We start from the raw sequence: 72,089 nt of genomic DNA, 5'->3' as shown, positions 1-72,089 counted from the left end.
AGGCTTGCCTACTGCAATAAGACGTTCCATGGATCAGAAGAAGTCCTGTTCTGGAGTGGACATTGCCTCAGAGGCAGGACCATTGCCAAGAAGATATTCCATAGGCAGATTTGGATCAAGTACTCTTCTGGAGGCTTGCCGACTGCCAAGAAGATATTCCATAGACGGATTAGGATCAAGTACTCTTCTGGAGACTTGCCTACTGCCAAGAAGATATTCCATAGGCAGATTTAGATCAAGTACTCTTCTGGAGGCTTGCCTACTGCCAAGAAGATATTCCATAGGCAGATTTGGATCAGGTACTCTTCTGGAGGCTTGCCTACTGCCAAGAAGATATTCCATAGGCAGATTTTCTGAGATCAAGTACTTTTCTGGAGGCTTGCCTACTGCCAAGAAGACGTCTCATAAACAGAGCAGCATTTTAGATACTAAACTTCTGGAAGAAGAATTCCTGTGGGCAGAAGTGGACATTGGAATTACTCTTCTGGAGGCAGGACCATTGCCAAGAAGATATTCCATAGGCAGATTTGGATCAAGTACTCTTCTGGAGGCTTGCCGACTGCCAAGAAGATATTCCATAGGCAGATTTGGATCAAGTACTCTTCTGGAGGCTTGCCTACTGCCAAGAAGATATTCCATAGGCAGATTTGGATCTCTTCTACTCTTCTGGCAGGCTTGCCTAGGCTGCCTGCCAAGAAGATATTCCATAGGCAGATTTGGATCAGGTACTCTTCTGGAGGCTTGCCTACTGCCAAGAAGATATATTCCATAGGCAGATTTAGATTACTCTTCTGGAGGCTTGCCTACTGCCAAGAAGATATTCCATATGCAGATTTGGATCAGGTACTCTTCTGGGCTTGCCTACTGCCAAGAAGATATTCCATAGGCAGATTTAGATCAAGTAGTTCTGGAGGCTTGCCGACCATCAGACGGATTCATCAAACTCTTCTGGAGGCTTGCCTACTGCCAAGAAGATATTCCATAGGCAGATTTGGATCATTGGTACTCTTCTCTGAGGCTTGCCGACTGCCAAGAAGATATTCCATAGGCAGATTTGGATCAAGTACTCTTCTGGAGGCTTGCCGACTGCCAAGAAGATATTCCATAGACGGATTAGGATCAAGTACTCTTCTGGAGGCTTGCCGACTGCCAAGAAGATATTCCATAGGCAGATTTGGATCAAGTACTCTTCTGGAGGCTTGCCTACTGCCAAGAAGATATTCCATAGGCAGATTTGGATCAAGTACTCTTCTGGAGGCTTGCCTACTGCCAAGAAGATATTCCATAGGCAGATTTGGATCAAGTACTCTTCTGGAGGCTTGCCTACTGACAAGTAGACGTCTCATAAACAGAGCAGCATTTTACTACTAAGAAGAAGTCCTGTGGGCAGAAGTGGACATTGGAATTACTCAGAGGCAGGACCATTGCCAAGAAGATATTCCATAGGCAGATTTGGATCGAGTACTCTTCTGGAGGCTTGCCGACTGCCAAGAAGATATTCCATAGACAGATTAGGATCAAGTACTCTTCTGGAGGCTTGCCTACTGCCAAGAAGATATTCCATAGGCAGATTTGGATCAAGTACTCTTCTGGATTTGGATCAAGTACTCTTCTGACTGCCAAAGAAGATATTCCATAGGCAGATTTAGATCAAGTACTCTTCTGGAGGCTTGCCTACTGCCAAGAAGATATTCCATAGCAGATTTGGATCAGATTTGGATCAGGTACTCTTCTGGAGGCTTGCCGACTGCCAAGAAGATATTCCATAGGCAGATTTGGATCAAGTACTCTTCTGGAGGCTTGCCGACTGCCAAGAAGATATTCCATAGGCAGATTTGGATCAAGTACTCTTCTGGAGGCTTGCCTACTATTCCAAGAAGAAGATATTCCATAGGCAGATTTGGATCAAGTACTCTTCTGGAGGCTTGCCTACTGCCAAGAAGATATTCCATAGGCAGATTTGGATCAAGTACTCTTCTGGAGGCTTGCCTACTGACAAGTAGACGTCTCATAAACAGAGCAGCATTTTACTACTAAGAAGAAGTCCTGTGGGCAGAAGTGGACATTGGAATTACTCAGAGGCAGGACCATTGCCAAGAAGATATTCCATAGGCAGATTTGGATCGAGTACTCTTCTGGAGGCTTGCCGACTGCCAAGAAGATATTTCATAGACAGATTTGGATCAAGTACTCTTCTGGAGGCTTGCCTACTGCCAAGAAGATATTCCATAGGCAGATTTGGATCAAGGTACTCTTCTGGAGGCTTGCCTACTGCCAAGAAGATATTCCATAGGCAGATTTGGATCAAGTACTCTTCTGGAGGCTTGCCTACTGCCAAGAAGATATTCCATAGGCAGATTTGGATCAAGTACTCTTCTGGAGGCTTGCCGACTGCCAAGAAGATATTCCATAGACAGATTAGGATCAAGTACTCTTCTGGAGGCTTGCCTACTGCCAAGAAGATATTCCATAGGCAGATTTGGATCAAGTACTCTTCTGGAGGCTTGCCTACTGCCATATTCCATATAAGCAGATTTGGATCAAGTACTCTTCTGGAGGCTTGCCTACTGCCAAGAAGATATTCCATAGGATCAGCAGATTTGGATCAAGTACTCTTCTGGAGGCTTGCCGACTGCCAAGAAGATATTCCATAGGCAGATTTGGATCAAGTACTCTTCTGGAGGCTTGCCTACTGCCAAGAAGATATTCCATAGGCAGATTTAGATCAAGTACTCTTCTGGAGGCTTGCCTACTGCCAAGAAGATATTCCATAGGCAGATTTGGATCAAGTACTCTTCTGGAGGCTTGCCTACTGCCAAGAAGATATTCCATAGGCAGATTTGGATCAAGTACTCTTCTGGAGGCTTGCCGACTGCCAAGAAGATATTCCATAGGCAGATTTGGATCAAGTACTCTTCTGGAGGCTTGCCGACTGCCAAGAAGATATTCCATAGACGGATTTGGATCAAGTACTCTTCTGGAGGCTTGCCTACTGCCAAGAAGATATTCCATAGGCAGATTTGGATCAAGTACTCTTCTGGAGGCTTGCCTACTGCCAAGAAGATATTCCATATGCAGATTTGGATCAGGTACTCTTCTGGAGGCTTGCCGACTGCCAAGAAGATATTCCATAGACAGATTTGGATGAAGTAAGTACTCTTCTGATCAAGAGGACATTGCCTACTGCCAAGAAGATATTCCATAGGCAGATTTGGATCAAGTACTCTTCTGGAGGCTTGCCGACTGCCAAGAAGATATTCCATAGACAGATTTGGATCAAGTACTCTTCTGGAGGCTTGCCTACTGCCAAGAAGATATTCCATAGGCAGATTTGGATCAAGTACTCTTCTGGAGGCTTGCCGACTGCCAAGAAGATATTTCCATAGACGGATTAGGATCAAGTACTCTTCTGGAGACTTGCCTACTGCCAAGAAGATATTCCATAGGCAGATTTAGATCAAGTACTCTTCTGGAGGCTTGCCTACTGCCAAGAAGATATTCCATAGGCAGATTTGGATCAGGTACTCTTCTGGAGGCTTGCCTACTGCCAAGAAGATATTCCATAGGCAGATTTAGATCAAGTACTCTTCTGGAGGCTTGCCTACTGACAAGTAGACGTCTCATAAACAGAGCAGCATTTTAGTACTAAGAAGAATTCCTGTGTGCAGAAGTGGACATTGGAATTACTCAGAGGCAGGACCATTGCCAAGAAGATATCCCATAGGCAGATTTGGATCAGTACTCTTCTGGAGGCTTGCCTACTGCCAAGAAGATATTCCATAGGCAGATTTAGATCAAAGATACTCTTGTGGAGGCTTGCCTACTGCCAAGAAGATATTCCATAGACAGATTTGGATCAAGTACTCTTCTGGAGGCTTGCCGACTGCCAAGAAGATATTCCATAGGCAGATTTGGATCAAGTACTCTTCTGGAGGCTTGCCTACGACTGCCGCAAGAAGATATTCCATATATGGATTTGGATCAAGTAAATCTTCTGGAGGCTTGCCTACCAGCCAAGAAGATATTCCATAGGATGATTTCGATCAAGTACTCTTCTGGAGGCTTGCCTACTGCCAAGAAGATATTCCATAGACCAGATTTGGATCAAGTTAGTCTTTCTGAGGCTTGCTCGACCAGGCTACATGCCAAGAAGATATTCCATAGGCAGATTAGGATCAAGTACTCTTCTGGAGGCTTGCCTACTGCCAAGAAGATATTCCATAGGCAGATTTGGATCAAGTACTCTTCTGGAGGCTTGCCTACTGCCAAGAAGATATTCCATAGGCAGATTTGGATCAAGTACTCTTCTGGAGGCTTGCCTACTGACAAGTAGACGTCTCATAAACAGAGCAGCATTTTACTACTAAGAAGAAGTCCTGTGGGCAGAAGTGGACATTGGAATTACTTCAGAGGCAGGACCATTGCCAAGAAGATATTCCATAGGCAGATTTGGATCAAGTACTCTTCTGGAGGCTTGCCTACTGCCAAGAAGATATTTCCATAGACAATTTGAAGAAGTACTCTTCTGGAGGCTTGCCTACTGCCAAGAAGATATTCCATAGTTTGGATCAAGTACTCTTCTGGAGGCTTGCCTACTGCCAAGAAGATATTCCATAGGCAGATTTGGATCAGGTACTCTTCTGGAGGCTTGCCGACTGCCAAGAAGATATTCCATAGGCAGATTTAGATCAAGTACTCTTGTGGAGGCTTCTGCTGACTGCAAAGAAGATATTCCATACAAAGAAGACCATTCCTGTGGGCAGAAGATGGCAGAAGATATTGGAATTACTCTACTCTTCTGAGGCTTGGACCACTGCCAAGAAGATATCCCATAGGCAGATCTGGATCGAGTACTCTTCTGGAGGCTTGCCGACTGCCAAGAAGATATTCCATAGGCAGATTTAGATCAAGTACTCTTCTGGAGGCTTGCCTACTGCCAAGAAGATATTCCATAGAGCAGATTTGGATCAAGTACTCTTCTGGAGGCTTGCCTACTGCCAAGAAGATATTCCATAGGCAGATTTAGATCAAGTACTCTTCTGGAGGCTTGCCTACTGACAAGTAGACGTCTCATAAACAGAGCAGCATTTTACTACTAAGAAGAAGTCCTGTGGGCAGAAGTGGACATTGGAATTACTCAGAGGCAGGACGATTGCCAAGAAGATATCCCATAGGCAGGTCTGGATCGAGTACTCTTCTGGAGACTTGCCTACTGCCAATAAGATATTCGATAAGCAGATTTGGATCAGGTACTCTTCTGGAGGCTTGCCTACTACCAAGAAGACATCTCGTACACAGAGAAGCTTTTCACTACTAAACTAAGAAGACGCCCTGAAGAGAGTCCCTCAGGGGCAGACTACTGTCAAGAAGATATTCCATAGGCAGATCTGGATGGAGTACTCTTCTGGAGGCTTGCCGACTGCCAAGAAGATATTCCATAGGCAGATCTTGATCGACTACTCTTGTGGAGGCTTGCCGACTGCCAAGATGTTATCTCGTACATGGAGAAGCTTTTTTCTACTAAACTAAGAAGACGCCCTGGAGAGAAGACGACCTTGAAGTCCCTCAGATTCAAACGACTGCCAAGAAGATATTCCATAGGCAGATCTTGATCCAATACTCTTCTGGAGGCTTGCCGACTGGTTAGAAGACATGTCATAAACAGAGCAGCATTTTACTACTAAGAAATCGTCCTGGGGGCAGATGTTGGCCTTGAAATTTCTCAGAGGCCGGACGACTGTGAAGAATATATTCCATAGGCAGATGTGGATCAGGTACTCTTCTGGGGGCTTGCCGACTGCGAAGAAGACATCTCATAAACAGAGCAGCATTTTACTACTAAGAAGACCTCCTGGGAGCTGAAGTTGACCTCGAAAGTACTCAGAGGCAGGACGACTGCCAAGAAGTTATCTCATAAACAGAATGGCCTTTTACTACTAAGAAGACGTCTGGGGGTAGAAGTGGTAAGGGTAGAAATCCCACAGAGGCAGGACGGCTGCCAAGAACATATCCTGTACGCCGAAGTGGACCTTACAGGAAGCCGACAAAGTGCAACTTACAGGAAGCCGACATGGGACCGGACAGGCAAGTGTTTTCACGATAATGTCGCATGTATGTGAAGTGCACACTTAATTCTTAAAAGTATACAGCCATGTAGCGATGGGAGGGTATGGTGCATCGCGAGTTCGATCTTTTAACAAAGGTATACATTATATATTTGGACCTAAACGTCTTTTGTCTGAAGTTATTCAAAATTAAAGTTATTTCTGTTAATCTTGTGTGAATTAATTGGCAGATTGCACAAATTCATCAGTATTTACAGCAAAAAAATCACTTGTCGCAGAAATTTCATTAATTTTTTTATGTATGTGAGTGTAGTTTTGTTCGTTGTTCATAAATAGTCATGACGCTAAATTAACTTCAGTTCTTATGTTTGATTTTGCTGAATAACAGGGATATCTGGAAGAGAAATTGTTTAATATCTGTCATTTCTGGCAATTATTTCGAAACATTTGAACATTTCAATATCTTCATTTTTAAATCACAATCGGAAACACGGCAGAAAGTGTAAATCATCATGTTCTGTATCACCAATCATATTTCCTCCTTCACCTGATGTGATACCACGCACATTATATCAAATAATGTTTCACTTTTTGTTTGTGAGCACTGTACTTTCCGTATTGTTTGTTTATATGCTTGTCTGTGTACGTAGAGTTGAAGGTGCAGATTCAATATATGATGTAATGTAGCAATACCCTGGCACAAGATGTCACTGGTAAAGATTTTTGTTGATATGTAATGCCTCACTCCGCAATATTGTCCCCAGTATACGTCGGCACTAGTTTCCTGCATGTACTCGTGGCAGTGGTGTAGCCTTGTGGAAGTTGTGGTTAAAAGTGTTATCTCGTCATGTCGCGGGCTTGGGTTAATATCCCCACTTTGATACCATGTGTGACGCCCATTTCTGAAATCCCTCGCCATGATACTGCTGGAATGTTGCTAAAATTGGCATAAAACGACACTTATTCACTGTTATTAAAGAACTCTACATAACTGAGAAGTGTCATTCGTGATGCTTATCCGTGACTCGTTTCTTTCAGACACATGGACCCTGGCACATTCTGGATTTGGTGTTGCGTCCTTACATCCCCTTTCTACACGGACTTCAGTACACTGCTTTACCGAGAGACCGATGGGATGAGTTTTTGTCTAATGGTGGCTCCAGTCTCTCGGCTTCCGCGTAGGTCCCCGCCGACTGTACTGTGGGGTAGGTTCGGTGCTAGGGCCTGGCTGTCCCGTCAGGATGGTTGTTGCAGCAACATACCAGCTAGTTAGGGCTTCTACACTCTGTTGCTCCCAGTCTTTCTCAGCATTCCCCGGTAGGCCAAATGCTGACTGCACTTGACTGGTAGATGTTAGGTGGTAGGGTAGATAGGGACCCCTCATGCATGCCCTGCATGATGCTGTCATAGAGATGGCATAACTAAGTGCTTATCCACCATATATTCCTTCAGTAGGTAGTTCCCAGACAGAACGAATCCCGCACGGTCACGTTGGAGGGTAGTGTACTGGCCGACTTGGGCCACCTGTTGGTAGAGTATTGCAATATTTCACTTCGATATTTAGGTTAAAACTTGTTTTTCACGACCCTGCATATTCATAATCTGTGAGGGCAGTGGGGTAACCGTGTCCTTAAGGCTTTTCCTTTTATAATCAGTGTAGTGAGTATCAGTCATGTGAAATATTCTTCACCTTTACTTGTAACACCTCTTCATAAGTGAGAAATTTAATTATGATGCTTATCCATTACTTTTCAGACACATGAACCGTTTTGTCTGCATGTGCGCCCTGCGCTTCTCCCTCCGTGATCATTTCTCCAAACGGATGTTGGGTGTTCCATTGCAAGGGAGGTCGCAGGCATGGAGAGGTCCCCTTTAAGGAGGATAATACTTGGATCCAGGATGAAGATGTATGCACCCACCCCAACCCCCCAACTCTAGCTAGAGTTTAATGGATCTGTAGCTGTATCCATCTCCGGCCATGTACATATATGTATATGCTCTGTTATGTGTGCGAACTATGTGCCCCAGGTGTACGGGACGTGTGTTCTGCTTGAACTCCTTCACCGTGGGAAGTTACGTCGCAAAACTTCAATACAGCACATTATATTGAATAAACGGCACGTATACTTCATGTTTACGTATACCTCATATGCATATTGTAGCTGTCACATTGTATCAGACAATAACAGGCGAAGAAGCGTTGGTCAACTCCCTCCACTAGTTCCGCGGAAGATAAATGTGCCGTGTATGTGACGTAGTGACATAAGCTCCGCCCGCTCATGAATATTCATGATTTCTGTGCACTTAAGACCATTGTAGGTTTTAGGGCACAACAGACGTGTATTTATTTTCGTTGGCTGAAGTGTGTGTATTATGCGTGTCTCCTACTGTAAACCCTCCAGTAGATTGGTAGTGCTGCATACGTTGAGGGAACACGGTTCCAGAGTTTTTTTCTCAAAAAAGTTTTTATCTCTGGTTTTACGTGTCGGGCTTCAGCTACCTTTGACCGTTTTTATATGTACGTCTAGAATATTCATACACATTGTCATCCGTCGAATGGCGGTGGTTTTTCATTGTGTTGTTTATGTTCGTGCAAATAGAGAATTCGGTATTGTACCATGTTGGGAATGATGACAATAAAATGCCGTGTACCGCACAGCTGGTCCAATTGTACTTGTTTTTGTTTTGTTTTTGTTGATAATGGAAGTGTTGTGCATTCCAGGTGAATTGCTTTTCTCAAAGGAAATCGGATGTGTTGGATTTTATCGTGGTGTTGGAGTCTAGCTAGTCTTTGGTTTTGTCATACACTGCCAAGACAACAAAACGTCCCATTTTTGTACCATACTGTAACCATTTAATAATCAACTATTTACACAGGGGAAATAACCTACAGGTATACTGATGCTAATTTAAGAATGTTCAACTGGACCGGTGTGCGAAATAGCCACTAGTAAAAATCCAGTTGGGCCAATAAATAACCACAGTTATTGGCCCGATTGGCTAGTGAATTTTCATGGAGTCATTTTGCAAATATATCACTCTCTCCAATTTGTTAAGTTATAATACACTTTTAAATCATGTAAGATTATGGCCTGATAACAAAAATCTTCATTATATTAGCAGCTGAATGATGAAACCCGTGTCACTCCGACAATATCTTGTTCTCATCTATTTTCGTTATCTTTAACTTAGTTTCTACATTCAAATTTCGGGCTAGTGAATTATTTTGTGGGCTAGTAACTTTCAGGCATAGCTAGCCCGACTGGGTAGCAAATTTTGGGAACTATTTCACACACTGAACTGGACAGTTCCTTCCAGTTAATTAACCATCGAAAAAGGAAAAAAGACAAGACCAATATTCAAACAAAAATACATCAGCCAAAGGACGGGTTATGATATCTACAAAATAATAGTTACAAGACAAAATGCTACAAAATCGCATAGACACTATTTATATTAACACATCACTCACCCTATTTATTGCTTTAGTAGAGCGATACCACTCTTACCTGATAAGGCATGACAAGCCCTTTCTGGTGTTCCCCGCCGTGACCTTTAAACTCAGTATCACGTACAGTCATAATTGCTATTAAAGCCTTGTCTGTACTATCTTTTTATACATTGTTTAAACGTCACATGTCATCAAATGTATCTACATGTGCAGAACAGTAAATACTAATTTACAGTATCACAAATCGTATTATTCTAAACAGACTCTTTTTGTGAAAAATACAAATGCTTTCCTTCACTTACCTTTTTCTCCTTTTCTAAAAATTCTATGACGAACATTTGTGCATGCATTTCATGCATTGGGGTTTCGTATAATATGGTCTCTATCAAAAGTGCTTTGGTATGCGGTCTGTCCGCCTTGAGTGAGTGAGTTTAGTTGTATGCCGCTTTTAGAAATATTCCAGCAATATCACGGCGGGGGACACCAGAAATGGGCTTCACACATTATACCCATGTGGGGAATCGAACCCAGGTCTTCGGCGTAACGGCTATTATTATTTAACCACTATTCTATCCCACCGCACCCTGTCCGCCTTGAACCTGGCGGTGCGGTGGTGTAGCCTAGTGGTTAAAGCGTTCGCTCGTCACGCTGATAATGATATTGATGGAACATTACTAAAAGCGGCGTAAACCTAAACTCACTCACTCACTCAAATGAACCTGGCAGTTAAATGTTTCTAAAATCACGGATGTATCACGATTGTATTTCCGGGCAAAGTCGGACGCACCCCTTCCGATAGTTTAGCGTACAGGAAAAAATATTCATACGTACATAAAAAAAAACTTACATTAACGCTTGTGTTTTATTCTGTGAGTGGCCCGCATGGTGGTTACATGGTTCTTCACACTTTATAATGTACGTCAAACTAGATTCCAAACAGAGCAATCGTGGGGGCATGTGCATTCTCCTTAGGAGCCATTTAAACGCATTTTCATAATATTTAGAGAAAGCCTAAACATCACTATTAAACAGTGATACCAGGTGATCGCGACATATTCAAGCTTATCCTGGTGGCACAATCACATGTGCAAAGGCAGTCCAATTGATCGCCTGGAAACAGCACGACAATATATTGAACACGTTTAAATAAGAAATTGCTGTGACGGTTGCCGATGAATCATAATTGAAAATGCCCTTCACTTATTACGTCAAACTCTTTTGGAAGCTTTACTTAGGCCGTGAATGTCGTAACAAATTTCGACCAGGAGTAGAGTTACATCCGCTGAAAGTTTTGTAGAAAGTACATATAATATTGCCTCAAAAGTAGTGAAATGTGGACACCGTAGCCCCCAAAGCGTGGACAGATGATTGTTTCAAAGTCACCCCTCTTGTCATAGTTGTGTTAGGAGCTTTCTATACTCGGGCCTATGCATACAGTGAGATTCAAATATGCATGCAATTGTGAACGCTGGATATTTGTTTACAATATGTGCACGTTCGGTTTAACATTCTGCCCCCCAAAATCCATTTTCAGTATTAAACGCCCTACCGGCTTTTATGAAAGATGGTGTTTGGTGGCCCATTTGCTGCAAGTACTTGATCACCTCACATTCCTGAGTGTGTCATTGTTTTTGAAAGGCCTTTTGAATAGGACGTAATATGTCAAAAACGGTTATAGCTCTGGGTCAGTCTTATGACCGCTGCTATTTATGTTTTATATGAATGACATCATAGGTATAGATAGTAATATACGTTTATTTGCCGATGATATGAATATATCACAGATGAAAATATTACAGCAGCCATGTGTATCAATAATGATATGCAAAAGTTGCAGACTGGGCCAATAAATGGAAAGAAGGGTTTAACCCAGAAAACAATGAAAGTATATCTTGTACTCGTAGAGCCAATCATTGTATTCGACTGCATTTATACATGGACGGTAAACAAATCCAAGAAGTAAGAAGTCATAAGCATTTAGGAAATAAACTTCAAGACGGCCATTCGTGGAAAGTACATGCATAAATAATATTGTCCCATATAACTGCTTACTGAGTTTAAAATATCGCCTATCACGGTAAACTCTAGAGACATTGCACAAGTCGTTTATTCTTCCATCTGTGATTGTTGTCGTCCATTTGGTATAACTGTATAAATGAACAGGCTCTAGTACTGCTTGAAACGCTTCATTTGGGTGCTCTCGGAACTACTAGCGGTACTAATGTTAAATCTCCAAAAGAATCGCTTCAAACAGATGAAATGAAAAACCGCATGGCACCAGATTATCTAACTGAACTTGTACCAGGCAGACTTGCTGAGATAATGTCTGCCATACAGACCCTGAAACAAATATATCCAAGAAAGCCCATGCAAGTATATAGAAGAAGTGGCAAGTCTAGATTTCCACAGTTTCAGAAAATGAAGAAAGACTCTGGGCTCAATTTCATTATGTTTATGCCTATTCTATTCTCCCTGGTTTATGATTATTTTTATGAATAGTTTTTTCTGTAAAATATGTTCATTTCAGAGACAAGATGTTAGCCTACTGAGATAAATAATAATAATCTTAGAAACCGATCGTATTAAGTAAAAATCAACTGTACATGTAGAACCCAAGCGTATGCAAATTCATTTCTTCTAAGTACAATTAGCTTATGAAACTCCTTGCCCAAGGAATTAAGTCACTAGTGTTAACTAAAAAAAATAAAAAAAGAAATTGTAACTTTAATTTCTACTATAGATTTCACAAACACTACTTTGACTAAAACACAGGAAATAGATTCTGTCAGTTTACTCACTGCCGCCCCAGACTATGCCGCAGCGATCTAAATGCTGATACTGACACAAATTGTATCAGCGGATATGAAGTAATTATTTTATGGTCTCTGATTTCATAAAAGATAGAATTAAATAAACTGGTGTCGTAATTATTGTTCATCACAAATATTTCGGGTAATAGTACTCAAAGATGCTGGATATGAATAGAATGAACATTTCTTTGACGAGGTTTCGAATTGTATTTACTGGCAGGACCTAGGTGTTTTCAGTTTTCACTTCTTACGGGGTTATCTCCCTTGTCACTTTTCTCTTTAAAGGAACAAAAACAACAACTTCCGTCTGGTTGTTGACAACGTGAACCACACTTTTAAGTTTATTTCTTGTCACGACAATGGTCTTTTACTTCATTAGCAATGGTATGTATATGTTTCACGTAATCATATATCGCACTGTTTCTTAACATAACATGATTTGACCAAGCTGATCAGATAATCACTGGTCCCCACTATCGAGAGCGATCATTTACTCCCCCGGTTTTCGCTCACAGACATTACGAGCAGATGCTGATGGCATGAAGAATTATGTATGCTAGTTTTGATATGGATTGTTCTCGGAAGAATTGATAGTGTGCGTGTGATTGTGTCAGCGGTTATACAGCTTACAGGAGGCCTGTCCTCCATACAAGTTTGTTTGGTGGCAATTTGCCGCACGTGACGGTTCGATTAATTGCAAAATATGGCGACAAAATAAGCTTTAACATGACTTTCTTGTATGCGCATGGATAATATAATACCAGGGCAAGAGTGCAGTTTACCGGGTTAAAATTTAGGCAGTATACGGGCGGAAATCTTACCTAGCTGGGGCGGTGGGGTAGCCTAGTGGTTAAAGCGTTGGCTCGTCACGCCGAAGACCCGGGTTCGAATCCCCACATGGGTACATTGTGTGAAGCCCATTTCTGGTGTCCCCCGCCGTGATGTTGCTGGAATATTGCTAAAAGCGGCGTAAAACCATACTCAGTCAGTCAGTCTTACCTAGCTTACTGTCTCACTTATTGATTCCCTTCGCTGATCGTGACGTGAGTCTCTTCGAGGGTTGGCTGTGTAACGGTTAGGGTAGGCGCTAATTGAACATGTTGAAACTGAAAAAGTGTACCCGTAAACAGGGTAAAGTCCACTACTCTAGATCACAAAAGTGAATATCAGAGCAAGCCAGAAACAGTTTTGCTGAGTAAAGACTTTGACCATGTTAGATGTGTTTCATTGGGGAACATGCTCAGGCTAACAGGCAACAGTTTCATGAGTGACACAAATATGACAGCTACCATTACAATTAAATTTACTTGTTTTATCTCTTCTGACTCTGATGTCTCATTTCAGTGGTGTCTCCACCCTACACAATGTACATGGGACTGGACAAGCATGAAAGTAAGTTATTCTTGCAACATGTATTATACTACGGAAGCGCTGAAGGGACCTGATGAAATAAAATTTATCTTGAGTGCACAAGTTAAAATATTGAGCTCACAAGTTAGTATCTTGAGCTCACACTATAGTATCTTGAGCGCACAAGTTAGTATCTTATGCGCACAAGTTAATATCTTGAGTATCTTGAGCGCTCAACTTCGTGTTTAGCATCTAATGGCATTAATGGAACACACGTTTGCTTGACTGATGGCTAAAATGTACAAACTTATATCCTTTTTGGAAGATTTCAAACGATGCAAAGTCTAACTACAGGTGTTTATGATGAGACTATGTAAAAGTATGCAAATGTATCATGAACATTGATAATGTTTATGTAAATGTTCATCGTCTTTATGCTTGTCAATACTATTCTTTGTAACTTACTTTACTACTTTTTGCTTTATTACATAAAGCAGGCCCAGGTATGTGTAATGTCATAATAAGAATTAAAACATAAACATTAGTAGGAGTTTATTGCAGGGATGAATAGTGATTTTACTGACTTCTTATATTGGTACAAAGTATTATGAACACTAGCGTAAAGCATGGAAAACTTGTTTTGTGCTATGGCTTTATTATGTATATATAGTATTACATGACCATGAAACATGTAAACATTGAGTGTTATACTTAATTATAAAACTCATGTCTGACGTATTTGAAGTATTCCACTTTCAGGGAACTATAGTCTGTAGTCTTGGTTTGCATGTATCAGTAACTGTTTCCTAATGTGGGTACAGTGGTAGTACAATATCTGTACAATATCATATAAAACCCGCCTTATTTATTTGATCCATTAGTATGTGCACGTATAGCACATTAACCAACTTTATTTCTTACTAAAATACCATGTTCCCCGTTTTACTTCCTCCGTTTCAATCCCTTATGTATACGTATGTGTGTTGTAGTTTATTTAACATGTTTTAACAACACAGGAAGTTGAAGAATAACACGTCGATGAAGACGGTGTCTTGAGCGAAATTCAACACCATCCGGGTCCAACACTCTTAGCAACGATCGTACAGTATCCTGTTTCACGATTAAACCTCATTGGATACATTTTTTATGCATCCAACGATAACCATGTCTTTAGATCGTCAAAGTTGTCCGCAATAAAGTCTGTAACATCAGTGGGGCGGGTGGGGTTGCCTCGTGGTTAAAGACCTGGGTTCGATTCCCCACATGGGTACAATGTGTGAAGCCTATTTCTGGTGTCCCCCGCCAAGATATTGCTGGAATATTGCTAAAAGCGCTGAAACCATACTCACTCACTCACTGTAACATCAGCATATCTGGTATCTGGTGCGAAAGGGGGACATACACCTCAGAATACGCTTCTATACTATACCATGATTTTTGACAAGAAGATGTGTTATATCTTTGTATTGGAACCAAAGACTGAAATAAGCATGAATCAGCTCGCGTTTCCGCTCCTCCGTTGCTTCGGCATGAACTGCTTATGGAGTAGTGTATCTCAAGATACTAAGTTGAGCTCTCAACATAACGTGTGCGCTCAATATATTAACTTGTGCGCACAATATATTAACTTGTGCACTCAACATACTAACTCGTCCGTTCAATATAAATTATATTTCATCGGGTCCCTTCAGCGCTTCCGTATTATACACCTAAAGCCAGATTTTTTTCCATTTTTTTAGTTCACAGATTTCAGGCCTGATAATTCACATCATTACCGGTAGGTAAATATAACAATTATGAATAAAATTATGAATAAAAAATCTGATTTGGATTTCCTAAAAGCAATTCTTAGCAAGGAAATATGAAGTGTGAGCAGGAGCAGTTAGTTTGATGGGGAAAGAAACAAGTTGCAGCATTTCCATTACTGTCATAGATCTGTTGCATTTCATCATAATTTGTTGGGTTTTGAAGTTTTTTACAGGTTTTATCTAAGTATTTTGAATAATTCATCTATAATGTCAAAAATAATTTTAAATGTTTGTTTATTTGTTGTTGGTAGAATGCAAAACAGTCCACTGCCATTCAATTTCTCGAATACTTTTTCTCATTTCAGTTATTTGATGTTAGCGATTCATGAACTAAGTTTTGAAAGGTCTGGCCTTACCCTGCCTAGAAACATGCTAAATGCATGAGTGAACATGGTAAAGTCCAAACATATGTGAGGCAGTGGGGTAGCTTGGGCAGTGGGGTAGCCTAGTGGTTAAAGCAGTTTGACAGTACTTAGTGTAAATTATGAGGTCCTTGAAAAATTCTTCCTTGGTATTTGAATCAATGGATCCAATAAACAGGATCAAGGACCCCTGACTTTCAGGAGTACTTTGGAACCCTACATAAGCACGATATGCTTAGATTGACAGTAAGTATATTTTCCTAAACTAGGGTGTCTGACTAGGGAACAAATTCTGCCAAGTGGCAGACTGTTATGTGGTAGTGTTATTACTATAGTGTACCTGTGAAGGTCTGGGTTAGAATGTGCCTTCAGTAACCCATGCTTGTCGTAAGAGGTGACTAACAGGATTGGGTGGTCAGACTTGCTGACTTGGTTGACATATGTCATCGGTTCCCAATTGCGCAGATCGATGCTCATGCTATTGATCACTGGATTGTCTGGTCCAAGCTCGATTATTTACAGGCTGCCGCCAAATAGCTGGAATATTGCTGAGTGCAGCATAAAACTAAACTCACTCACTCATTCACTCACTTATTACTATAGTGACTATATATATTAATGATAATATTTCCCCTTCAGATGAGGATTTGATCAAGTGGGGATGGAAGGAGGATGTATGGTAAGCAGTTTCATCCGTCATGCTGTCCACTGCTTACCAGTCATGCTGGTGTCAGTGTTTGTCTTTGTGGTTGGTTTTCCTGGCTGAGCAATCATTGTTTATATTTTGAAACACTAACCATTATGGATCTAGATCTGCTCCCATACCCATGCTCACAACAAATCCTGGTAAAAATTCCCTTTTTGAATTAACAATATTCCGATCGTACACAGTTTATGAAAACATCATCCTCGATAATCTCCAGGGTATACGTTATGATCACTCTCCACTATACCCTGGATGCATCCACAGCTTGTCCCGCTAATTATATTACCTCCCTTTGCTGGCTCCACATTCTCACGGTAGCCAATCAGCTTAGCCGCTGTTACATCCGAGCTTGCCAGTGTCAACAAAGCTAGCGGTCGCAGTCGCGAAGGTTTGTTCGCAGTACCACTCAGATTTTTTTTACCACTCGACAAATTGACAGATCTGAAACTTTCAAAAGCTATATAAAAGATCTCCTTCCACATCTTACAGAGTAACCTCTGCATCAATTGTGTTGCCAAGTTTAAACGGTAAGATAATTTAAGAAGCAAAAGTGCAGGGTAATTGGTTCTCTCACCTTCCCAGCGTAGACACCTGTCTGGATAAAAAGCCAGCCAAGGGAGGTAATAAAATCATCCCAAGCCGTGGATGCATCCAGGGTATACTGGAGAGATGTGAAAAAATTAGCAGAAATTTTTTTCAACCATTTGATTGCTTTATCAATTTGTCTGGATTTCCTTTTATGTTCAAGACAAGATATCATGTTAAGTTCATTGTGATGAGTACTATTGTTTCGTATTTGTTATCTGTTTGTTGTGAAATATATAACTGAAAATCTGGGAAAAGTGAGTTTTCCCCTCATAACATACATGACAGCCGTGTATCATTGCAGGTTCCATGTTGACAAGGTGTCCTCAGCTCACGTATACCTCCGGCTCCATTCAGTAAGTGACCTTGACATTCATTCCTACATATGGAAATATTGTCATTGCACAAAAGAGAGCAAATACATATATGTGCGAACAGTGTTTGCCCTGACGCAGATAACCTGTGTATTTGACGCACAAATTATCTCAAATACGCAGTGAATTTAGAAGCTTGCATCATTGTTGACACAATGCTGCTAGACCCTTAGTTCCGATAATCTAACCTAAAACTAAATGTTTGCCAGTTAATTGCTCAGTGCTGATTAAATACCTGACCTGCCTTTTGGTCGTTATTAAACAATCACAGTTGGTCTCCATGAAAGTTCCAAATTGAAGTTGACTCCCAAAAACATGTCCATGACTCCCTCTCATGACACCAGGGAGTCATGATGACTCCTAAATTTTTATACCTAAGGCAAATATTGTGCGAAAATAAAACAATAAGTCATGATAACTGGATAATCAATAATAATAATGCACCTGACTTCAATTAATTCATTTCATGCCCAGATATACAGGATATAGCAAATTAAGTTTGAAGGGATGTTATTTCCAGGGAGAAACATTAGACGATGTCCCTCAGGCTGTGGTAGATGAGTGTGCCCAGCTGGTGAAGGCCAACAGTATTCAAGGTGTGTTATCATAAGATCTCTTGTACAGACAGTTGTACCATGACTGACTGACTGAGTTTAGTTTTACGCCGCTTTTAGCAATATTCCAGCAATATCACGGCGGGGGACACCAGAAATGGGCTTCACACATTGTGCCCATGTGGGGAATCGAACCCAGGTCTTCGGCGTGACGAGCCAACGCTTTAACCACGAGGCTACCCCACCGCCCCTGTACCATGAAGATCCTGGCTAGAACTAGTCTTCTGCAACCCATGCTTGTCAGGGGAGGTGACTCTGATTATTCTAAGAGGTGACTAAAGGGATCAAGTGGTCAGACTCATCTACTGCATAGGCGGATCCAGAAATTCTTTTTGGGGGGGTGTGGGTTCTGGATCCGCCACTGTACTTTATTGATGCATGTCATTGTACCGCATTTGTGTTCATTGATACTTATGATGTCAATCATTGGATTGTGTGGAGTTGATTATATACAGACTATCGTCATGTAGCTGGAATATTGGTAATTGTGGCACTATGAGATGCACCAACAAACAACCAAAAAGACATACAGGTAATCAATCATTGTTTGATAAAGGTTTCTTAGCAGCTACCATGGTTACCGGCTGACAAAGTAGACACTAGTTATGGATAACAACTTTTGATCTTCATTTATACTATATATATAGCTTTATAGCTACATCAATAGCATCTTTACTGAAATGCTCTAAATATGTTACAAACATTAGGATGTTGTTATCCATAAAGGTTGTTTGTTTGTTGTTTTATGCCGCACTCAGCAATATTCCAGCTATATGGTAGCTGTCTGTAAATAGTTTAGTCTGGACTAGACAATCCAGTGATCAACATCATGAGCATCAATCTACACAATTGGGATACAGTGACATGTGTCAACCAAGTCAGCAAGCCTGACCACCCAATCCCTTTGGTCACCTCTTATGACAAGCGTGGATTACTGAAGACCAATTCTAACCCAGATTTTCACAGGTGTATCCATGAAGGGTAGTAGTCAAGCAAATAACCATTTAATAACATGCATATAGTGCTGTTACACATATTCATCAGAGTAATCTTGCAACATACAGGGTTATCACAATTAGGAGATAAACATCACGTGTTGGCGAATTTCCGGGTGTTATTGAGTATTTAAAGCACAGGAATTCCTTTGGACCCGACGGCGTCAGCCGGAGGTTTCAAATGAAATATTCCTGTGCTTCAAATACTCAATAACACCCGGAAATTCGCCAACACATGATGTTTATCGACATTGTAAACACAAAAGTAAACGAAAAGGTCCACACACGTTTTTGTGTCTGCTCTCATTGACATCGAGAACGGGTACAGCAGTGAAATGTCATCAGCCGGCCGTTTCGGCTGTCTCCCATGGTAGCAACTAGAACTGCTCATTTGTGACGTCATTCAGACTTTACGTCACAATATGATTTTAATGACGTCATCACAGCTGACGACGTAACAATACAATGGTGTGAGCGATGTTTGTATGTAGTAATACGCAGAAAATTTCCAGGAATCAAATACCATTTGATCACGTTTTTCAACCAATCAGATAAAAGAACACAGTGACTTTTGGTTTACAATGTCCAATCCCTGTTCAAGATAATCATGTATTATTCAGAGTAATCATGATTATTAATATAATGCATTTTACAGAATGATTGTAGTTAGTATGTCTCCTGCAGAATAAACATGTTTATTGTAATGTTCCACAGGCAACAAGATGAACAACATTGACGTTGTGTACACAATGTGGGAAAACCTGAAGAAGACAGCAGGGATGGATGTAGGGCAGGTGGGCTTCCACAGACAGAAGGAGGTCAGTGTGTTGTGTGCTTACAGCAAAATATACCCTTCAACATGATATGTATCTTGTAAGAGAGTATGTTCCAACCAGGACTCTGAGATCAGCCAATGAGCCAATCAGTTGCTGCTCATCATCCCAAATGCACGTCTGAAGACATATGGACACCGACGTTTTTCCTACTTGTCAGCTATCCTCTGGAACAATCTGCACATGTCTCTCAAAGAATCCCACTCAATAGCCAGCTTCCAGTCTAACTTACTGTTCAAGAAGCACTATGACATCTAAATGAACTCCTATTGTAAATATGTATATAGTTAGCGCCATGAGCAACCACTAGGTGATTGGATATAGGGCGCTATACAAATGGACTTATTATTATTATGTATACAGACCACCTCAGTGATCTAATGGACAGGACCAGTGAAGATCGGGGTTAGAATTGGTCTTCAGCAACCCATGCTTGTTGTAAGGGGCAACTAATGGGATCGGGTGGTCAGGCTCGCTGACTTGGTTGACACATGTCCCTATTGCATAGATCGATGCTCATGTTGTTGGTCACTGGATTGTCTGGTCCAGACTCGATTATTTACAGACTGCTGCAATATAGCTGGAATATTGCTGAGTGCGGCATTAAACAACAAACATATCTAATGGACAGAGGATCTGTACAGAGATCGGTAGTTCTAGCCCAGACTTCATCATACCAGCAGACGTGAAAATATGTGTAACATGTTACCCAAGGATAAACAAGGATGAGACAAGGAATGACTATGTTTGTGTGTTGTTTAATGCTGCACTCAGCAATATTTCAGCTATATGGCGGCTATACAGTGTATGAGTACGGTGTCCATATTTGACTTGTAGATAAGCTGAATTTTGAGTCTAATGACAAACTCTTATATATGTATTACAAACATTCAATTGTTTTGAAAATGGGCAGGTTTAGACTGTCTTGCCAATATATGACAAAGTGACAATCAACATTGCAGGTGAGGAAAGTTAGAATAGAGAAGAGAATCAATGAGATAGTGAACCGATTAAACAAGACAAAGGAGGAGCGTTCCCCTGATTTGAGACAAGAGCGGGAAAACCAAGATAAGCTGGAGCGGGAAGACAAGAGAAGGAAGGAACAGGAGATCAAACAACGAGATAAGGAGGATGAGAAACGGAGGAAGGAACAAGCAGAGCTGCGTTCCTATGACAGTCTAATGAGGCCTGAAAACATGCAGTCTAATGTGGTAGGGTCTTTGGTGTTCCCTTATTATGAAAGTGGCTTATTTGAGATGACCAACAAAGGTGCTCTACTTCCCATGTTGCTTTCAGATCACATAACCACACACAGATAAGTATGTCTGTCATTACTTGTGTTTAAAGGCTGTGTCTGTCACTAGTGTCTCCTTGTTCCAGGATGTGATGAAGGCTTGTCTGTCACTAGTGTCTCCTTGTTCCAGGATGTGATGAAGACTTGTCTGTCACTAATGTCTCCTTGTTCCAGGATGTGATGAAGGCTTGTCTGTCACTAATGTCTCCTTGTTTCAGGATGTGATGAAGGCTGTGTCTGTCACTAATGTCTCCTTGTTTCAGGATGTGATGAAGGCTGTGTCTGTCACTAGTGTCTCCTTGTTTCAGGATGTGATGAAGGCTGTGTCTGTCACAAATGTCTCCTTGTTTCAGGATGTGATGAAGGCTGTGTGTGTCACTAATGTCTCCTTGTTTCAGGATGTGATGAAGGCTGTGTCTGTCATTCATGTCTCCTTGTTCCAAGATGTGATGAAGGCTGTGTGTGTCACTCATATCTCCTTGCTCCAAGATGTGATGAAGGCTGTGTGTGTCGCTAGTGTCTCCTTGTTTCAGGATGTGATGAAGGCTGTGTGTGTCGCTAGTGTCTCCTTGTTTCAGGATGTGATGAAGGCTGTGTCTGTCACAAATGTCTCCTTGTTCCAGGATGTGATGAAGGCTTGTCTGTCACTCATGTCTCCTTGTTCGAGGATGTGATGAAAGCTTGTCTGTCACTAATGTCTCCTTGTTCCAGGATGTGATGAAGGCTGTGTCTGTCACTAATATCTCCTTGTTTCAGGATGTGATGAAGGCTGTGTGTGTCACTAATGTCTCCTTGTTCCAGGATGTGATGAAGGCTTGTCTGTCACAAATGTCTCCTTGTTTCAGGATGTGATGAAGGCTGTGTCTGTCACTAGTGTCTCCTTGTTTCAGGATGTGATGAAGGCTGTGTCTGTCACAAATGTCTCCTTGTTTCAGGATGTGATGAAGGCTGTGTGTGTCACTCATATCTCCTTGTTCCAAGATGTGATGAAGGCTGTGTGTGTCGCTAGTGTCTCCTTGTTTCAGGATGTGATGAAGGCTGTGTGTGTCGCTTAGTGTCTCCTTGTTTCAGCTAGTGTCTCCTTGTTTCAGGATGTGATGAAGGCTTGTCTGTCACTAATGTCTCCTTGTTCAGGATGTGATGAAGGCTGTGTCTGTCACTAATGTCTCCTTGTTCAGGATGTGATGAAGGCTTGTCTGTCACTAATGTCTCCTTGTTCCAGGATGTGATGAAGGCTTGTCTGTCACTAATGTCTCCTTGTTCCAGGATGTGATGAAGGCTTGTCTGTCACTAATGTCTCCTTGTTCCAGGATGTGATGAAGGCTTGTCTGTCACTAATGTCTCCTTGTTCCAGGATGTGATGAAGGCTTGTCTGTCACTAATGTCTCCTTGTTCCAGGATGTGATGAAGGCTCCCTGTCTGTCACTAATGTCTCCTTGTTCCAGGATGTGATGAAGGCTTGTCTGTCACTCATGTCTCCTTGTTCCAGGATGTGATGAAGGCTTGTCTGTCACTCATGTCTTCTTGTTCCAGGATGTGATGAAGGCTTGTCTGTCACTAATGTCTCCTTGTTCCAGGATGTGATGAAGGCTTGTCTGTCACTCATGTCTCCTTGTTCCAGGATGTGATGAAGGCTTGTCTGTCACTCATGTCTCCTTGTTCCAGGATGTGATGAAGGCTTGTCTGTCACTCATGTCTCCTTGTTCCAGGATGTGATGAAGGCTTGTCTGTCACTAATTTCTCCTTGTTCCAGGATGTGATGAAGGCTTGTCTGTCACTCATGTCTTCTTGTTCCAGGATGTGATGAAGGCTTGTCTGTCACTAATGTCTCCTTGTTCCAGGATGTGATGAAGGCTTGTCTGTCACTAATGTCTCCTTGTTCCAGGATGTGATGAAGGCTTGTCTGTCACTAATGTCTCCTTGTTCCAGGATGTGATGAAGGCTTGTCTGTCACTAATGTCTCCTTGTTCAGGATGTGATGAAGGCTTGTCTGTCACTCATGTCTCCTTGTTCCAGGATGTGATGAAGGCTTGTCTGTCACTAATGTCTCCTTGTTCCAGGATGTGATGAAGGCTTGTCTGTCACTAATGTCTCCTTGTTCCAGGATGTGATGAAGGCTTGTCTGTCACTAATGTCTCCTTGTTCCAGGATGTGATGAAGGCTTGTCTGTCACTAATGTCTCCTTGTTCCAGGATGTGATGAAGGCTGTGTCTGTCTCTAATGTCTCCTTGTTCCAGGATGTGATGAAGGCTTGTCTGTCACTAATGTCTCCTTGTTCCAGGATGTGATGAAGGCTTGTCTGTCACTAATGTCTCCTTGTTCCAGGATGTGATGAAGGCTTGTCTGTCACTCATGTCTCCTTGTTCCAGGATGTGATGAAGGCTTGTCTGTCACTAATGTCTCCTTGTTCCAGGATGTGATGAAGGCTTGTCTGTCACTCATGTCTCCTTGTTCCAGGATGTGATGAAGGCTTGTCTGTCACTAATGTCTCCTTGTTCAGGATGTGATGAAGGCTTGTCTGTCACTCATGTCTCCTTGTTCCAGGATGTGATGAAGGCTTGTCTGTCACTCATGTCTTCTTGTTCCAGGATGTGATGAAGGCTTGTGTCACTACCAATGTCTCCTTGTTCCAGGATGTGATGAAGGCTTGTCTGTCACTCATGTCTCCTTGTTCCAGGATGTGATGAAGGCTTGTCTGTCACTCATGTCTTCTTGTTCCAGGATGTGATGAAGGCTTGTCTGTCACTCATGTCTCCTTGTTCCAGGATGTGATGAAGGCTTGTCTGTCACTAATTTCTCCTTGTTCCAGGATGTGATGAAGGCTTGTCTGTCACTCATGTCTTCTTGTTCCAGGATGTGATGAAGGCTTGTCTGTCACTAATGTCTCCTTGTTCCAGGATGTGATGAAGGCTTGTCTGTCACTAATGTCTCCTTGTTCAGGATGTGATGAAGGCTTGTCTGTCACTAATGTCTCCTTGTTCCAGGATGTGATGAAGGCTTGTCTGTCACTCATGTCTCCTTGTTCCAGGATGTGATGAAGGCTTGTCTGTCACTAATGTCTCCTTGTTCCAGGATGTGATGAAGGCTTGTCTGTCACTAATGTCTCCTTGTTCCAGGATGTGATGAAGGCTTGTCTGTCACTAATGTCTCCTTGTTCCAGGATGTGATGAAGGCTTGTCTGTCACTAATGTCTCCTTGTTCCAGGATGTGATGAAGGCTTGTCTGTCACTAATGTCTCCTTGTTCCAGGATGTGATGAAGGCTTGTCTGTCACTAATGTCTCCTTTGTTCCAGGATGTGATGAAGGCTTGTCTGTCACTAATGTCTCCCTTGTTCCAGGATGTGATGAAGGCTTGTCTGTCACTAATTTCTCCTTGTTCCAGGATGTGATGAAGGCTTGTCTGTCACTCATGTCTTCTTGTTCCAGGATGTGATGAAGGCTTGTCTGTCACTAATGTCTCCTTGTTCCAGGATGTGATGAAGGCTTGTCTGTCACTAATGTCTCCCCTTGTTCCAGGATGTGATGAAGGCTTGTCTGTCACTAATGTCCCTTGTTCCAGGATGTGATGAAGGCTTGTCTGTCACTCATGTCTCCTTGTTCCAGGATGTGATGAAGGCTTGTCTGTCACTAATGTCTCCCTTGTTCCAGGATGTGATGAAGGCTTGTCTGTCACTAATGTCTCCTTGTTCCAGGATGTGATGAAGGCTTGTCTGTCACTAATGTCTCCCTTGTTCCAGGATGTGATGAAGGCTTGTCTGTCACTAATGTCTCCTTGTTCCAGGATGTGATGAAGGCTTGTCTGTCACTAATGTCTCCTTGTTCCAGGATGTGATGAAGGCTTGTCTGTCACTAATGTCTCCTTGTTCCAGGATGTGATGAAGGCTTGTCTGTCACTAATGTCTCCTTGTTCCAGGATGTGATGAAGGCTTGTCTGTCACTCATGTCTTCTTGTTCCAGGATGTGATGAAGGCTGTGTCTGTCACTAATGTCTCCTTGTTCCAGGATGTGATGAAGGCTTGTCTGTCACTAATGTCTCCTTGTTCCAGGATGTGATGAAGGCTTGTCTGTCACTAATGTCTCCTTGTTCCAGGATGTGATGAAGGCTTGTCTGTCACTAATGTCTCCTTGTTCCAGGATGTGATGAAGGCTGTGTCTGTCTCTAATGTCTCCTTGTTCCAGGATGTGATGAAGGCTTGTCTGTCACTAATGTCTCCTTGTTCCAGGATGTGATGAAGGCTTGTCTGTCACTAATGTCTCCTTGTTCCAGGATGTGATGAAGGCTTGTCTGTCACTCATGTCTCCTTGTTCCAGGATGTGATGAAGGCTTGTCTGTCACTAATGTCTCCTTGTTCCAGGATGTGATGAAGGCTTGTCTGTCACTCATGTCTCCTTGTTCCAGGATGTGATGAAGGCTTGTCTGTCACTAATGTCTCCTTGTTCCAGGATGTGATGAAGGCTTGTCTGTCACTCATGTCTCCTTGTTCCAGGATGTGATGAAGGCTTGTCTGTCACTCATGTCTTCTTGTTCCAGGATGTGATGAAGGCTTGTCTGTCACTAATGTCTCCTTGTTCCAGGATGTGATGAAGGCTTGTCTGTCACTCATGTCTCCTTGTTCCAGGATGTGATGAAGGCTTGTCTGTCACTCATGTCTTCTTGTTCCAGGATGTGATGAAGGCTTGTCTGTCACTCATGTCTCCTTGTTCCAGGATGTGATGAAGGCTTGTCTGTCACTAATTTCTCCTTGTTCCAGGATGTGATGAAGGCTTGTCTGTCACTCATGTCTCCTTGTTCCAGGATGTGATGAAGGCTTGTCTGTCACTAATGTCTCCTTGTTCCAGGATGTGATGAAGGCTTGTCTGTCACTAATGTCTCCTTGTTCCAGGATGTGATGAAGGCTTGTCTGTCACTAATGTCTCCCTTGTTCCAGGATGTGATGAAGGCTTGTCTGTCACTCATGTCTCCTTGTTCCAGGATGTGATGAAGGCTTGTCTGTCACTAATGTCTCCTTGTTCCAGGATGTGATGAAGGCTTGTCTGTCACTAATGTCTCCTTGTTCCAGGATGTGATGAAGGCTTGTCTGTCACTAATGTCTCCTTGTTCCAGGATGTGATGAAGGCTTGTCTGTCACTAATGTCTCCTTGTTCCAGGATGTGATGAAGGCTTGTCTGTCACTAATGTCTCCTTGTTCCAGGATGTGATGAAGGCTTGTCTGTCACTAATGTCTCCTTGTTCCAGGATGTGATGAAGGCTTGTCTGTCACTAATGTCTCCTTGTTCCAGGATGTGATGAAGGCTTGTCTGTCACTAATTTCTCCTTGTTCCAGGATGTGATGAAGGCTTGTCTGTCACTCATGTCTTCTTGTTCCAGGATGTGATGAAGGCTTGTCTGTCACTAATGTCTCCTTGTTCCAGGATGTGATGAAGGCTTGTCTGTCACTAATGTCTCCTTGTTCCAGGATGTGATGAAGGCTTGTCTGTCACTAATGTCTCCTTGTTCCAGGATGTGATGAAGGCTTGTCTGTCACTCATGTCTCCCTTGTTCCAGGATGTGATGAAGGCTTGTCTGTCACTAATGTCTCCTTGTTCCAGGATGTGATGAAGGCTTGTCTGTCACTAATGTCTCCTTGTTCCAGGATGTGATGAAGGCTTGTCTGTCACTAATGTCTCCCTTGTTCCAGGATGTGATGAAGGCTTGTCTGTCACTAATGTCTCCTTGTTCCAGGATGTGATGAAGGCTTGTCTGTCACTAATGTCTCCTTGTTCAGGATGTGATGAAGGCTTGTCTGTCACTAATGTCTCCTTGTTCCAGGATGTGATGAAGGCTTGTCTGTCACTAATGTCTCCTTGTTCCAGGATGTGATGAAGGCTTGTCTGTCACTCATGTCTTCTTGTTCCAGGATGTGATGAAGGCTGTGTCTGTCACTAATGTCTCCTTGTTCCAGGATGTGATGAAGGCTTGTCTGTCACTAATTTCTCCTTGTTCCAGGATGTGATGAAGGCTTGTCTGTCACTAATTTCTCCTTGTTCCAGGATGTGATGAAGGCTGTGTGTGTCGCTAGTGTCTTCTTGTTCCAGGATGTGATGAAGGCTTGTCTGTCACTCATGTCTCCTTGTTCCAGGATGTGATGAAGGCTTGTCTGTCACTAATGTCTCCTTGTTCCAGGATGTGATGAAGGCTTGTCTGTCACTCATGTCTCCTTGTTCCAGGATGTGATGAAGGCTTGTCTGTCACTCATGTCTTCTTGTTCCAGGATGTGATGAAGGCTTGTCTGTCACTAGTGTCTCCTTGTTCCAGGATGTGATGAAGGCTTGTCTGTCACTAGTGTCTCCTTGTTCCAGGATGTGATGAAGGCTTGTCTGTCACTAATGTCTCCTTGTTCAGGATGTGATGAAGGCTTGTCTATCACTAATGTCTCCTTGTTCAGGATGTGATGAAGGCTTGTCTGTCACTAGTGTCTCCTTGTTCAGGATGTGATGAAGGCTTGTCTGTCACTAGTGTCTCCTTGTTCCAGGATGTGATGAAGGCTTGTCTGTCACTAATGTCTCCTTGTTCCAGGATGTGATGAAGGCTTGTCTGTCACTAATGTCTCCTTGTTCCAGGATGTGATGAAGGCTTGTCTGTCACTAATTTCTCCTTGTTCCAGGATGTGATGAAGGCTTGTCTGTCACTCATGTCTTCTTGTTCCAGGATGTGATGAAGGCTTGTCTGTCACTAATGTCTCCTTGTTCAGGATGTGATGAAGGCTTGTCTGTCACTAATGTCTCCTTGTTCCAGGATGTGATGAAGGCTTGTCTGTCACTAATGTCTCCTTGTTCAGGATGTGATGAAGGCTTGTCTGTCACTAATGTCTCCTTGTTCAGGATGTGATGAAGGCTTGTCTGTCACTAATGTCTCCTTGTTCAGGATGTGATGAAGGCTTGTCTGTCACTCATGTCTTCTTGTTCCAGGATGTGATGAAGGCTTGTCTGTCACTCATGTCTTCTTGTTCCAGGATGTGATGAAGGCTTGTCTGTCACTCATGTCTTCTTGTTCCAGGATGTGATGAAGGCTTGTCTGTCACTCATGTCTTCTTGTTCCAGGATGTGATGAAGGCTTGTCTGTCACTCATGTCTCCTTGTTCAGGATGTGATGAAGGCTTGTCTGTCACTCATGTCTTCTTGTTCCAGGATGTGATGAAGGCTTGTCTGTCACTAATGTCTCCTTGTTCCAGGATGTGATGAAGGCTTGTCTGTCACTAATGTCTCCTTTGTTCCAGGATGTGATGAAGGCTTGTCTGTCACTAATGTCTCCTTGTTCAGGATGTGATGAAGGCTTGTCTGTCACTAATGTCTCCTTGTTCAGGATGTGATGAAGGCTTGTCTGTCACTCATGTCTCCTTGTTCAGGATGTGATGAAGGCTTGTCTGTCACTAATGTCTCCTTGTTCAGGATGTGATGAAGGCTTGTCTGTCACTAATGTCTCCTTGTTCCAGGATGTGATGAAGGCTTGTCTGTCACTAATGTCTCCTTGTTCCAGGATGTGATGAAGGCTTGTCTGTCACTAATGTCTCCTTGTTCCAGGATGTGATGAAGGCTTGTCTGTCACTAATGTCTCCTTGTTCAGGATGTGATGAAGGCTTGTCTGTCACTAATGTCTCCTTGTTCCAGGATGTGATGAAGGCTTGTCTGTCACTAATGTCTCCTTGTTCCAGGATGTGATGAAGGCTTGTCTGTCACTCATGTCTCCTTGTTCAGGATGTGATGAAGGCTGTGTCTGTCACTAATGTCTCCTTGTTCCAGGATGTGATGAAGGCTTGTCTGTCACTAATTTCTCCTTGTTCCAGGATGTGATGAAGGCTTGTCTGTCACTAATGTCTCCTTGTTCCAGGATGTGATGAAGGCTGTGTGTGTCGCTAGTGTCTCCTTGTTCCAGGATGTGATGAAGGCTTGTCTGTCACTCATGTCTCCTTGTTCCAGGATGTGATGAAGGCTTGTCTGTCACTAATGTCTCCTTGTTCCAGGATGTGATGAAGGCTTGTCTGTCACTCATGTCTCCTTGTTCCAGGATGTGATGAAGGCTTGTCTGTCACTCATGTCTTCTTGTTCCAGGATGTGATGAAGGCTTGTCTGTCACTAATTTCTCCTTGTTCCAGGATGTGATGAAGGCTTGTCTGTCACTCATGTCTTCTTGTTCCAGGATGTGATGAAGGCTTGTCTGTCACTAATGTCTCCTTGTTCAGGATGTGATGAAGGCTTGTCTGTCACTAATGTCTCCTTGTTCCAGGATGTGATGAAGGCTTGTCTGTCACTAATGTCTCCTTGTTCCAGGATGTGATGAAGGCTTGTCTGTCACTAATGTCTTCTTGTTCCAGGATGTGATGAAGGCTTGTCTGTCACTCATGTCTCCTTGTTCCAGGATGTGATGAAGGCTTGTCTGTCACTAATGTCTCCTTGTTCCAGGATGTGATGAAGGCTTGTCTGTCACTCATGTCTTCTTGTTCCAGGATGTGATGAAGGCTTGTCTGTCACTCATGTCTCCTTGTTTCAGGATGTGATGAAGGCTTGTCTGTCACTCATGTCTTCTTGTTCCAGGATGTGATGAAGGCTTGTCTGTCACTCATGTCTTCTTGTTCCAGGATGTGATGAAGGCTTGTCTGTCACTCATGTCTTCTTGTTCCAGGATGTGATGAAGGCTTGTCTGTCACTCATGTCTTCTTGTTCCAGGATGATGGCAATGACTCAGATGACTTTATGTGACTGGGACACATGAAGGTTAAGGACGCCCATGACATCCTGGACACACCACTTGAACAATATCAAGGGAATCCGCCATGCTCATGGGTCAGGGAAGGCCAACAGTTCCACCACATGCCAACAATGATCCAATCACTGTGTGTTCTTCTACCGTGGGATGTGGTTTTTACCAATCACGTCAATGGTTACACACGGGTCAAAGCATGGAAACAGTTGGCCAGATTGGAAGATTTTGTGATCGAGTGCTAGTGAGATTTTAAAGCCTCATAATTGAGAAATCACCAGGTGGACATTCAGAACTGTGATCTATATGGACAAGTCCTGCGCATCATTAGGAGATGAGGTGTGTGTGAGTTGGATGTGTGACCTGCTCATATTAGTTGACTTCAGTGATACAAGAGTCAGTATCTGATATCTATATGTGATATACCCTGCTTTGTGCCTTGAGGGGAAAAATGCCAGCATCTGATGTCACGCCAGTAATGTCAAGCCACAGCGACTGTTGTCAACTGTTGCCCAGTCTCAAGGCTACAACATGCATCGCTTGGAACATTGATTCATTCTATCACTGTCAACAAGCCCCATCGGCACAGGCTCATTCAGTGTGCGAAATAGCCACCGGCCCGCTAGCCTGTGGCTAGTAAAAATCCAGTCGGGCCAGTAAATCTCCACAGTCACTGGCTCAATGATGAAACCTGTGTCTACATTTAAATTTCGGGCATAGCGAAGTATTTTGTGGGCTAGCAACTTTCAGGCATAGCTAGCCCGACTGGCTAGCAAAATATGGAACCTTTTTCGCACACTGGGCTCATTATAAGAGTTGGTTTACAGATTACATCGTCCTAAGACCTTCCTGCTGCTCCAGCTAAGAACTGAATAAAACCTTACATATTTTAGCTGAATTTACAGATACCCCAACCAAAATAATTGAAAATTAGAAAATATATACAATTAAGGTCTTTACATACTGCCAGTGGTAAAGGTAATTAATTTGGGACAATAAAAACAACAGTGAAATGCTGCTGTCAGGTTTCCAAATTTTATTTATGATGATCCACACCATGATTTACCATCTATCCTATCTATTGTTTTCACATGCCAATTCTAATCAAACTTTAAGATGAATTAAAAAATACTGTACTGTTCAGTCTTACCAACCAAATATTTTGCTATCCAAATTTGTAAACCCCAAAAGAGAAAATCTGGTCTGTTGACAAAAGGAATGGCTTTTCCCTTCCATCATTTCTTGTAGGCATTTTTATTTATTAAGTACAAAAGTAATATTAAGATACAGTCAAATCTTTGCAAGTAGAAACTAGATAAAAACAAGAAAAGTAAGATATGTAGGTACTGCTTTAAGGATATCCAACAGCATACTTTATGCAGGGCTCCAGATAATTTTTGAACACCAGGAGTACGTACTCCTTATTTTTTCAATATAGGAGTACTCGAAAACCTTAAGCCTACATTTAGAGTACTGAATGGAAATAATGGAGTATCAGTTTCGTTTCATATATGCACCACAACATTGCTAGTCTTGTGTAAACAGGTCAATATACAATAAAACAAATACTTTTTCAGATAAATACGTCTGTAAATGATTCTAAGACCGTACACCATTACCGTGATGCGTATCTGCTACGTTTTATAAATTATTTCCTACCTTATCCGTACATACGCTGATACGGCCCTTATCTGGAGCCCTGCTTTATGTATGCATCTTAATTTTACGCTCATGTATGATAGCTCTTAGCATTTGTTCAGACAATGAAACATTCAAGACACAGTATATGTACCTCACAGAATATTCTGTTACTTATTGGTCTTTCCTATGTTCAAGCTCTAATACTTTCAGCATTGTTCAGTTTTCCAACCAACCAAACCTACTTTCAGTTTTAGACTCTCATTTGTCAGATCTCTCACTTTGTAGTGATCTGTGTGATTTACCATTCTTCATAACTTATTACTTTAGTTTCTTCCCTTGTTTATACTGTACAGTGATGTAATTATTGTAGACATTAATACATTTACATGTTTACATCGTTTTAAATTTTCTTTTGAAAAATATTGAGTTTAGCATGTATTGACTGCCAATTATTGTTGAGTTGTACATTTGGAAATTACTTCAGTACTTCTTAGTGAAATTTATGGTCTTAGAATCTGTAAGCTAACCCTTCATATTTTATTTCAAGACAATGTCAAATGTTATATTTTTTCCAATCAAATAAAAATTATCCAGTTGTATAACCATGATTTAAATAAGTGGTTTGTTATGTGATTTTTGGTTTATTTCAAATGAATTTTTGTTAACTTTCTGATGGAATGTTTCCACCAGTTATTTTGATTACCGGTATAAGAAACAAAGTAAAACCTGGAATACAAATTTGTAAAGTGTCTGACATTTCATTACTCATATTGGGTAGGTGAATGTATGTTATTCAGTTTGCTTCTTTCTTATCTATCTTACTGTACTGTAACATGATGCCAGTATGGAGCCCAGTACAGTATTAAATCAAAAATGTATAGGAATATCTCAAACACATTCCACTTGACCTTGACCGGTGCTTGTGTACAGGTCACAGGTCAAATATCCAGTTAACCTTACTCATTAGGCCACAACAACTTGTTTTGTTCTTCATGTTTATCACAGCTCTCTCAACCACTTTCCTCATGAAGAATTGATCTTCAGTAACCCATGCTAAATGTAATGCTAGGTTTAGTGTCTTCTACTTGTGAAGATCCGGGTTATAATTGGTCTTCAGCAGCCAAAGCTTGTCGGAACAGGCGACTAACGGGATCGGGTGTCAGGCTCACTGACTTGGTTGACACATGTCATCGTAGCCCAAATCTGGGTGTGTCAGCACCATACCCGTCTGTGTGGATTTCACCGAAGTGGTAAATGTCTGAGACTAGCATTGCTTTGGGCTTTGCTCTCACATCATGCTAACACTGTTATAAAACTTGCATATAGTTCATAGCAACTAAATCTTTGAACTAACTTTACCTGTCTTTTAAATTTTCAACAACTCTGAATAAGAGTGAGATGGATATAGCAATTATAAGAAGGAATAAAATTTGACCAGTGTTTCTGAGAAATATGTTATTTGTAAACAACAAACATCACTGGATGCTTTTGCAAAAAAAATCTGACACACAATTTGTTAGTTTGTTGTTATCTCTACAAAACTTTCAGCTGAGGCATTTCAAAACTTGATTTGTTTGTCTTTTCTCGTTATGAAACGTGTACTTTTCTGACTTGAGATACTAGTGGGGGCGGTGGGGTAGCCTAGTGGTTAAAGCGTTGGATCGTCACGCTGAAGACCCGGGTTTGATTCCCCACATGGGCACAATGTGTTAAGCCCATTTCTGGTGTCCCCCGCCGTGATATTGCTGGAATATTGCTAAAAGCGGCGTAAAACTAAACTCAGTCAGTCAGTGAGATACTAGTGTGCCCACACTCTGTCCAGTCTTGGTACCACAGCGACTCCTACTTCTGGATGTAGTCCAATTCTGCTGGATGTGCTAGGGCTGTGAGGGGCAGTGGAGTAGCCTAGTGGTTAAAGCATTTGCTAGTAACACCGAAGACCTGGTTTCGATTCCCCACATGGGTACAAGCTGATGTGTGAAGCTGATTTCAGGTGTTCCCCGCCATGAAATATTGCTTAAAGCAGTGTAAAACTAAACTCACTCATTCACTACAAGGGCTGAGTGGATGGTTGTCAGAGTGTTGTGCTTTCTTCATCGTTACTTGTCAAGTATGTTATTGTAATTCCGATATGATATACATCCCCTTTACACGCATGCCTCCAAAACAGTGTTGCAAAAATAGCGTCACAATATCCATTCTATTGTATTGCTAACCAACTGAAAAATTCTGTTGCTGAAGAACACCCAATCAAAATTTCACGTTACTACAAACTGTAGTTTAACAGATCATTATTAGCTGGAATGGGCCAAAATAGGATATCTGAATTCCATCGTTTTTAATGTTAAAAAAATCATAATGCAATGGATGGTTAATGTTATACATGCATCCCAATAGAGTTTGAGAATGCACCGAATGATTTACACAGTGACTCACGGGGGATAGAAAAGAATATGTGGGTCTGTATCTTTGAATTAAGTTAATTTTTTGTAACCATGGTAGCATACACATAATATTTTAATTCCTTTCCCTAAGGACCATGTAATAATGATAACAAACTGAATGAATTGCAGTGTCAGTGTTAGCTTTTGTCAATATACAAACAGACTACATTTTGGATGTATCTGCACTCACTGCTTATATCACTTGCCACTGCTTGCGAAAAGATTATCTTTCCTGATGTGTTTATTTAAATCACAATGAACTGTAGACACTGTCAGTCAGTAAATTGTATGCCATTACTGATATTGAAATTGGCTTGAAAACGATGGGGTCTTTTATCAGATGTATTTATTTAAGTCACAATGAACTGCAGATACTTCAGTGTTGGTTTATGGTACTACATTACCGATAACATCACCTGGTTAACTGATGAAGGGAGGAGTGATAGTGTGCTGAAACTGGATATTGTGTGAATGCATGTTAGGTTTACCTTGCATTCCATGGGGCTTTGAAACATGCACTAAGTAAATGTTGATATAAGGGTAAAATTGGGAAGGGTAGTAATGGTGTAGATCTCAAACAAACTTCTGTGTTTTACAGAATACCTGCTATCTTTGATATACTGCTCAAATTACCTTCATGTTTTACATGTAATATGACAATGATGACTATCAGAAATGGATATTGACATGTTATTTACCCACATAATATTTTCCTTAATTTGTTACCTCCATAATTTGGTAATTAGGCCAGACTAGATTTCAAATTTGGTTACAGATGCACTGTCTCCCAAACCTTGAAATTGAAAATAGAAAATGAAATCAGTAGGTTTATATTCTGCCGAAAAGAAATAAGTAAATTCATGTACTGTTGCTAATCCAGCCAAGACATACATTGTTATTTCATACCCTATTCTATGCCACTCCAACTACCAATTCTCCCTGTTCCCCATTCCACCCTCTCCCCGTTCTACTCCATAACTGAAAAAGGTCTGTCCTGATGACTAGAATAATTATCCTTCCCAACGACTTATCTCAAGTTAAATATGGATGCAGATATATCTCATTTATGATCTATTGTCAACATGATATTTCCAGGTGTGCTCTTTGAAAATTTTCAAAGTTTTAAACATCATTAACTCACATCAATTCAGTCTTTGTTTACAGGACAAACTGACATGTAGTCAGATAGTGTTCAAAGAATCATGAAACTAACCCCCTCATCAAAATACTTTTATATATACAGACCTGCTTGGTCATCTACAACATATTGAAAGGAAAACCAAGTTCTATGGATGGTGAACTTCTTTATTGCAATGAGGGGGACGTTTCGGGTAGGTACCAACACCCATATCAAGCAAGTGTTAGTACCTACACCAAAACGTCGCACTCATTGCAATGAAGAAGTTCACTATCCATAGAACTTGGTTTTCCTTCACCTATACAAGTTCTAAAATACCTCTCAAAGAAGTTAAAACATAATTACTTGAATATGTTGAGTATTGTGAATAAAACACATACTGTTTGCTGCAGATTTGGTGTTATATTCTGGGTAACTCAACTGGAGTAAACCCCACTATGAACCTAAGACAGCACACCAGGTACCACAACCATACTAGTGTGTCAAGGATGAATCTATAATATGCAAAGGCTGTACTGAATATGCACTTGAAACTAATTAAAATATTCTTAAACTTTCTCACTGACTTTGTTGTCTGTTTCGTAAAGAGATGTTTTTTGTTTGTTTTACCTGCACTCAGCAATTATCCAGCTACATTATGCTATATACACGTATAATATAGTCTGGACAAGGAAATTTTATCAAGACATGGAAATAAATTACAGAATAACCAACAATTATTTGTACATTATTTCATGAGCTCAGATAATACATGAGTTTTTTTTACTAGCCAAATTATTTACCTAAATAAATGTGTACAAAAGGGGCTTTCGTGATCACAAGTGGATACATCACCACAAGCTATTGATTGTTTGAAAGATATTGCATAAAACAGCTGGTGACTCCAAGGACAATGAATGCCATCTTTTATAATGATGATAATAATAATACTGATACCATGATAATGCACCAGGCTTCATTCACCAAATTGAATGCATGAATCCTTATTACCCAGGTCGAGTGGCTTGATTTTAATTCTCAGCTCCCTGTAAGATCAAATCTCCCGTGGCCATCTCATCATACCTGGTCTCCATTCACTGCTGGGTGAACATCACTTCGGGCTTCCTCGTCAGCCAATGACATGCCAGGATATAACAGTAATACTGTACATGTAATACTAACAGTGCTCAACCTTAAACTTAACTTGCGAGCTGATGTGTAAATCCTGTTGTAGAATATGTGAAGCGTTACTAAGTTTCCAAGTATCAAATATGAATTACCCATGAGAAATTGTCCTAAAAGAAAGTTTGCTTCTCTGTTGAAAACAAACTAGATCTGACTAACATTCCTTTTAGCCGTTATTCCTCTGCATTTTATCAACAATCATGCAGTTTTCATCTCCCAAGTCGGGAAAGATGCAGATTAAGTCCATAGCAACATATTTTTCATAAAAAATATCCCACAAAAAGCGATCTAAACACATTTAGAACCAAACTAATTAAAACATTACTTTCTAAAAAATTAAATAAATTCTTAAATTATATTCGATAGTCGACTGATATTATCACTATAGAAAATACACTAAGAAAAACGCGTGCGATTGATCACTTGTAATATAATTCATATTTGACAGGCCGATATAGCTGGAATAGGACAGCATAGGCGGATCCAGAGGGGTGGGGGGTGCAGGGTGCGCACCCTCCCATTTGTCCTGAAATTTTATTAACTGACCATTGAAACTCTCGTGAAAATGAAGTGTGCACACCCCTTTCTCAAGATTGTGCACCCCTACTTTCTCAATAAACTGGATCCGCCCCTGGACAGAGATGGGTCAGGTGTCAGTAAAACTAAACGTTGGGGTTTCTACTCAAACTTCAGAAACAGTGTAAACAATTTTTACATAAAGTCATGACACAAATGTGGACAAATCGTCACAATGCATATCAAGTCGACCAATGGAAGTTTGTCAAAATGGGAATTTGAGTGGGCACTGTATCGCGATTGTATCAAAATTTAACTCTCATTAACTTAAATCCAACCTACACCTAAAGGCTAAACTTGCAAGTACACGCAAGGTTTCAGAAAGAAAGTTTGTGTCCGTGCAGAGACTGAGAATAAATCATTTGGGTATTTTCTTTTTGGGGAAATTACTCGTTGAATTTCGTTCGCTGTCAGCAATATTTCAACTGTTTCACGGCTGCCTGAAATCCTGAGCAACGGCTGCCTGAAATCCTGAGCAACATGCCCATGAAGATCCGGGTTACAATTGATCTACAGCAACCCATGCTTGTCGTAAGAGGCGACTAACGGGATCGGGTGGTCAGGCTCGCTGACTTGGTTGACACATGTCATCGTATCCCAATAGTGCAGATCGATGCTCATGCTGTTGATCACTGGATTGTCTGGTCCAGACTCTATTATTTACAGACCGCCGCCATATAGGTGGAATATTGCTGAGTGCGGCGTAAAACTAAACTCACTCACACCTGAGCAACCATCCATATATTTAGGGACACTATGACACGCGATCCACCGAATCTGTCCAACCGATTTTTTCGTCAACTCACACAAGTATGTGAGAACTCCTCTTTCCTGGACTCTCGGGGCAGTGGGGTAGCCTATAGTGAGGAAAAGGTTCACACCAACGTCCAAAGGTCTATTTCCCACATGGGTACAATATGGTGGCTGATTAGGGCCATCGCTTTCTCGCCTTAAAATTCGGAGGCGAGAAAGCAAGAAAGCGATATCACGAGACGAGAAAGCGATAACGCGACGAGAATCGCTTTCTCGCCTCCGAATTTTAAAGCGATGGCCCTAATCAGCCACCATAGTACAATGTGTGAATGTACGTTGTCCCCCGCAGTGATATTGCTGGAATATTGTTAAAAGCGGCATAAAACCATTCACACTCACCCACACCGTGACCTTCAAAATGATCCCAGTTTTCAGAATAATATGCTTTGCTTGTGAGAAAAAGAGACATGTTGTGTAACTCTGACCAGACAGTCACGGCTGGGTCGCCGTATCAGTATGATATATAGCAGAAAAGTGAAAGACCCGATGGAGCTGATTTAATGATACAATGTAATAATAAAAGCAAAGAAAGATTCAGGCTCAAGTTGTGAAATCTGCGTGGTTATCACCTGATACATTTGACCAGACAGCCGAATATTCACCATTTACTTTCTTATTCTATAAAATAAGCAGTGTTTTTCAAGCTGTTCATGGAGCTTATAATCCGAAACAAATAAATAAATAAAAATGCTACTGACAATTTGAAATGAGGCGTACTTTATATATAATTAAAATATTAAAGACCTATTTTTTTCATGATAAACCTTATTCGAAAACGTATATATAAACACGTGCGCGCGCGTTAACACACACAAACATAGCGAGTTCTTTTTTTCCAGAGGGAGCCTGTGGAGTTGTACGCAACGAGTTCTCCCCTAGTCACGTGACATTACTTAGAAACCATAAACAAGATGGCGAGAAAGGAAGCCTTGGTCAACGACTTGAAAGATGAACGTGTCCCACCTGCTATACAATGGACAACTGATCACGTTTCAGACTGGATAGAAGATCTAGGATTTCCCCAATATAAGGTTTAACAAGAATGCACAATATTAAATATTTTTTATGCATAATGGTTGAATTTACTTCGTACTATAAAGATTCTAAGTCCGATTTTCGATCAGTAATCGTTTTGATATTGTTGTTGTAATGGAACACTCTCTTCACAGGTAGATATTTTGATTAGGTTAATATTCTACAGAAAAACCTATTATCCTAAATAATATGGTAAATGTTATGCTAGGTTTAGTGTCTTCTACTCGTGAAGATCCGGGTTATAATTGGTCTTCAGCAGCCAAAGCTTGTCGGAACAGGCGACTAACGGGATCGTGTGGCCGGCTCTCGGCTAGCCGGCTCGCTTACTTGGTTGACACATGACATCGTATCCCTGTTGCGTAGATCAAGGTTCATACTGTTGATCACTGGATTGTCTAGTCCAGGATCTAGATTATTTACAGGCTGCCACCATATAGCTAGAATATTGCTGAGTGTGTGTGGCGTTAAACAACAAACAAAACATATACACTTTATCAAGATTTACATACTGTTTTTAGCTTACTTTGGGCAAAACAGTCAACTGTTTCCACTGTTTAACTAAGTAATTAATAAATGTAAGTTGGTTCATATAGACTGGAGATAGGCTTCAAAATATAACAGAGTGTCTGAAATAAGCCAAAAACCCAGCCAGACATCAGGGCTGGTAACTTCAAAATGTTACCAGCCCAAAATGGATTTAACCAGACCAGACACCAAGATATGTATGGAACATCTAACATATTACCCGACCATCGGACTGGCTAGCTGTAGATTAGACCGTCCGTCAGAAATCCAGCCCGTCTCGGGCGGTCGGACGGGCCTTATTTCATACACTCTATAACAACTTGCTGTCCCTTTTTTTCAGCCATGTTTCACAACAAACCAGATTGATGGAAGAAAACTAATAGAAATAGAAGCATCTGCCTTTCCAAATATTGGTATTACAGACTTTGAACATATTAAGGTATGGTTGAATCACTTGGTAGAAATGACCTCTGTGTTTTTGTCAATAGAGCGACTGGAAAGGAAGAATGGTCGTTCCGTCCTCTGGCTGTGTCATGCCTAAAGATGTTAAAAAATGTTACTTTTACCTTGCCTGTCATTTGGCACAAAGGGACAAAACTAGGAGTGGTAAGATTGAAGTCAGTATAATGTGAAGTAAATGGTTCCCTAATTTGTTGTCGGATTAACGTGATTGTCGGATTAATGAGTTTTGGATTAACGAGAGCTGACTCTATGCAATTTAAACATTGGCATTATATCTCTACTGGCTAGCACTTAATAAAACAAAGCTGGACAAATACAAGCCTCCTCACGCCTTAGTGAAATGATACTGAATAACATGTTTAATCATGCTTCAAACCATTTTGTATTTTGAAACAGAATCTGTATATATGGAAATATTCGATCCTAGTCCTAGAAATAATTTTAATGAAAAAATTTTCAGCATCGTGCAATGTGTCGGTTGATGTATTTTACATTGATTCTGTTTTCCAGATAATTGCTAAGAGCATAAGAGATTTACTACTGCTGGAGGAACCTGACTGGACTAGAAGTATTTCCATACCACCAAGAAGTGACTTAGGTAAGGAAGAAACAAACAGTGGGTCCTTCCTCATTGTTCATTTACACTGACAGAATATGATGTTAGGCATCCTACATGTGTACATATCATAGAGTTGTTAACCTCAGAACATGTATAGTATTTTAGTATAAAAATATAACTGCTTAAGATGTACCGGTATTTTCATATATTTTCACAATGTTACACACCCATCTTGCTTGCAGCAACTAAATCTGAAAAAGTAAAATTTAAACAATGTCTGTAAACATGCAATATTTTTGAAAGCAGTCAGTGTTACAAACACATGCTTTGCCAATAGACTGACTAGATTGAAGAGTAACTGTGGTAACAGTAGGCTGTGTTAACGACATTTTAAATGATTCAACAAATGAAGGAAATTGATTGGACTTTTATTGGTATGTCTACTCTGGCGCAGTTACTGGAGGAAAGAAACAATGTCTTAATAAAACATATAATATTTATTGATCAACATGGTCATCCATGGGAGTAATAATCATATAATAATCACACTCTGAAATGAAACTTTTCGTGATAAACCTCTGTTGGCTTGAAGATAAGTGTTTCAGCAAGCTTAAGGACTGCAGAGCTCCAGATAAGATTTAGCTCATGTGGGTACTGTACCCACTGTATTTTTGGAGTGGGTATTAAAAATGTTGAGTGGGTATCTCAATTTCCGTTACCCACTGCTTTCAAATATGTGCGTATTTCAGTCATTTTACTCACTTAAGTATTATTTCATTCTATACTGATAGCAATCGATGTCATTTTCATTACGCAAGTGATTTTTATAAATATATTCCGTACGCATTTGTTTTAAACTTTTTGCGTATCTAACATTTTAAATGCGTAATTTGTACGCAACAATTATTTTTCAATGCGTAAATGGGAATTTTCTATGCGTATTTTACCCGGATACGCAGCTTATCTGGGCCTCTGGGACTGAATGTCTTAATGTATCGAACAGCGTGGCTACAGCTATAGTGTCTTTTATGTTTAGGCATGTATCTGGAGAAGAAGAGTCAACGGGGGAAGATCATCAACGTGATGACATATCAGCAGTTTCTACTGGAGCACAAGAATGCCAAGTGGCAGCCCCCTCTCGCCAACCACTGCCTGCTGCTGCCCCATGACCCCCCTCCCGCAGAGATTACCCAGTCATAGCACACACACGTTCCATGATTGGCAGGGTCCTACCGACAGCTGACATTCTACTTATCAATGAATAACACAAATACAGTTGTTTACTTTTGACTGCCAACAAACCCAGTCTTCCTTTCAAAGAAGTCTGGACATGAACACTTATACCATATTAATAATGTTTTATTTATTACAATATAGCCACTATATTGGCATCTGTATTATTTCTTGACGGTTATGACTGTATTATGGCAGCTTTTGCATTGAGTTCCCACTATGGTAATCACTGTTGTCAAAATATAGTTACCTTTCAGATATAGTAGACATTCCCTGATAGAGATTACCACTGAAATAGGACTGGCTGAGATGAACTGAAAGCAGTCATGATACACTGATATTAAAAAATAACTTAATATTGTTTTGTCCAATTATGTCAGAATGACTTTATCTAATGACTATTCCATTTCCTAGGTTATATCATGGCAAATTGAACCCTATATGCTTGGCCAGTACCTGTTCTATTCTATTTGAATCCATACAATGCCTTCCACTGTATAACCTCCAAAGGTTAACGTTGTTGTCTGTCAATCCCAACAAACAAAACACTCCCTTACAGTGGCTTCCTGGAGTTGGTAACTGTTAGTGCCAGTAGGTGCCACAATGTGTTATCTACATTATCAGGGTGATTATTGTGTACCAAGATTATTAATAGTGAAGTCTTTGGTGAGAAGTCTTCTCATTGAAGATCCTTATGTATAGGATTTTTTTTCTCGAAGTAAATGTTCTTTTTTTCCCAGTTTATGAATGTATTGTGTTGTTGTCAATAAAATTTTATCTTATGTGTAGAGTACTACAGACTTCTGTTGATTATTTGTCCATTGAAATGCGTTCAATATTCTTTGACAACCAAGCACTCTCGGACTTCAGGGTGAATAAATGCATATTACTCACCGACTCACTCACTTACACATATGACATATTATAGTACTGCATTTCATGAAGATATCTATTCCACAAACAACAGAAGAATGTTATCAGCACTGTTTTCTTTATTTGTACAAATGGCCACTTAGCCATGTGTTAGGTTTCAGTAGAAAAAAATATTGTCAAAGAAATGTTGCTGTCATGATCCAATTTCAATAACATAAGGTCCACCATGTCACAATGAAAGGGGCAAGAAGCTTGAACTAAAGTTGACAAAAATGTAAATTCCATACCATAATAGATCCCCAGCATCCCATACTTTAGGCATAAACTTGTGAATCTATATTGACACATTAAATTATTTCGGTGTGGCACCAGGCGGATATAACTGCATGTACCTCTCCTCGAGTTTTGGGAGGCCATGACTTGGAGCATGTATATTGCTGTCTGTGATGCAAAACAACATTTACAGGTTGGCTCACCAAGTATGGACTAGGGAAAGTTTAACAAAGATTATCATGTGATGTCTGCAGCAATTCTCATGGCTCACGAAGTCCAGTATCACAGTTGATTAAGACTCTTTCAGGAGGGTCCTCTGTCTTGTAGACTCCTGGTAATGAATGTCTTGGGACACTGTTTGGACCAGGGTCATCATATAGTGTTGAGATGAATAGTAAATCTTAGGTTCAGGCCATGTACAATAAAAAGTCAAGCAGTCACTACCAATGTTATAAGTAGGAACAGGCTATCTGTATCAACAGCCCCAATAACAATCTGTACATCCAGTATATCGCATAGTGGTCATATCTCCATCATTCGGTCCACATCGATGATGGCTTCATTTGTAAACTTGCCTGAAACAGAAATAACTTGAGATATTGGGATGGAAATATTGTTTCAACTTTATATAATATTCGTCTTCAGAGTTCCATACATGGAGAGCATGGCACCTCCCAGACTGACTGCCGCCATGTGACAATTCATCAAATCTTACAGAGTCCATTCAATATATTGCAAATGTTTTTCAACTGTTTTATTTCTGAGGAGTCTAGGCATTAGACACTGTGAAAATATCCTAATATGTGTAGCTCTATTTTGATTTGTGGAGCTATCTTTGTTTACTGTGGTTGTGCGTGTGTCGTTGAAGACCTACAGAGAGTTAACGATACATTAACGTCACTTTGATAGATAAATACGTATTGTCATCCACCGTACTGTCACAGCTGTAGTAGAATATCTATGTAACTATGCATAACCATACTAAGAGAGCACTGTAAAGCTTGCATTAGGCCAATCTGTTCTGATTTTAGATTAAACAGAGAAACATCTGTGCACATGTAAACCCCCCTATGGCAGTGACTTTATGCTTTGGCTGTTCAAAACCGTTTTCATTTTGGGGTTATCCCATCAAATTGGAAAGGAACTACACACACAAACAAATGAATGCTCATAGTATTCATAACGGTTCATACTATGACATAACACACAATACATACCCATGGCAATGATGTTCTGAGAGTGACCTACGATACAATCTTTGAGTTCACACTTCTCGGAGATATGAGCCTGTCCACACACAATGCTGCCTTGTAGGTTGGACCTGCAAAATGATCACACTCACTTGATGCAGCTCAGCTCACACAAATCTTACAGCTCACAGGGCTGTGACTACCATAAAACAAGATTCAGAAGGAGGAATGTGGATTAGAATTGGCCCCAAGCAACCTGTTCTATAGTCTGTTTGGCTCAAAAGCGGACCGATGAATTGCAATCTAACTCGAAAACTAATAAACATAAAATACTCAATGAAACGCTGATCATAATCAAAACATCATACCCACTCTTTGAGGTTTTTGCAGAATTTTTGTCCTAAAAATAATAAAGTTGTTTAACAATCTATCATTAAAATATTGACACAGTTCAGTTTGTTACGAGGGAGGAGTGCAGAGAAAGGGACAGCCAGGTGTTCGAGAACGGATGGAGACGGCACAGCACAGGTTAATGAATAAATCAGTCTGTGAACGTGCTTCTCGAACACCTGGCTGTCCCTTTCTCTGCACTCCTCCCTGCAATTCATCGGTCCGCCTTCGAGCCACAAGGACTGTGGTTCTGAGATGATGACTAAAAGGATAGGGTGGTCAGGCATGGAGACTTGTTCGAATGTGTGCCATTGTTTCCTGATCATTACTCACAAAATTGATAACTGGTTTTGTATGTCTCAGAATGGATTAAATACAGGGTGCCATCATAAATGGATGGAATATTGCTGTTTGCAAACAACACGTACACAAATCATTGTTTTGAAACTGCTCATTACAAATTATGTTGAGCAGTGATATAACCATGATAACTTTGCAATCAATGTCTTTGTCATCGTTCATGATCAGCATACATATTCCTCAAATAAATAAACTTTCTCTAACAAGACAGGTTGTCATTAATATAATATGTGTTATATGATTTGAGTATTTAATGCTTATGGTACATACATTTGTGTATTTGTTACTGTATGCAGTAAAAACAACAACTGTGCTAAAGCACACCCTATGACCATGCAACCAAATGTATTCATACATTCTCTAAATGTAAGACTTAAATAAAATCTTGTCATCTTGAGTTACGATACAGTTAAAAATTACCCTTACCCCTCCATTATGGTCACATGATCCATGATGATGCAGTTAGTGATCTTGACCTTGTCACCTATTGTACAATGCCGTCCTACAACTGACCGCTTGATGGACGACCGCTCTCCAACAATCACTCCCTCACTCACAAGACAATCGGATCCAACCTGTAATGATACACATGTACCATACTGATGCACATAGATGTCCAAACACCAAATCAATTTGACGACATGTCAATTATTCTTTCAGTCTCTAGCCTCTACTTCCGAGTACTCATGAAGATCCGGGTTACAATTTGTCTTCGGCAACCCATGCTGGTCTTAAAAGGCAACTCACGGGATCGGGTTGTCAGGCTTGCTGACTTGGTTGACACATATTATCGCATACAAATTGCATAGATCCAAGCTCATGTCGAGCACTAGATTGTCTGGTCCAGACTGCTGCCATATAGCTGGAATATTGCTGAGTGCGCCATAAGACAACAAGGTAAACTAGTTTCGAGCAGGAGTCTGATACAATTGATTATATCTAGCAAACTTGAATATATTTGTTGATACACAGAAAAATGCTATTGGAAAACAAGTCAGATTGTTTGCTTGTCTGAAACTGATTTCATCAAAGGCTTTTCATCACACACTGACTTTTAGTTTTACACATTGATAAATGGATTCAGCAAATCCACTGCAAATTCACACTTATAGACTCTTTATGGATGAATTAGATTTCCAACCTGTGACTTTTCTTTGATAGTTGCTGATGGATGTACATTATTAATCTCTCTGGATGGAGCTAACACACTGAGCAGCCGTGGAATCTGAAGTCAGAAAATAGAACACAATGCATGTCTGAGGCCAAAGCTGACTATTATGAATCACTTTTTAGTGCCATCTTACAGATACCAAGTGTTACTGAACATTAAGTGTAACTATAAATGCATCAAAATAAAATGTAAAAGTGAACGAAAAAGAGATCTGAAAAATTTAATTTTGGCTTTCACATTTCTCTATTATTTGAAAGCAAGCCTGTGTGTTTATCATTAGGACCTGTGCAAACTGAAAACACAACGGGTCAAACACCAAAAGGATACTTGGAAAGACACCAGACACACATGAAAACCCCTGAATTAAAAGAGTCTATATCTAAAAAACATCGCACATACGGTACCGACCAAATGCTTTACAAAAAAGCATAACATAAAAAAACTAACATGCCACAAATGTTAAATGTCTTTGTTATTAAAGCTATATAATGGCAGCCTGATGTTGATTATTGGTTAGAGTTGAAGGTAATATCCTAAATGCACCTAAATATGTCAAATGGCAGATAGACTTGTTTGATTGTGCATTATCAAACCCTGATAATGAGGACCTTTGCTCACGATATGAATAACTGGTTTGTCTTGAAAAAACTGATTATTACACAGGGCTGATAATGCGCAATGTCACATTTAAGAACCATATAGTGGTGTTCTGTATAAGCTACATGGCCCCTTTCCTGTGTACAGGCAGCAAATGTAAGCAACACTGGTTGCTCACAGTTGTTGGATGGGTGATCGTATTTGGCAGGCTGATTCCTGACAGTTTCCAGGACTTCGGTTCTGACCTACTCTGATGCACATGTAGCACGTGTTGTCTCTTGTGCATGATGAGACAAGTGTCAGTTTGAAATATGCTCCTGTTCATTAGGCTGTGGATGTGTCCTCAGTGGGTACAGAAGATAATGTGACTGTTAACCTTCCAGCACCTCCAAGGCACCCCAGGGAGCTGAGAATGACCATAGACTGCACACTGATTGGAAACAGCACGGTAGCCTAATAAAGTGTTCGATCCCAAGGCCAAATGGCCCAGGTTCAATTCTCTTCATGGATACAATTTGTGAAGCCAATTTCTAGTGTCCCTGCTTTGATAATACTGTAACAGGGCTCCAGATAAGGGCCGTATCGGCGTATGTACGGATATAAAATAAGCACGATACGGTAGGAAACAATTTTAAAATCGTAGCAGATACGGACCACAGCAATGGTGTACGGTTTCAGAATCATTTACAGACGTATTTATCTGAAAAAGTATTGTTTTATTATTTACTGACCTGTTTACACAAGAGTAGCAATGTTGTGGTGCATTATATATGAAACGAAACACAAGATTACTGATACGCCATTACATTCCATTCAGTACTCTAAATGAAATCTTATTGTTTTCCAGTACTCCTATATTGAAAAAATATGGAGTACGTACTCCTGATCATGAAAATTATCTGGAGCCCTGCTGTAATATTGCTATGAGTATCATACAACTCAGTCACTCCACTGACCAGGTAATACAAATAATGTTGTGCATTGTGGTTACCTTATGTGGTGTTGGACTATCGTGTAATATAGTGGTATTTATCAGTATGACAATACTCACTTGTCTGTTAGCTTCACAGTATGTGGCTAGTGTGTTGGCCCGCACACAGAAACCCTTGTCCTGTATGTAAGCATAGCACCGGAAATCTTCACCATGGAAACAGTCGGCCATGTCACCATCATGGTCAATCCATGTGGAGAGTTCCTCGATCAGTGCGGTCATCTCATCACCTTTTCTGTAGCCATGGACATCTGGACACAGGGACAAACAACACTGAGTCATCACACTTTACAAAGCAACAGTCAGTCATACATGTTTTATGTCAACAGTTCAGATACAAGAGATTATTTTATTTTACTGGTTTTGATAGTGTGTTTAGTTCCAAAACATATAAAGCCTTCAAGAAATACAACTATGTTAGGATGATTTAAACTCTTCACACTGATGCAGTTGTTTCATACTATTCAACTGATATCCATCTCGGCTTAGATTGATTTCCGACCCGTGAAGGTCCGCGTTAGAATATTGATCTTCAGTAACCCATGCTTGTCGTAAGAGGCGACTAACGGGATTGGGTGGTCAGGCTCGCTGACTTGTTTGACTCATGTCATTGGTTCCCAATAGCGCAGATCTATGCTCATGCTGTTGATCACTGGATTGTCTGGTTCAGACTCGATTATTTACAGAACGCCGCCATATAGCTGGAATGTTGCTGAGTGCGGCATAAAACTAAACTGACTCACTCACTAGAATGATTTCCATTTAGTATTTAAGTAAAATCAAGGTATGTGAGTTGCACATGCTTCATGTGAGCAAGCAGGTCTAATATATGTAGTCAGTGCTTACTGATCAGCTGAAACCAAAGATCATAACTTGCAGTGAATGTTTAACACAACCCAAAAAGTTTTTCCTAGCAGTAAAGGGAAGCAGCTCTACAGTGCCCGGGCATGACTGTTTCACACATTTACAAGGTAAGGTGACACAAAATAGGGAATAATGTTGTGGTCTTGCAACTTTATAGAGATGTGCTTAACACATGTCAAACATTCTGTGCCCTTCAATGCCAGCCCACTGAAATACCATGCCACAGTTCAATGTTGACACTCTACAGGCTCTCGGAGTACCAGACCCTGTTTCATCAATGCCTAGTGGCATTCAGGGTGGTGAGTGACTGAATGAGTATGGTTTTACACCACGTTTTTAGCAATATTCCAGCAATATCATGGCAGGGGACACCAGAAATAACCACTAGGCTACCCCACCGCCCCACATTCAGGGTAACACCCTTGGGTTGTGATCGAACCATCAGCCTTCCCTTGTTTGTGTGGATGCTCTACCCATATGACCATGGTTGTATACATTTGCAAACCTCTGATATCAATGCATAACATTACCAACGAGAAGTGTGCTATTATTACATTCCAGTCAGTCTACAATTCTAAAGAATAGCTTTTGATAAATGAGTAGCACAAATACATACATGCAATATTTGTAATCAGTTGCTTTACATCTTTGACACGACAATATCATGTGCCCATACCTGTCTTGGTATCCATGGAGACGAGTGACATGTTAGTGTTGTGGAGATCTGTTTCAGGAGGCTTGGGTTTAGTAAACTGGCGCTTGATCAAGTATGGCAGGAGTTCACTCTTTATTGTTGATAGTTTTCTGCATCAATGATAATGAATGGGTTACTCTAAAGCAACTATATAAAATATGCTGTTAACTTGAATTGAATGCAAATACAAATATGGTATGCACAAATACAATGTATATAAATCAGGTATATTTTATTTGAGGCACCTCTCCTAATGGCTACAGCTGCTGAAGACTACCTGGAAGCAGGGCTAGCTGTACATTATATAGAATGGTAATTACCGTATGAACTTAATATTGATCGATTATGGATAAATATAGGAGAAGTAACTGAAAAAAAAATGCCGAAACATTCTGAGAGAAAGCAACATATATTTCACATCACTGGTGAGTGGTGATATATTTATTCATTGATTATTTATCCTAAACATGATTTAGAAGTAGGCCATGAATAAAGGCCTAACTTTGTGCATTGTTTGAATAAATAAAAAACATATTTCATAGGAGTTATTATGATATTACGATGATGCAATTTTCAAATCAATAGCCATAACAAATTTTCCCACCAACAATATTTCCGACTATCAATCATCTTAGTCAGCCCTATCTGGAAGTGCACTGGTCTATAGCATGTCTTACGTGTTTTCTCCAAGAAAGTCCACTACCCACTTCTTCAATATATACAAATGGCAGTCGGTTAACTTGGAACGTATACTGATGCATGGGTGCCTGAAAGGACAAAATATACAAACAATCACGCTGGATTGTGATGAACAGACATGAGTTGTCTTTCCACCATTACAGACCTACAATCACAACACGGGTTATCATACCTCGTACACATATATATATCAAGTTCCAAATGTCATTATTGCTAAGCAAGAAATTATATTAAATAAATTCAAGCTTACTTTTTTAAAACAGATTTCCTAAAATTGACGGTTTCTTCAAGGTCAACTTCAGAAGTGTAGAACAGAACCCGCTTCCCATTCTCATCCAAGCCAATGAAATCCCGCTCTGAAATAGAAAGCGTGTGTTATAGCATTATCCCTTAGAACCTGGTCCTCTCATCTTACTTCACACTTACATGTGCTTCAATCTATCAAGACTGCCTCATGGTCTAGTGGAAGGGCAGTGGTTTTGAAAGATGGTACTTATTGTTCCACTGCTGGGCACACAATGCTTGAATGTGGTATTATGTTAAACAGTTCCTGACAGACCTTCCAAGTCATTAGCCTTACAAGCTTCTGTCATCTGTGCAGAGTTGTGTCCCCTTGTTCGATTTGAATTTGCAGTTGGCTTGTCAATGTCAGATTCGCGGTAAATGTCAAAGACCTGAATCAGTATGACTTGTTTCCAGCATTGTCCACTTAATCCTGATACATTGCTATACAATAAAACCTCTGTCCAGAGCCACTCTACCCATTGCCTCGCAATCATCAAACAAAATACTTCTCAGGATGGCTACCTTAACAATCATGACCCAAGGAGACTAACACCAGTTTCTACTGACATCTTCTTCCTGGCAAACACCACTTCCTCCACAACTCACCCCTCTTCCTCTTGGACTTGATGCCGGGTACTGCCACCTCAGCATACTGCTCCGGAAGGGGAGATAACAACATGGTGAGGGAAGAATCGTACGCTCTGTGAACATTGGCCACTTGGTGGAGACTAATGTCAGAGATGAGGTCACAACTCACTATCAACACGTCTGTCTGAAATATATAGAAGAATCATCTTTCCTGTAGAAACTTCTGGAATTCATGAATACACATTGCCATTTACCAAGTGGTCAAGTGTAACATATGTTTACCGAGAAAGTGCAATCCCAAATATCAGATATGTAATATTCTGGAATGAATATTCAGCAGACATTTATAATCCAGCAAAACAAACTGTATCATATGCATTATGATTATCTTGGTAATGATAGTAACAAACGTAGATGCTAAGGTGAGGTGAAGTGAAATAGGGTTTTACGTCGTGCTTGAGAATATTTCGCTCATATGACGACGTGCATGCGTGTGTATGTGTATGTGCAGCTGCGTGTACTAGCCCAGACTTAAGCTGGTTTTTAGTGCTAGCCCACTGAGATACCATGCTGCAGTGAAGCATGAATACCCCACTCAGACACAGTATACTGACTCCGAGCCGACCAGTCCTTGTTGTACCTATTAATGCCAAGCGCCAGGCAGGGACCAACAAGTACCATATTTTAACGTCTTTTGGTATGACGCGGTCGGGGATCGAACCCGTGACCTTCCGCTCTCCGGGCGGAGGCTCTAACCACTACACCACGGAGGCGGTCTGTAGATGCTAAGAGGCTGAATAGTAAATATTCTCTTCTTCATCATGTGTTCATGGTTTATATAAGCTATGTCTCTTCTTTTTCTTTCTCCATAATACTGAAAATACACAAAATACTCACAGCCATATCCCATCATAAATTGATCAGCATTGTTTGTGTTGACACATCAGTAATAAATGTGTATTCTGTTTAAGTCTGTATGTTCTTAGAGCAGTTTCCCTGATGAAGCACAAATACAGTACAGTGGATACACTTTCATTTTAGTCTGGATCAGTGTGCCATGTTAACAGGTATAAGATTTACACAGTGTTACCACAGATTACTAAATCAGGGGGCCCAGGGGGCATCGCAATCTTACTTTGATTTTATCTTTGATGAAGCGGAGGGAATCAGCTGTACCCATATAGTCGTTGTCGGGGATGCTGACAAAGTCTAACCTCATTTTAACATCACAGACATCACAGAGGGCCTTTTGGGCATCACTTGCAAATGATTCCAAGACGATTATGATCGCTTCTGTAAAACATATCAAAGGATGATAAAGTGAAAGGAGAACACCCTGCCCATGCTGAGAGTTACTCAACATCAGTATGTTCAAAGTCAATATATGATGTAACAATGATGAACATGTTAATGACAATTTTGTATCATTATTGTAATCTGACATTTGATTATAAAATGATTGTTTTAATCATCATCCTGGTGACTTTACACTTTTGTGTCCAGCAGTTATCACTGATCAATATCAAATTTATTGAATCCCCATGTTTCTATATACCCATGGAGATTCTACAGGATCAGGGGAATGAGGATTAGTGTAACATGTGACCTGTCACATGACCTGTGCAGCTACCACTGAGCCTACACTAGTGTATATCATACAGGCTCATACTATTTGTGAATAAGACAGAATCTTGCCAGGAGTTAACTGTTATTGAAACAAAATTGGAAAAGAATTTATTTCCCAAAAAAGATTTGGGGACATATCTCTATGATCCTAGAGGGTTGTGTTTGCAGTGATTGTATAAGTCCATGCCTTATATTTAGATAAACATTAGTGGTGGTCTGATTAATTGAAATAATCGAAGATTGGTCGTAATGACTAAACGACCAAGCAATCGATCATGTTTTCTCATAATTGAACACAAACAATTCTGGAACACTTGTTTGCATTAACAATATTTTTCACCAGGTTGGTTTTGTCTGTTACATTTCATAAGCACCACAAACTGGTTCCAAGATATGATTGAATTTATCTTAAAGACTCCAAGAAATTTAAGTTCCTAACATACTCGTCATCCTTTAAAGATGTGAAATTTGCAAATGTATTTTAAGCAGTTTGCAAAAAACCTAAAAAGTACTACATGTTTCTTCTTTATTTTTTGTGTATTAACAAAAATTACCAGGAAAATATCAATAATGACGCTAACCAATTATTTTTGATGTTTGATCGGTTGTAATGAACCAATCATCAATTATGAGATTTTAACCAATTCCCAACACTAATAAAAATGATAAAAAGAGTGACATATACATGCTACATAAATGACATTTTTTGTGAACATTGTGATTTAAGTTGAAGTGTTGAACTCTCATTAATAATAAACACACACATTATTAAAGTACCAACAAAACTGTACATCATGTGATTAGCTGGATCTGTGCATAACCCTGCTGCTGAAACTGTGAAGATTGCCAGCAAATGCACAAACTGAGTTGATATCCCACCTTCAAAGCCTGCCCTTTCCAGCATGTTGACAGGATACCACAGCAGTGGAAAGTTCCCCACTGGGAGGAGAGCCTTCGGACACCTGGTGGTCAAGTCTGTCATCCTGGACCCCTGATCCAGCTGCCATTACTACTGGCTGAAACTCCATTCTTCTTTTGTTGGTGTATCTCAATTTGATGGGTGTATTTTTCTTGAAGAAAGAAAGAATAATTCAAAGTAACATACATACACTATATAGTGGTGGGTCCACACAACTTGCTTACCAAAATCCATGACATACCATGCATAAACACACAAAGTAACATAAATATCAGTCAAGAATTAGTGTCTACAGACATGACAAACAGCTCTAATCTTACAACTAACATGAACTGTCCCTGAAAAGTCTACATATGCTCAACATTGTTAAATACCCATACATATGTATGATGTATATATGATGCAGGGTTTTACCTTGACTCACAAACATCGGGGTACCATGGACCCTTAATTATTACTTTTAAGGGCCATTGAGGGTCCTTTGAAGTAATGGTTAAGAGAACAGTATGTTTTTTAGAGCCTGGAATGAATCATTGATCATGTGGACTGATGGGTAAATTGATGTAAGTAACTGCCCTGAAAGAAACAACCAAACACTTAGCAATGTCATAGATGTGTTGTGGGTACAATGAATAATATTGTGAGTCCCTCTGAATGCAATGAATTACTTTTCTGTGTCCATTCTCTACACTGGTATGTACTGGATGCACATTTCCATGCTGCATAAAACCCTGTATGATGTTCATGTAAATTCATGTACGTATATCATATCAATCACTTCTTGTTTTACCTGGCTATGTGACCCATTTAGTCAGAACATATGACAGTATCCACATTGTATGAAATGTGAACGGATGCTTCTGTTATCAATCACTAGATTGTCTGGTCCAGACCTGCTCCATTTCACACATTTTATGTGATCGATTGTATTCTTAAGAATGACAAATGATCAGACAACGTTTTTCGGGGAAAAAATAAAACAAACTTACATATTTTGGAGTTTACTTCAATATAACTTTGTACTAAGAGTAAATGAACCCCTCGGATATTGATAACATGTATATAGCAAATAACTGAAAGTATACAGCAGCGTACTCTAATACTAATGAGAAGAGTAACTGACCATGCCCTGCCTTTTAGCAGTGGGTAAAGTCTGTGGTCACGAAAATAAGCAAATGATAAGTCGCTTCCTTCGTAAGCAAAGAAAAGACAGCTGTCACCAAGCATAAACGTGAGCAAAATATGACAGGACATACCTTAAATCCTGATATTTATTCGCATATAACCGTATTCATCCCTTAATGACATAAACATATGTGACAAATGACGAAATCTGTAAACAGTTCCTGCACATGGGAAGTGCTAACGTAAATCGACTTCGTGCCGTAAAGGGGTTTGATGTCGTTATGCAGTCGTGCGAGTGGGTGTCATTTGAAGTTAGATGTCCTTTCAATGACCCCATGCAATGACTGGCTTATTACTAGTCATTTGATTTTGCCTCGATTAAGATACATAATGTAGAGATGATCCGCAATCTGATTTTCAGAAATATATGTGATATTTCAAAAACTAAGTTTTGAAATAAGGAAGCGCCATAAAATCTTTGCTACCTCGGCTATTTGGAAACCGTCCTCAATCCAATACATCCATGTTTGACGAATGGCGATAGATGTTTTTTTTCTTTTTTTATCGTCGTGAGTGTTGATGATAACATCTTTAATATATTTTAAGAGATAACGAGGCATTTCTTCATCAGAATATGGTATTCTTTTTCATCACTATTGACAATAATTAGGATGAATTCCTGTCAAGGTCGAGAAGTTAGACGTGAGGAAAGGTGATGCTGTATTTGCATGAATAACCGATCGAATGATCTCCATCATATAACAGTTAGTTGACATCAAAAGACAGTGTATGATAATGACTTTTATTAGATATGTTCATAAAAGTCTAAACTTTGTTCGTTTTCACTGCTGTATGCGTTGGACCTGTGGCAAACAGATGACGCGCGCTCGCACAGGTAGGGATGAACTTTATCACAGAAACTGGTTATAAGAAGCCTTTTTCTAATATGTCAACATAAGCAAGTCTTACGAGATATGTTATGTTGGGTTCAGTCCCCTCTGGGATTCCAACCCCCCAAATGTACTGGAATCTGTACTTTACTAAGAAAGTGTAATCCCAAGTACATGTATAACATAATTCAGAGGCGGATACAGCTTTTTGAGAAGTGCGTGTGTGTGTGCGTGCGCGCGTGAGCTTGATAACGAGAGTTTCAATGGTCAACTAATAATCCTTCAGGACAAAAGGGGGTGGTGGTGAGCACCCCTGCAAAAAAAAACACCACCCCCCTCCCCCCGATCCGCCTATGTAATTTACATTTGACCACTTTCTAAAGGCATTGTGTATACATGTCATAGGGGGTGTGAACGTTACAAGGTTATGGCAAACTTTTCATCATGAGTTCAAAAGGTTTTCATTCATTTTGTGTCATTTCTTGTGTATTAGACGTTTTGCCATGTTAGAAGCCCCAAACCTGCATGTTTAATGCATGAAACAGTGCTCGGTGCCCGTCATTTGAACGTGACGGCAGTGGGGTAGCCTAATGGTTAAAGTGTCCACTCGTCACACCGAAGACCCGGGTTTAATTTCACCACACGGGTACAATGTGTGAAGGCCATTTCTAGTGTCCCCTGATGTGATATTGCTTGAGTATTGCTAAAAGCGGCGTAAAACCATACTCACTTATTCATTTGAACGTCTAGAAATTTCAACTTCAAAATGAGGCATTACCAGTGGGCCATGGAGGACCCTCTTCCTTCCTCATCGTTTGCTAAGGCTGCCAACATGACGGAGCTGCCCTCCTTTAATCTCTTCCGGAAACCCAAAACAAACAAAGGCAGTACATGTACATGCTCAATGTCAAGGCCGACCTGTCCATAAGTCTATAAACTCAGGGACAGAAGAAACTATACTGCCTTTACCTTTTTATGCATTTGAAAATTGAAAGAACTTTCATTAAATTTGACTATCTCTATTTCACCATCACTCATCTCTGCAAAAGTCTGTGAAATATAATCTTTGACTGGGTAAAATCGTGTAAAAATATATCGTTTCAGTGAATATTTGTGTCAGAAATGGATTTGCAGCCATGTTACAATGTTACCCTGTGTCAAGGGTTGATTTTCACAGTTAAGATGTCTGAGACCAATCTGCATTACAATTAATGTCTTTGATATACGTTGGCTAACTTAGGGTATTTTAATATACATACAAAACAAATATGGACAACAACTTCTTTACTGTAATACAGACGTTTCCCTTTATTTATACATACACACTTGAATTAAACATAAGTATGTACCTTCATGTACACCCGAAGAGCTCTTGTGTACATAAAGAAGTTTTGACAAACACGACTACTTGAACCCTATCATGTATGTATGTATGTATGTATGTATGTATGTATGTATGTATGTATGTATGTATGTATGTATGTATGTATGTATGTATGTATGTATGTATGTATGTACCAATCAGGGCGGTGGGGTAGCCTAGTGTTTAAAGCGCTTGCTCGTCACGCCGACGACCCGGGTTCGATACCCCACATGGGTACAATGTGTGAAGCCCATGTCTGGTGTCCCCCGTCGTGATATGGCTGGAATATTGCAAAAACGCGGCGTAAAACCCAACTCACTCACTCACTATCTATCTATATCTATCTATGTAAATCTCTCTCTCTCTCTCTCTCTCTCTCTCTCTCTCTCTCTCTCTCTCTCTCTATATATATATATATATATATATATATACTCTCCAAAAAAAGAAACGCGTCATGAAAATAGCAATTTCATGTAGCAATGAATTAAAACGTGATTCATTTTATAAAAGGTTTTGCTCTGTTTATAAGTCCTATCGTGTTTATGTTTTGAAACATCACAACAAAACGGACCATCCGTAAAATATCCGTATTTAACAGCATGATTTTCAATATCGGCGTGTAGTGTCACAGAATACACATGCAATGCACGTGAAAGTTGGGGATCAGATAGTCTCAATGATGGGTATAAAAGGTTGATCGCTGTCTGTCCATTATTCACTGTATTTGGAATATTGTTGACGAACGCAAAATGCCACGTCTAAGTGAAGCCAACCGTCATATCGCCATTGGTTTGCTTGAAGCTGGCCAGTCTCAACGTGCAGTTGCCCGACGCATGAATGTTCACCAAAGCACCATTTCACGGCTCTAGGAGAGATATCGCCGGCAGAATGCGGTAGCAGATGCCCCTCGTAGTGGGCGAACTCGAGCGACCACTGCGGCGCAGGATCGCTACATCCGGGTACATCACCTGCGTCATCGAACAGCTACGGCGACCAGTACCGCTCGACAAATACCCGGATTGAGGAGGCTTTCTGCACAGACCGTCAGGAACAGGTTGAGAGAAGCTGGTTTACGTGCCAGAAGACCTTATTTTGGCCCTGTGCTTCGACAACAACATCGTCGACATCGAGTTCAATGGTGCAGCAACGTTCAGGCCTGGAACCTACCGAATTGGCGTAGAATCTGGTTCAGTGATGAATCACGATTTCTATTTGAACGACGCGATGGAAGAATACGGGTGTACAGACGTCGGAGTGAACGTTTCACCGACGCTTGCGTTCCCCAGGTGGACAGATTCGGCCGGGGCGGTGTTATGATGTGGGGAGCGATCACCTGCCGTAGGAGAAGTGATTTGCTGATGATCCAGGGCAAACTGACAGCTCAACGGTAGTGATCGCCAGAGGGAGTTGTTTCAACAGGACAATGCCAGGCCCCACACATCACGTCACACTAGAGACTTCCTCCAGAACCACAACATCAATGTGCTCCCCTGGCCCTCAAGATCACCGGACTTAAACCCGATCGAAAATCTGTGGGATGCCCTGGACAGACGGGTGCGACGCCGTAACCCTCAGCCCCAGACACTTCAGTCAGCAACTCGCACAGGCACTACAGGCAGAGTGGGCTGCGATTGGGCAACACGAGATTCTGAGACTTATTCGTTCGATGCCGAGGCGATGCCGTGCAGTTCTGGATGCCCACGGTGTTCACACGAGATATTGACTTCAGAGCCACCACACGTCTCCATGTGACACTCAAACTGACTTTCCTCGAGTTGGTGCCAAAGACGGATAAGTCTGCATTCCCAGTGTGCAATTTCGCTATATTTCATTGACTCATAAAGCCTACAAGATGTTTCAAAATAAACATAAAAATACAGTTGAAATTCCTATATGCGTTTCTTTTTTGGGAATATATATATATATATATAATTTTTATATATCTATATATGTCTATATCTATACATGCATCTCAAAGACAACTGAAAATTCATTTTACAGTTGTAGTTTGACACGCTGCCAGGCAGCAAAACCCCACTGCCGATGCAGGCATACCGTTTGGGATAGATTCAAATATATCTCAAAGGAAACACTATGTGATGACACTGTGGCTACATAAGAGGCTACCTTATCACGTTCACCTTGTCTACAAGTGTGAAGTGACACGTGAAGTATATAAGCGTGGGTGCATGTATACAATGTAACAATCTGGCTGCTTTACAGGAACTACTGTGCACATACTTACGGGACATCAGACCTCCACGGCTTAATGGGTGCGAGAAGTTAAAGCTATCATACTGACTGAACGTTTGTTTGCGACTTAAGCCTACACTTATGTAAATACATCATGGCTGTTTCGGCATCAATAGCGGACGCGATAAGTCTCCTTTTCACATGGTGTATCACATGTAAATGTGCTAAAATAGGTTTTAAATAATCAGTCCGCGAACACCTGGTACTATCCTTTTTTAAAATTTTACCTTAAACATGTTCATCAATATAGTCGGAATCGTACAATTGACACTTCTTATTAGTATATTTTTCTCGTAATTATGGGAAGAATATTGTCTTTTTATATCATCTTTTACAATGTAATTGAAGTCATACATGACGTCTTCTGGTACTTTCGTAGCTTGGTTGACGAAACATCACAAGCCATATTGCTTATGTTGAACGTTAATATCATTTGGATCGTACCTGTAGGTTTATTGCACACTACTCGTTAAGATCAGGGTTAGAACCGGTCTTAAGCAATCCATCCTTATCGTGGGGCGGTGGGGTAGCGTTCGCTCGTCACGCCGAAGACCCGGGTTCGATTGCCCATATGGGTACAATGTGTGAAGCCCATTTCTGGTGTCCCCGCCGTGATTTTGCTTGAGTATTGCTAAAAGCGGCGTAAAACTAAACTCACTCACTCACCCGTCCTTGTCGTAAGTCTCGCAGACTTGGTTAATGCACGTTATCGTTTCCCATTTGCGAAGATCGATGCTCATGTCAGTCACTGGATTGTCTGGTCCAGACTCGATTATTTACAGACAATCATCTTATATCTGAGTGTGTCGTTAAACAAATATAATGTATACTACTCGAAAGGAGTTAAGGAAGACTCGATTCCTTCCTACTAATAAAGTTTACAAATCATCCCCATGCAATGATGCAGTGAAGCATTTTACGGAACTGATTCAATGTGCATGTCCATTCTAAAAGAGCATATCTACTGTCATAACTTGTTTCTAACATAATTGTTAGTTTTCCAGCACCTTGAAGTCAGTCTGTAAATAATCGAGTTTTGACTAAGGAAAACAGCGATTGATAATTGTTGAAGTATGCCTGTCACAGAACCTGACCATCCGATCCACCCGAACGCCTCTTACGACAAATATATGGTCTTAAGATCTGTTTTAACGTGGAAGTAAAGCTTAGTAGTAATAACTGGTAACAAAACGGTTCTAAATGTGCACAGGTTGTATTATCTATATTGCAGGCAAGGGTTGCTGAAGATCAATTTTAACCAGGACCTTCACGGGTCTACAGTTAGTGACGTAAAAGAAAGAAATTCCCTTCGTACACTGATTATGGTAAGCTGCATTGTCAACTAGCTTCAAAGTCAATATTACGTCAATAATAATAACGTAGTATCGAGGGCTAAAGCATCGACAAGGGAGACAACTCTAAACTCATGGATTGTAGTAACAATTAACAATGCTAGCTGATGCCATTACAATAAAACACACTATTGAGGTGATGTTTTCAGAAGTAAGTTTATTTATTCTGTCTCATGTACTACCCGCTGTACACACGGTACCATTCTGGCTTAAAGTGTACCCCGGATCACATTTAGAGCAGGAAGTATTGTCAGTGCACCGGCTACATCCTTCCCCGCACCCTGAAACAGATAAACACTGGCTTGTATGCCTGCTGCATATCACGTCGTGATCCAGCATGAATATATATTATTTTCCAGGTGACATACATGATAACCCCTTCCGATACAGCTTGGGAAGTACACGTATCTATGCACACATTAAACGGTGTAAAGAGTGCACCCAATGCTGGTTTAAAAGTTTTACATCCTAAACAGGATTCGTGTTAAATGAAATGAAAGCATGAATTGTCCTGATTTAACATTTACCCGTATTACGTTCTACTTTGACGCTTTTTATCAAAGATATACAAACACTCAAGTCTGGATTTAAAAGGGTTCAGGGACTTTTGATTAAACACCCGAACACAAGGTAACCTGTGTTAAGGATAAACACTGTGTCACCTCGCACCGGTGAGGTCACAGCCAGTCACATGTACATATAATGTAGGTTTGTTCCCTCACTAGAGCCCTGTAGCAATAACTCCGCAGAGATTGTGTGTAGTTTATAGGGGATCGTACTCCAGCTCAGATTTTGGGAAATTATTATTCCTGTCACTGCTTCATAATTTAAAGAAATGATTTTAAGGAAAAACTTTAAATAAAATGTGGGAAATTACTTTTTACCCCCAAATTCTAACTGTAATTTGTTTTTATAAAAAATAAGCCAAGGTATGTATATATTTCTCGTTTCCCGAAAGCATTAAATTATTGATTGAATCAAGTATATCTATCTTTTGTTGATTAGTTATTTTTAAACTATATTTGATATATATTTCATTTTGTGAACATAACATATCGACTGGTCAAGGGAACATGGGCATATGCCTAGCGATGGCTCGTGACATAAATTTTATTGGAAGTGACTCAACTGAATGTAAGTTGGCACCGCACCAGTTTGTATGTCTGTTTATCATTTGTACAATAAGAGAATAAATCACATACAGTCACAGAAGGACGATCTCTGTGTGTCTTTCCTGAACCAACCATCACGGCAATTCAGTCCTTTGACGCACACCAAGCGGGGCTCATTCCTTGAGGGAAAAGAAATTATGTATGTATTCACATAGCGCAGATTACCTGTAATAGTAATTGTTATAGTATATGGCGTTCATGTCCAGGCACATTACCTGCTCACGGCGCTACGTGCATTACTATCCTCGGTCATAGGACACTATCGTACTATCCGATACTTTTCAACTCCATGGGGATCATACAGCCATGCTGCCTGTTAGGCGCAATGAACTAATCACTCACATTGCCAGCACGTCCTCACGGGTACCAATTTAACAGCTGGGTGAACTGAGACATTGTGGATTTAAGTATCTTGTCCAAGGATACTACGAAAATGTGCCGACCTTGGGACCCGAGCCTAGGTGCCTCCACCGGGGATCGAACCCGGGCCTTCAGCGTGATAGGCAGACGCAATACCACTGCACTATTGCGCAGGGGAATATTATCTGCGTTACACAGCAAGTGCACAAACTTGACACGTGGCAGTTGGCGACCATGGTTAAATCACTTATATCTGGTAGCTATGACCATATCTAGGCCCTGCTTCACATAACGATCTTAGCGCTACGGCTGTGGTAACTCTATGTTAAGGAATAGGAGATACGAAAGTCGTACGCTATGACCGGTTTGTGAAATGCGGCCTTGGCTGGATATGTCGACTTGGGTGAGGTGGGTTTAGCACTGTCTTATACAGTATCTCAGCCATAGTTCCATCCTATTATCGAGTCAGGAAATCCACATGATCTAGGTCTCAGATTTAAACCATTTAGTTGTGACTAAGTCGCTAGGCTTGGTATTGACAAACCAAGATCATTATTATCTGAGCGAATCTGGAATTCAATTCTTTGACCGGAGATTTAAACAATAATTTCCGTGGTGTCAAGTTCTCCCTTTAGACGCTTATTGTCAAACGGGGTTAGCGTGTACATTGATCTCATTTTGATACGTGTCTAAGATACTACAGATGGAAAGGTTAGTCACATTTGGAACATGAATTGTTATGGTGCAAAGAGACAGGGAAACAGTTGAATGAGTAGTCAATTGGCATGGAACAGTAACGAAAGACGTCGTTATTTATAATTGGTTCCTTTTTCTGAATTTCAAATATTACGTATTTCGCCTCTATGTACAAAAATATGGACACTACTTCTAAATGCCATTAAAAGTCTGAAAACCCTCAAAATATATTCATCAGAATATCAATAGAGGATACGATTGTTAATAATTCCTTTGTATATTTATATGAATTGGATTATATATATGAACAGTAAATATATTAATTCTGTATGTATTTTTATAATAGTTGTTTCAAGTCGAATGCCCATTGACTTACACGTCCCTGTTGTTCTTGATGGTGATGTTGTTGAAGGTGTAGGTGCCGTGGGGGTCGGTTGTGGCGCGGTAGTAGAGGTGGTTGAAGGTTGGGAGGTACCCCTCGTCACATGACATACAGCCCAGACAGCCGACTGAGCTCCGGACATACATGGTGTAGGAACAGTGTGTATTCTTGCTGGGGCACTTCACTGAAACATGGGGGAAATGTAGGCTGGGGCCTGGACGAGCTTCCATTATTGATTCCACATACGTCTTGTTAGTTTGAACAGAAAATAGTATATTTGTTTGCCTCAGACCCAAAATACAAGACTCCGTCCAGAGGATACAGTGTTCCGGCGTTTACCTCTTTACGAAGAGTGTGCTCTAAATGAGAGCGAACGTCTGCACATACCACCTTCTGCAAATGACACTGAACTTCTCAACATGCCATCATCTGCAGATGAAACTAAATCTATTCCAAAAACCTCCTGAAGATGTGAACGAATGTCTGCACATACCACCTTCTGTAGAAAAGACTGATCGTCTCAATATACCACCTTCTGCAGATGAGACTAAATTTCTCCACAAAACGCCTTCTGAAGATGAGACTAAATTTCTCCACAAAACGCCTTCTGTAGATGAGACTAAATTTCTCCACAAAACGCCTTCTGTAGATGAGACTAGTTTTTTCCACAAAACGCCTTCTGCAGATGAGACTAAATTTCTCCACAAAACGCCTTCTGTAGATGAGACTAAATTTCTCCACAAAACGCCTTCTGCAGATGAGACTAAATTTCTCCATATACTGTCTTATACCAAAAACAGACTCACAAGTATCTCTTCACATACAAAATTAAGGTCTGCAAACGGTAAAAATACCTATCCACGTGCCACAGGTGTGTTTACAGACGGATGTACCTCTCCACATAACAAATAGATACCTGCAGAAGGGATGGTACCTCCACACACAATTAAGATGGTGTCTCCGAAAATATTCCCCAAGGCAATCAGATGGATCCACATTTACCGTAGGGAAGGATTTGTCGTAATTAAGGCGTAATCTCTTCACTCACCTCCCGACGGCTTACATACTGCTGTCTGTTTACCCCCGGGGAGTGTGTGTCGGACCATGTTGTACCCCCAGAAACACGACTGACAGTTGTTGTAGCTGGAGCAGGAGGAGCACCCTTCACCACACCCTGTAGGAACACATCGATATAGCCGTATACTTGTATAACGTTCTTTAGCAACCTTCGTTTTACACGAATTGTATTAAAGCGGTTATCACAGTTACTAGCAGTGTTTTGGTTCCTGTTAACGCCAGATATACATTTTCATAATGTTTGTTATTCTTTGCTTAAATCAAATTTCAAGCGGACACACTTGGCAGTTTAGATGCTAGGCTTAAGAGTGAGTGAGTGAATGAGTTTGGTTTTACGCCGCTTTTAGCAATATTCCAGCAATATCACGGTGGGGGGACACCAGAAATGGGCTTCACATAATTATTGTACCAATGAGAGGAATCGAACCCGTGTCTTTAGCGTGACGACCGACGCTTAAACCATTAGGCTACCCAACCGCCCCGCTAGGCTTAAGAACATCATACTACACTGAATACCATGTTTGATCGTGCCAAAAAATGAAACAACGGATGTAATGATAAATCTAGCGTTTCTTATCTGAAATGCAATTTTCAAGTGTGTGCTTTCTCTTTCCCGACAATTTACATGCAAGCCTTAATAACATATAACTATATCTAGAAACGATACAGATGGTACTTGTTAATCTTGTCGGTTATCAGTTACGCTCACAAGCACATGCAGACTGCGGGCCCATCTGAGTGTGGAAGAAGCCTGTAAGGCAATGGTCGCCCTTCACGCAGACCCACTGGGGCTCCATCCTGCAGAGACATAAGGCAGTGCGATACAGTGACTGAGTGCGATTATCCACGGTTCGTCTTTTGGATGACAAATATAACTACAGATATAGGAAATCATTGAAAAATTTCTTAGTTAGTGAAAGTTGTTGAACAACAATGTCAGCAATACTTCCGATATATCACTGCAGCAGAATGTTCGGGGTTAGTTATGAACCAGCTACTGGTGTACGCAATGCTCCAGCAACATCACGACGGATAACACAAGTTGAAAACTTTTAATGAAATTTGAAACAGAAATATAAATGCATGCAATACATCGAGCCATGATTTCGCTCTACAGGTCATCATAAAGTATCCTTAAGTAACAGTCAAAGGAGTGATTATTTTTAGTTTCGTAGTTTCAGTTTCGTAGCACTGGGCTGTGCTTATAACTACTGATATGAGCGTCATACATTGTATTTATGTACGGTACGAATACGGGTCTCGGCGTGGCCACTTTAAGCTCTATATATGGGTGTTGAAAGATTAGGAATCCAAGTTCATTTCGTAAATGAATGATGTCAAATTTGTTGGTAACCATCTGTCAATACAAAGTGTACATTCCTTAATTCCACATATGTCATTTAGAAGTTATTAAATGTTTAACTGACTTACACGTCGACGGTGTTGTGAATGGGGACGTTCCTGTACGTATAGTGGCCGCTGGTGTCGTTGGTGTCACGGCGATGTCGGGGGTTGTTGGTCATCATGTACCCGTCCACACATCCGCCCTGACACCCCAGGCAGCCAAGGTTTGGGATGACGGCGTTGAAGGTGTCGGTGATGCAGTTGCTGGCCATGTTGGGACAAGGTACTGCGTGATAGAATTGTTCAGTGAAAAACGGAATCGATGCTGTGTTATGTCATTTCACTGGGGAAGAGGGATACCATGTTGTCTGAATGCACAAAGTAACGGACATATCAGGCCATGTTAAGCTACTAAATAACATATGTGTCATTTAATGTTGAGGTGAGGTGAAATTGGGTTTAACGTCGTGCTTGAGAATATTTCGCTCATATGACGACGTGCATGCGTGTGAATGTGTATGTGCGGCTGCTTGTACTAGCCCAGACTTAAGCTGGTTTTATAGTGCTAGCCCACTGAGATGCCATGCCGCAGTTAAACATGAATACCCCACTCAGACACATTATACTGACTCCGAGCCGACCAGTCCTTGTTGTACCCATTAATGCCGAGCGCCAGGCAGGGACCAACAAGTACCATATTTTAACGTCTTTTGGTATCGAACCCGCGACCTTCCGCTCTCTGGGCGGACGCTCTAACCACTACACCACGGAGGCGGCTCATTTAATGGTAAGGCACTAATGAATACATTTGTCATTTAGAGTCAAAGGACTGAGAAACAGATGTGTCATGTTGGATCAATGTACCGGGGAAACAGATTTATTCTGATGTCAAGCCTCTGGGGAACAGAATGATCATTGTGCTGAAACACACAAGGGAATAGAATTGTCAAGTTATGTCAAAGAATAAGGAACAGGGCAGTCATGTTGATGCATGGCACTACGTAACACCAAGCACCATAAGTATCATTAACTAACACCAAGTAACTATCATGCCTAGGCATGGCACAAAGTTATAGAAATGGTACATCAAACAACTAGCGAGTAGAGATGTCATGCTATGTTAAGATACTTAGGCACAGAATTGTCATGTGTCAAGGCACAATGTAACAAGGATGCCATGTTGATTCAAAGCACCTGGGAACAGAATTACAATATTGTATAAAGCCACAGAGTAACAGAATTTGTAATACAGTAACTGTGAACTGGCATAAATAAGATGCCATGCCTTCAGACACTGGGAAACAGTGGTATCTCTTTACGAATATAAGCCTAGCACACACAAAGGCATACGAGGCACTCAAGGACAACAGGCTGTTAAAGAGTTCTCGAGCAGTTGTTGGGATAAAATGAATATGTCTTATTGAGAAAATGTTCTGAGTGAAATAATCAGTATACGACAAAGTACTAGGATTATGTTCTGATAGGTGTTGGAAACAGAAATTGTGAATTGGGGACACACATTTAGACATAACAGTGTTTTGGACAAGGAACAGACCAGTTAAGATCATACAGGGCTCTGGAACTAGAAGACACTATTAGTTTGCGACATGCCCAGATTAGTCTGGGAACATGGTGCTTAAAAATAATTCTATCAAAACACCCCTAATGTACTATAAAGTAGCTCCATTATCAAAACGAGTGTATTATATTCTACGACATCCTTTGTCGTGAAAAGGCGTTCATCCTTTACGCCATGTTTTCCCATAGGATCCAAAATGACATACACCTCCTTCTTAAATGGCAATTTGTTCGGAAATTATGGGAATATTTGTAGGTGGATGAAACCCGTTTAACGCCAAAGAAATTAAACACAATGATCAATCGAAGACAGGGAAAATAACACAAGAGTGACCAAAGGGTAATGGCCACAACACTTCACCCCCTATACATGACTGGACAAGCTCGGGGTGGGAGCATCCGATATAAAGAACAGGAGCCGCGGTCAGCACCACGGTTCGGGGAATTTCAATGAGATCAAACATGGCTATGAGGCGACGGATGTGTCCACACACAAGCTTTACGTTGTTAACATTCGTTCACTGACCTGTAAGGTACATATTGACCATAACACACGTGTGTTTAGATAGCTGGACAGGGGGACATTGACTGTAACAGGCAGGTCTGATCGGCAAGTCAAGAGTGATGAATGTATAATAGAAACATGAGAAGATTCTTTTGGTTTTGCGTGTGAGTCATCAGTCGAAAGAATGGCGGTTGTTCACTATTTAGAGTTTACTTATTTAGATAAACAATATTATTTGTATTGCCAACATGTGGGAATTGGAGTGACCGGCAAGTTATTAAGAGCTTAGAAAATTCTCACGTTTGACGAGCAGCCTATTTCAATGTTATATTGATAATTCTACGACTATTCATGAGTAGAGGTTTTTGCAGGGAAGCAATGCAAATATGCCCCATCATATTACACGGTACTTTAGAGTTTCACTACAATGCTAATTTATAATGGTAAAACAGTTTCGAGTGATGTTCGACTTCGACTTAAACAATGTTATGGTTGAAATATTGTTCCTCCATAACTTTGTATAATACTCTGCAGTTGAATATCAGTTTTACTTGGCCTGATTGAACGGGCATCGAATACCTGGCTCAAAATCACCCGCATAAACAAGAGCATGACGCCATCACTGTTTTCTGTTTGGTAGTCATGTTATATACCCTTTGCTATTTGAACTAATGAAGTTGATCTTTGGCAATGCGTAAACTTTTGTTGATAAAAGAAGATGTCTGCGATTTAGCGCTTTGTATTTCTCAAGGGCAAGACTAGAAAGTGAACGTGGTGTATTAACACCATAACAGGACTGGTCTGTGGTGCCAACAATGGCATTAACTGTCTTCCAGAAATCTGTGTACTACAGTACACAGAAATGGAACCATACATTTCGACTGCATTTTAAGTGAAACAGGACTGACTGACTGACTGAGTTTGGTTTTACGCCGCTTTTAGCAATATTCCAGCAACATCACGGCGGGGGACACCAGAAATAGGCTTCACACATTGTGCCCATGTGGGGATTCGAACCCGGGTTTTCGGCGTGACGAGCCAACGCTTTAACCATTAGGCTATCCCACCGCCCCTAAGTGAAACAGGAAGCTGTAGAGAGGAAAAATATGGAATTGGCTATACGACAATAGATTTGGATATTTTGTGTGCTGTAAAGCAATATTACTTTTTGAATATTTTGTTCTGCATGTTCTGCGCGAAGGACTCCAAACAACATTATAACCACAGTCTATCATTTTACTAAATTTGAAAAACTAATGCCTTAAAAGACGTAAGATTGTCATAATTCAGTTTTCTATTTCATGCATTGAATCTTAGATGAACCTGGGTTCATGCTTGTAGCATAAACTTCCGTCATAAAGACATTGTATAAGTTCATTGCGATTCCAAAGTGTCTTTCATTGTTCCTTATCGTGTAATATTGCCATTTTATATTGCCTCCATTTTGTGAAGAGCCGGGGTTAGCTTCAGCAACCCACGCTCCACTGCTTGGTAAGAGGCGACTAACGGGATCGGTGGTCAGGCTCGCTGACTTGGTTGACACATGTCATCGGTTCTGGACGATGCTCATACTGTTGATCACTGGATTGTCTGGTCCAGACTCGATTATTTACCGACCGCCGCCATATAGCTTTAATATTGCTGCGGCGTAAAACTAAACTCACTCACTCACTCACCATGTTGGTCCTGCTCAGCGCTGCGGGCATTTGGGCTGGACAATTCGATCACAAGATGAATACCATTTACATAGGCACACAGACACACTCACACACATACACATGCATACACATACACACCCATCCACATATCCATACACATTCACCAACATACATTACACACGCACACATAATTTGACGGATGCTCCATAACTTATTCCCTGACACACAGACAGACGCGCACACACGCACACACACACACGCACACACACACGTGCGCACACACACACACACACACACACACGTATTCGCTCACATCGACCTACAAACACACATTTTAGTTTCTCCTATCATTTTCTGTTCATTTCTTATTCCTCCAATGGCAAAAAATACTCTCAGGATCAGTCATCAGTGACGCTAAGTCACGAGGACGTCAGAACGGTGTCATTCATTCATTACGACAGTTCTCCAGTTTTTCAGCTGTATCTTCTACATGTGAAACGCAGGATCTATCGCGTCAGGGCATATTGCAAGTCAGGACTAATTATACCACAACACCTGCTCCAAGTCATCAACAAAACCTTATTGAACTTGACATGTTGGTTAATACTTGTCACAAAAGATCTATCATTTGTCTTATTACCTTCTGAACGTATCGAAAGGTGTTCGTTGTATCATAAGCACTCAATCTAACCTATATGTCACACTGACATTCACAGCGACTCAGCAAGGTACGAAGTTTATCGAGTTTGTTTGAAGGCGCGTACTGCGTTTTTGAGTAAGTCGAACTGTTGAGTTTCTTCTATAACGCCGATATGTGAGAAATTTCGTGTATAACGCCAAGAGAGAGGTACCCCAGTGTCGTGACTTCCGCGTGGCACGACATACAACGGCCTATAGATACAAACACATACCAGCTAGAGCACTGAAACCTGGTAACGTTGTAATTAGGGCTGACGTCATTACCTGTTGACATAATGAGAGACTGCACGTTTAGCCCACACGTGAAAAGCCAGATGGCACTGACCGCTGTCCTCTGGCTTCTTGTGGCCGCCATATTGTCCGATAGAGTAACATATGGGAACAATTGGTCGATTGACACCTGTTTCGGATAAACATTCTGATGAAATATTTCACTTTATCAAGTTGTAGAAACGGCAGTATATGAGAATATTTGTTTTCGAAATAAGATCGTATTAAAGCTTCGAGAAACGATAAAAGCCTGATTTGTACCACATCGCACTTTCGGCTCATACAGCATGCTTATCAAGTGACATGCCGTGGTAATGATGTTATACGTACGTGGATACTGTGGGGATGTTAGGGCATATTTCGTCAGCAATAAGCTTTGCTTTGCATAAGGACCTTGTTCGCGTTTCCTGTCCATGCTACACGTGCATCACCAAAGCAGTATGTGAATCATGGTATTCACCTCACGTTTCGATATGTATGCATGTTGATTCTCGCTTCAAATCACGACATGTGTGATGATTCTCGCTTCGCATTACGACAATTTTGGTGATACTCTCCTCACATTACGACATGTATCATGAATCGCTCCTCACATTACGACATGTATCATGAATCTCGCCTCACATTACCACATGTATCATGAATCGCTCCTCACATTACGACATGTATCATGAACCTAGCCTCACATTACGACATGCATCATGAATCTCGCCTCACATTACCACATGTATCATGAATCTCGCCTCACATTACGACATGTATCATGAATCTCGCCTCACATTACCACATGTATCATGAATCTCGCCTCACATTCCGACATGTATCATGAATCTCGCCTCACATTACGACATGTATCACTCGCCTCACATTACCACATGTATCATGAATCTCGCCTCACATTACGATATGTATCATTAATCTCGCCTCACATTACCACATTTATCATGAATCTCGCCTCACATTACCACATGTATCATGAATCTCGCCTCACATTCCGACATGTATCATGAATCTCGCCTCACATTACGACATGTATCACTCGCCTCACATTACCACATGTATCATGAATCTCGCCTCACATTACCACATGTATCATGAATCTCGCCTCACATTACCACATGTATCATGAATCTCGCCTCACATTACGACATGTATCATGAATCTCGCCTCACATTACGACATGCATCATGAATCTCGCCTCACATTACGATATGTATCATTAATCTCGCCTCACATTACCACATGTATCATGAATCTCGCCTAACATTACCACATGTATCATGAATCTCGCCTCACATTCCGACATGTATCATGAATCTCGCCTCACATTACGACATGTATCACTCGCCTCACATTACCACATGTATCATGAATCTCGCCTCACATTACCACATGTATCATGAATCTCGCCTCACATTACCACATGTATCATGATTCTCGCCTCACATTACGACATGTATCATGAATCTCGCCTCACATTACGACATGCATCATGAATCTCGCCTCACATTACGATATGTATCATTAATCTCGCCTCACATTACCACATGTATCATGAATCTCGCCTCACATTACCACATGTATCATGAATCTCGCCTCACATTACGACATGTATCATGAATCTCGCCTCACATTACGACATGTATCACTCGCCTCACATTACCACATGTATCATGAATCTCGCCTCACATTACGACATGTATCATGAATCTCGCCTCACATTACGACATGTATCATGAATCTCGCCTCACATTACGACATGTATCATGAATCTCGCCTCACATTACGATATGTATCATTATTCTCGCTTCACATTACGACATATATCATGGATCTCGCCTCACATTACCACATGTATCATGAACCTCGCCTCACATTACCACATGTATCATGAATCTCGCCTCACATTACGACATGTATCATGAATCTCGCCTCACATTACGACATGTATCATGATTCTCGCCTCACATTACGACATGTATCATGAATCTCGCCTCACATTACGACATGTATCATGAATCTCGCCTCACATTACGATATGTATCATTAATCTCGCCTCACATTACCACATGTATCATGAATCTCGCCTCACATTACCACATGTATCATGAATCTCGCCTCACATTACGACATGTATCATGAATCTCGCCTCAAGTTACGACATGTATCACTCGCCTCACATTACCACATGTATCATGAATCTCGCCTCACATTACCACATTTATCATGAATCTCGCCTCACATTACGACATGTATCATGAATCTCGCCTC

General features: G+C 40.8%; 4 protein-coding genes across 4 annotated transcripts; 2 read left to right on the top strand and 2 right to left on the bottom strand.

The window, feature by feature from the left end:
- Nucleotides 1–12,616: 12,616 nt before the first annotated feature.
- Nucleotides 12,617–31,356, top strand: LOC124280329 (coiled-coil domain-containing protein 25-like). Its single transcript, XM_046716233.1, has 8 exons — nt 12,617–12,710; nt 13,671–13,718; nt 16,486–16,525; nt 17,442–17,493; nt 18,032–18,107; nt 19,835–19,938; nt 20,916–21,164; nt 29,951–31,356. Exons 1-8 carry the CDS (start codon nt 12,686–12,688, stop codon nt 29,981–29,983), a joined length of 627 nt encoding a protein of 208 aa, XP_046572189.1. The 5' UTR covers nt 12,617–12,685; the 3' UTR covers nt 29,984–31,356.
- A 7,285-nt stretch (nt 31,357–38,641) lies between these two features.
- LOC124280338 (sterile alpha motif domain-containing protein 15-like) lies at nt 38,642–42,367 on the top strand. The gene is made up of 4 exons (XM_046716243.1): nt 38,642–38,791; nt 39,661–39,759; nt 40,293–40,380; nt 41,378–42,367. Exons 1-4 carry the CDS (start codon nt 38,672–38,674, stop codon nt 41,539–41,541), a joined length of 471 nt encoding a protein of 156 aa, XP_046572199.1. The 5' UTR covers nt 38,642–38,671; the 3' UTR covers nt 41,542–42,367.
- A 181-nt stretch (nt 42,368–42,548) lies between these two features.
- LOC124280320 (translation initiation factor eIF-2B subunit gamma-like) lies at nt 42,549–53,218 on the bottom strand. Its single transcript, XM_046716220.1, is given in 12 exon segments — nt 42,549–43,295; nt 43,938–44,041; nt 45,087–45,235; nt 45,802–45,885; nt 47,480–47,670; nt 48,960–49,087; nt 49,655–49,744; nt 49,927–50,032; nt 50,568–50,733; nt 51,685–51,842; nt 53,055–53,169; nt 53,171–53,218. Coding segments are annotated over 12 exon segments (1,377 nt in total). The 5' UTR covers nt 53,204–53,218; the 3' UTR covers nt 42,549–43,242.
- A 6,996-nt stretch (nt 53,219–60,214) lies between these two features.
- LOC124280391 (proprotein convertase subtilisin/kexin type 5-like) lies at nt 60,215–69,916 on the bottom strand. The gene is made up of 7 exons (XM_046716297.1): nt 69,813–69,916; nt 65,196–65,394; nt 64,474–64,562; nt 63,736–63,861; nt 62,682–62,871; nt 61,280–61,368; nt 60,215–60,358 (listed from the first exon to the last, which is right to left on the bottom strand). Exons 1-7 carry the CDS (start codon nt 69,901–69,903, stop codon nt 60,249–60,251), a joined length of 894 nt encoding a protein of 297 aa, XP_046572253.1. The 5' UTR covers nt 69,904–69,916; the 3' UTR covers nt 60,215–60,248.
- Nucleotides 69,917–72,089: the final 2,173 nt, after the last annotated feature.

This window comes from Haliotis rubra, unplaced genomic scaffold (genome assembly GCF_003918875.1).
Source record: "Haliotis rubra isolate DU_JTF1 unplaced genomic scaffold, ASM391887v1 Scf1076, whole genome shotgun sequence".
Classification (NCBI taxonomy): Eukaryota; Metazoa; Mollusca; class Gastropoda; order Lepetellida; family Haliotidae; genus Haliotis; species Haliotis rubra.
The sequence above is the reverse complement of the archived record's forward strand: the minus strand, read 5'-3'. Positions and strand labels throughout refer to the sequence as shown.

Coding starts and splice junctions, on each gene's coding strand:
- LOC124280391 (XM_046716297.1), bottom strand. CDS start 69,903: ATGGCGGCCACAAGAAGCCAGAGGACAGCGGTCAGTGCCATCTGGCTT. Junction 63,862..64,473: donor CCCGCAGTCTGCATGTGCTT/GTGAGCGTAACT, acceptor GTGTTCCTACAG/GGTGTGGTGAAGGGTGCTCC. Junction 60,359..61,279: donor GAGATCGTCCTTCTGTGACT/GTATGTGATTTA, acceptor TATCTGTTTCAG/GGTGCGGGGAAGGATGTAGC.
- LOC124280338 (XM_046716243.1), top strand. CDS start 38,672: ATGGCGAGAAAGGAAGCCTTGGTCAACGACTTGAAAGATGAACGTGTC. Junction 38,792..39,660: donor TAGGATTTCCCCAATATAAG/GTTTAACAAGAA, acceptor CCTTTTTTTCAG/CCATGTTTCACAACAAACCA. Junction 39,760..40,292: donor CAGACTTTGAACATATTAAG/GTATGGTTGAAT, acceptor TCTGTTTTCCAG/ATAATTGCTAAGAGCATAAG.
- LOC124280329 (XM_046716233.1), top strand. CDS start 12,686: ATGGTCTTTTACTTCATTAGCAATG. Junction 13,719..16,485: donor GGGACTGGACAAGCATGAAA/GTAAGTTATTCT, acceptor TTTCCCCTTCAG/ATGAGGATTTGATCAAGTGG. Junction 17,494..18,031: donor TATACCTCCGGCTCCATTCA/GTAAGTGACCTT, acceptor TGTTATTTCCAG/GGAGAAACATTAGACGATGT.